Genomic DNA, 72089 nt, shown 5'->3' on the forward strand with positions numbered 1-72089 from the left:
AGTTCCCATCACGACAAAAACAGTTTGTAACTATGGGAGGTGATGTGTATTTGCTAAACTTAGCGTGGTGGTCACTTTGCAACATGTCCTTAATCACATCATTGCCATGTGTACCGCAAATGTGTACAATACTATATGTGAATGGTATCTCAGTAAAACTGGGGGTTAGAAAGGCAGATACAAATCGGTAAAGAAGGCATTATTCACTCTCTCCTACAAGAGCAGAAAGGGGGTGAGAGCAGCTGGAAGGACCTACGTTAAGCTCCCAAGCAGAGGGGCCAAGCTACAGCCTGTGGGCCAAAGCTGGGCACTGTCCTCTTCTGTATGGCCCACAAACTAAGAATGGTTATTACATTTGTAAATGGTTGAAAAAAATCAAAAGAAGAATAATATTTCATGACACATGAAAATTATATGAAAGTCGCATTTCAGTACCCATAAATAAAGTTTTATTGGAACACAGCCACGCACATTCATTTACATACTGTTCACAGCTGCTTTAGAGCTGCAGTGGCAGGATGGAGTCGTTTCAACAGAGGCAGGACGGCCTGCAAACCTAAAATACTTCTCATCTGGCCCTTTATGGAAAACGTTTGCCCTTGCCTGCTCTAGACTCTTGAAAGAATTCCTCAAGGTACCGTCGTGGACCCAGCCACGCTCACCGTCCACAGATGGGGACAGAGTCATCTTCAGGGGAGCAAGGAAGACACAGACTTTTTCAGGAACATTCTAACATCTTCTTGTACCATATACTGTTAAGAAGGTTAAATAATTTTCACACACACACTAACTTCTATAAAAGAAAGTAAAAACTATTTTTTGTCTTCCAAAATATAAATAATGCTTAGCAATTGTTTAGAAAAAAAAACTGGCACCCAATATTTGGTGCTCTGTAAGCAGTTATCTCTGTGATGGAGAGATTTCTCCCTCCATTCAGAGGATTTTGGGGGGGAGGGGACATCATATGAAAACAGCCCCCAAATCATTCTGGGCAAAAGACCCAGGAGCCTGCCTGAGAAAGACCTACAGCCAGTGGGGTCTCCTCTGAGACCAGAGGGACCCCTCCAGCTTCACGTTTGGCACAACCATGGGCTCCCACAAACGCAGCGTGAGGCAGGAAACAGACATCTTAAAAACAGAAGATGAGGCTTCCACCAAAGAGCTCAGTCTCAGGAAGGTCCAGGCAGTGTTTCTTTAAAGTCTTTATACTTCGAGCACTGTAATTGGGGCGTCAATATTGGAACGTCAAAATAGAAAACCCTGGAGTCAAATCAGGCAGAGAGTAGATCAGGTGTCATTTTCTTTTGCAATCTGAACAAAAGACATTTTCTAACCAAGCCAAATAAGGGGGAAAGGAGTTATAGAGATAACTAGAGAAACGCACACATAAATGTGCTTCCTGCGAAATTTCAAATGGCTTAGTGACAGCTCGGAGAACCTGTCTAGGGATAATTTTATGGAAAAGCAGTCAGAATGAAATCAGTTAGAAAAGCAGGAAGAATGTATGTTCTGTCATTTTTAGGGGGAAAATGGCTGCTTGATTTTCCTTGGTGTGCTCCCTCATAACCACTTTGAAGGCCTCTCAACTGAGAAGGGGAATCCACACCCTGAAGGTTCCCGCGTGTTCCTCCTACCAGTTACAAGTTCATCTTTCATCCGTCTAAGCGGGGCGCTCGGACCCCGTGTCGGTGCCACGCGGGGCGTGGAAAGGCTTGCAGCCCTGCCTCCCCCACAGCTCTCAGGACATCTCTGAGCCAGGGACGTCATCTCCCTCCTTGGGCCTCAGTGTTCCCATCTATGCCACGGGAATAAAGCCCAGCCTTACCTCCTCATGTCAGGCTGTCAAGAGTATCTACTGAGACCGAAGAAGTGAAGATTGCTCGAAAGATGGAGAGCATTCTTATAGCCATCTCTGAGCTGTAACAAAATAAAGGCCAGAGCAGGTTGGAAAGCACTTCTGAGTGTTTTAGACACAATAGCTTACAGTCTTTCTCCTCAATCTAAATGGGGAATGCATTTACCACGTCAAAACAGGCGGGCTGACTGCTAAACATATAAATGGAGTGTAACTTCTAACCACTCTCTATTCTCCAGGAAAGTGTGAAGGGCCTGGAATCTGTCAGATTCTGTTTTTCTGCTGCCTCCAACCATAAAATGCTCACAAAACCACAAGAAAACTATATTGACACAATCCCCAGGATAGATCAGAACAGGAGAGAGATTTTGATGGGTAGACAAGAGCAGAAAGCTGAACCTTCTTAATGGTGAGGATTTATATCAACCCAGAGTATCTTAAACATATCAGCTCCAGAAAACGCCAGATAAAAAGGCAGGCCAAGTCCTTGGATTTGTGGGGGCACAGGAGGGCTTGGTCTGGGCCAAGTTCAGCTGAAAAGAGCAGAACAGAAGTCTCACTGGCAAGTGATGTTGTGGGATTGCATGAGCTAATATCATATGAATAGAGATGTTTTAAATGTATTAAACATCGGTCCTTTTTTTTTTTTAAGAAATTACACTGACAGAGGCTTCCTTAAACATTATTTGAATAAAGCCTCATTTCTCACAGCCCAAAGAAGTTCATGAGGAGGAGATCGCTTTGGAAAGGCATCAAGAAGCTAGCCTTTCTTCTCAGCAGTGAATTACATCAGCTACTTCCTAGTTATTTAAATCTTGAAATAAAAGATGTAAACGCTACAGTGACATCTTAAGATCATTGGAAAGGCAGGTCTTGCATGCACAAAAATGCCCAGCTGGTCTGCAGATAAAACAGGTTGATAATTAGTTGCAAAATGTAACATTTCATCAAGAATATTTTGAATAATCCAATTTATCTTTGTCAGATATGCAGCACATATTTTTCCGGGGAGCAGCTTTGTTCTTTCAACATAATATTATAATTTCAGGCTGCTAATGAAGGCGCCCGCCGGCCGGCCGGGCCTTGATGTGCGGCGTGGCGGGGAGCGCGCCGCGGCCCGGGGACCCGAGCGCCCGAGCGCGCCGCGCCCCGCTGCCGCTACCTGCCCGCCGCCTTGCGGGCTGCGGGCCCCGGGCCGCGGGCGATCAAAGGGCCGGCGGGCGGCGGGGAGGGCGCCCCTGGCGGGCGGAGCGCGGGCCGGCGGGCAGGGGGGCTCCGCCGACTCCGGCTTCTAATTAACCGGTGGAAGCGCGCGCTCGCTGCCCCCGACGGTGCAGGCGATGGTGAAGGCGAAAGCGAAGGCGAAGGCAGGCGGGAGCGCGTGCGAGCTCGCGGCGCGGCTGCTGGGCCGCCGGGCCTCCCCCGGGAAGCGCCCGGGTCGCAGCCTGCGTGGCCCTCGCGGGCGTGGCAGGAAGGCAAGGAGGGCCGAGGACCCACCGATGGTTCGCAAGAGCTGCGAACTCATCTTCAAGGGCTCCGCGGACCCCTGGTGCCCGAAGACAATTAGGGCCCGCTTGCTGGTCGAGCCTTTCCGGGGGCAATTTATCACTTCACGTAAGCCCTGCTGGAAACGCCAGGACGCCCGTGTTTACACGGATGAGCGGGAGCTGCTTAGCATTCGTCTGGAGAGCCCGGCGCTGGCCCAGAAGGAAGCCTCCTCTTAAGAACGAGAGGCCGGAGCGCTCTGGAAGAGACTCGACTGAGATGCGCCCCAACTGCAATTCTCTCCAGTGGCCCTGGGGCTCGCGGCCACCGCACCCCCAGGTCCCCCGCAGTCCAGGAAGCAGCGCCAGGGGAGAGCATGTGGCTGGGGGGAGCGGAAGTGCTGGCCACGCTTCGAAATTAACTCGCCCTTCCCAGAAGGGGCACAGAGTTTGGCAAAGCAGAGAAACCGCCAATGCAAAGAATATCCTTCCATTTCGTCTGCAGGCAAACAGCCACCGGACGCGTGCTGTACGTGCAAAGCGTTTCTTTTAAAGTTTACCATTTCAGCCATGTGTTTGCAAACCTTACACTCCTCCCCCCAACCCCCGGTTATAACCATGCTGGCGTTGTTTGGTAATATTTGGTATTTGCAAAAACAAACTCAATTCTTACACCAAGATTAGAGTTCTGTATCCCTTAGGTCAGAATCATGATCAGTAAGAGATGGAGACCACTTTCCTCACTGTCAACGTGTGAAAGGACAGTGCGACCTGTGTCCTAAAATCCTGCAGGACTGACTTGCTGAGCCCCGAGGGTCTAGGAGGCAGACTTCATTATGAGGCTACCTGATAATAAAGAATAGTAAACTTGAGTGGGTTCAGCAAGTTCAGAATCCTTGGAAAAATGGATATGCTCGCAAGACCAAGAATTGCTCACTTGGAAGATGAGTTCTTCTCTTTATTTGGTTCTTTTCACCCACACAGTCGGGAGTATTTCAAATACTTCGCCGTCTCTGGGACCACGGTCAACGCAGTAGGCTGAGCCTGTTGGTTTGAACTTCTCCCAGTACGTACAGCTCTTCAAACACACCGTGAGCATCATTCAGCCTGGAGAGGACCGGACCAACCAAGCTGTCCCTCTGTGCTTGTATTTCTTACAGGCTGGCTGGGTTGCAAGCCTTCCTGGATAACTACTTACCTTATGCAGACTCAAAGGTCAGTCAGACTTCATCTCTTTTCCCAGGTATATTCTGACTGTTTAGATGTTCTCTGGGATTCTGACCATCCAATGATCCCCATGGATTTCACATTTTTCTTCTCTATTCTCCCTTCTCCAAAGCCAACCCAGCAACTCTAGAGGTTGGCCGGGAAGCTAGTGTCACTCAGGCTCCCCTGCCTGTCCCCAGTGGCCCTGCCCAGCCACCATTCCACTCCGTGTCCCAGTAGAGGCTCCCCTGAGTACTATGGCAGACGAAGGGACAAGTGCTTGTCTTGGTCACTGTCACCCTCTGTTGGTTTCTGGAGGTGAGCTGGTGCTCGCTCCTCTATGGGACCCCATTCCTGGCACAGAGGCATTGGGTGACCGCCCCGCCCCAGGCCACACGAGCAGCTGTCTGTGTGTCTCAGGAATCCCCTGCCCTGAGCTGCTTTCAAAAGCCCATCAGAACAGCTGGGGAAACCCACTCACTTTATTCCTTTGTTACTCAGGTCATCAGCACTTGTCTAGGTGCCGAGGGTTTCTTTAGCAAACCCATGAGAGGGTACTTGAAAGCCAGACTCAAACTCTCATCTTCCCCACACCTGCGCGTCTCACCATCCTGGTGCTGCCTCGGCACCTGGCACGTGGCTCACCACTATGGACCTCCCTCACTGGCCTGCGGGCTCCTTTCGCCAGCAAGTGGACCTTGCACCTCCGGCACCACTATCTGTGCACAGTAGGTAGTCTGTACCCATCGGGGGACAGGGGTGGTTGGACGGCCGGAAGCTGGCCACCTGCAGCGTAGACCCCAGGAAGTGCTGCGCACAGCCGGGCACCTGGCGGGTCCTGGTTTGGAAGCCCAGCGCGCGGACCTTTCTTTCTCTGAATGTACAAGTGCCTAAGAGACCCCTTGGCCCATTTTTGTCCCTTTTCTTTTTTTATGTTAATTGTGTCCTGAAATCAAAGATCTTGCCTGAAACCCTCTTCTCAGAGCCCTTATGGCCCCTGTTTCCTACCTCCTCCTTTTTTTCTCCAGTCCTGGGGATGAATAAGGTATGGTTCCAGAAAGAGGGCCGTGTCCCCAGCAAGGCACTGGGGCCTTCCCAACTTGGCCAAAGCCATCTTTTGAGCCTCCTCTGAAGATCAGCCTCCTGGCCTGGCCTTGGCCATGCTGGGTTCAGTGCAGCGCTGCACCCTTCCCTGCCTCTGCCCACGTGGCCTTTGCCCCAGATGTCATCTTTCCTCCTTTCTCTGCCTCTCAATGTCCTCTAGAGTCTGCAGGCATCGCTGGGAGGCCCCCAAGCGGCACAGAAGGAGTGTTTTCTCCAGCCAACCATCCTTGTCAGTGCACGGCTGTTAGAACCCACGTCGTCTTATTTCTCACCATGGATGTTTGTGGGATGTTCTCACTCCTCCACTAGACTGTCAGCTCCATGAAGACGGGGACTAGGTGCCCTGTTTACTTAGCATATCCTCAGCTTCAATTAAAAATTTTCTGGGTAAAGGAATAAACGCATCTAATGAATAACAGCCTTCAAACAGGCACCCTGGAAAGGTATCTGGTATATTAGGTTTGTGTCAAAGAATGAATCTCTAGACACTAACTAAGCAAGAAGAATGAAAAGCATTTCAATTAATCACAGAAACGGTCACTCACATGAGTTTTGGTATAAAGGTGAACGAAGGTGAAAACCGTTTCTCCTGGGATGCCAAGCAAGTTCTCCCGCAGCCCTCCTTGACAGGCCCGATGTGGAAACTCTAAATAATGCAAAACAGAGCAAGCACTAGCCAAGGGCTCAGTGTTTTCTCTTTCAGGCACAAATTTGCTCAAGATGACAGGATGGAAATGCTTCCCTGTCATCCCAGGTCCCACAAACCTTTACTGAGCGAGTGACAGTCCCTGCCGCGGGTCTCTGCCGGGCACGGCGAGTCGTGCCTGTGTCGTGCCCGGTCCAGGGATCCCCACCCACACGTGGCAGTGACAGGTCCACCAGGGGCACTTGCTCCGAGACAGCATCCCGGCCTTCTCCTAGCATCATGGTCACCTTGTGGGCGAGACCCGGAAGATCCCCGAGGGCACTGACATTTATTTATCGAGGTTTCATCGAGCCAACAGCAGCAGTAGGGCTCTTGGAGGGATGCACAGGCCTGCTTAGTTTTGAAAGCTCTGGGAAAGTTCCAGAAAGGTTCAACAGTAAGGGCTACTCAGCAAATCACCCTGGGAGACCTGGGCAAGTGGCTTCCCTTTCGACATGTCCCAGCCATGCTCCCTCCTCTGCCTCTGCGGAGCCTTCCTCCCCAGGCTCCTTCTGGTAAAATCCCTCTCCGTCTTCAAGGCCTAAGTCAGATACCACCACTGCTGGGAGGCTCCCAGAGCTCTCCAGTCGCCCTTCCCTCTGCACTCCCGAAGGAAGTTGCACCAGTGCCTCACCTGTGCACAGACGTGAGTCAGCGAGGCTTCTCCCGGAGGCCGACGAGTGTGTAGCTGTCCCACAGGCCAGGCGGTGCGTCATGAAGACAGAGGAGCCGCATCTCCGTCACAGCATCACCGGGGCCTGGCAGCATCTGAGCAGGACCAAGCACTAACAAGTGCTCGGTGAAAAAGAGGAGGGAAGGGTAAGGACTTAAGGGTCACTCATGGTAGAGTCTCCCTGTTCCTAAGTGATCTGTCGTTCTTGTATGTCTCTGTTTATCTCTAGGGTTTTTGTTTGTTTGTTTTGGGGGGGATTTGTTTATTTTTATTAAAGTATAATTGATTTACAATGTTGTGTTGGTTTCAGACATACAACATGGTGATTCAGATTTATATGTATATATATATACACTATATATATATATATTATTTTTCAGACTCTTTTTCATTTAGGTTATTACAAGCTATTAAATACGGTTCCCTGTGCCAGACAGTAAGTCTCTATTGTTTATCTATTTTCTATATAGAAGTGTGTATCTGTTAATCTGAAATTCCTAATTTATGCCCTCCCCTTTCCCCGTCTGATACCCATAGGTTTGCTTTCTATGTCTCTGAGTCCGTTTCTGTCTTGTAAATAAGTTCATTTGTGTCATTTTTTATATTCCACATGTAAGTGATAATCATGTGATATTTGTCTTTGTCTGACTTACTTCACTTAGTATGGTCGTCTCTAGGTCCATCCATGTTGCTGCAAATGGCTTTATTTCATTCTTCTTATGGCTGAGCAGTGTTCCATTGTGTACATACACCACATCTTCTTTATCCAGTCCTCTGTCAATGGGCACTTAGGTTGCTCCATGTCTTGGATTGTAAATAGTGCTTCTGTGAGCCTTGAGGTGCGTGTGTCTTTTCAAATTAGAGTTTTTCTCTTTTCCAGGAGGGAGACTGCTGGACCATATAGTAAGTCTATTTTTAGTTTTCTAAGGAACCTCCATACTGTTTTCCACAGTGGCTGCACCAAACTGCATCCCCACCAGCAGTGCAGGAGAGCTCCCTTTTCTCCACACCCTCGCCAGCATTTATTACTTGTAGACTTTTTAATGAGGCCCATTCTGACTGTTCTGAGGTGATTCCTCATTGTAGTGTCCCTGAGTTTTTTCATTTTAATTTTTTTATTTCTTAATTTTACCAGAAGCAACCAAAAAGTCATAAAATTCAAGGGTTTTTTGTTTTTTTTAATTGAGATATAATTGACATATACCACTATATAAGTTCCAGATACACAATAGGGTGGGTCAACATCTGTGTGCACTGGAAAACGGTCACCACGGTAAGTCTAGTTCACATCCCTCCCCACACACAGGTACACATGTTTTTTCAAGTTTTGAAATATGTTTATAAGGCTATTTTTTAAATTGAAGTATAGTTGATTTACAATATTGTGTCAGTTTCAGGTGTACAGGACAGTGATTCGGTTATACATGTGTACGTATACATCTGTATTCTTAAAAATTCTTTTCCATTATAGCTTATTACAAGATATTAAAAATAGTCCCCTGTTCTGTACAGTAGATCCTTGCTGTTCATCTATCTTAGACAAGGTAGTGTGCGTCTATTAATCTCATCCTCCCAATTTATCCCTCCCGCCTCGTATTCTCCTTTATAACTCCTTGTATCTTTTTCTTTCCATGTGCCTACACAGCTGGTAATTATGTATGCAAGCATCTGTTGGCCTGTTCTATTTTCTATCTCTCACCCGACTGTGAATTCCGAGGGGGTGGAGGCGATACCTGTCTCACCCACCCCTGTCTCCAGGACACACTGCTTTGCACACAGTAGGTGCTCAGGGAACATTCACTGAACAGTGATAGGTCTTCCCTGGAACTGGCGTCTCGTTCTGCCAGAGATGGAAAGGAGGCCCCAGGGAAGCCAAAACACTGTCAGGGCTGGGGCGATGCCTCTGTCACTCCAAGAAAACACCTTCCATGGAGCAAGGTCACCACCCTCACAATGCAAACGATTGCAGCAAACTGTCAAAATATAATTTTCAAAACACAAATCAGTATGGCCAGTGACAGTGATTCCATCATTTCTCACGTAGATCACTTTACTCTTCGAAGAATTTCACAAATGCCCGGGAAGGCGTCCGTGTAGGTTGCAAATCCCCAGCGGGGTGACTGTGTACAGAGATTATCAGCAGTGCAGGCCCTCTGGGCTGGAGGGAAATTATCTTGATTGCCCGGAAAAGTTAGGCCACCGCAAATCTCTGCTCATGTACACAACGGGAATATGCATAAACAATACAGAGACAGGCCCAAACTCCGAAATTAAAGAACTGTTTTTTTCCAACAATTTGTCTGCAGCTCTGACTATTGTCTGGGGATAAATCAATTTGCAGCGGCTGTAGACAGCCATTTCCGTGAGAGTCCTGCATAGCTTAACTGGAGAAGCGTGTTAAAAGTTAAAGAACCTTCATCACATTAAGAACATGAATTTTTCTAACCGTAAATTTATTTCACTGAATTCCTGAGCTATAAAGTCACCCTCCGCTCTTCCTTGTAAATCAGAGGGGGTGTACCCACTTCCTGATGTTTGCCAATTTGCGATTTTTCCTGTAATTAGGGAAAAATGCAATTCACTCGAGTTACAAGCCCAGAAGAGATGTCAGGCTTGAGTTGAGTTGTTTAATATCTGCCTGGACTCGATGCTTTGTGAAGAAAGCGGGTAAAAGGGCAAAAAGAAATTACTACCTAAACACAGGGTGATAAGACCTAACATCGGACATGGCCGTCAGGCCCCTCAGAGTGGCTTGGCTGCCTCCACAGAAATGCATGGGGCCATTGATTTGGGCACCTGGAGGCGGAAGGATGCAGGGCTGGGGAAGTGAAAGCTAACGGAAAATAAAAATGAAAAGTACTGGGGAGATCTGTCTGCTTCTGGGGACGTGGAAAGACCCCACACTGGGACGACCAGTCGGGGTGCACACCCAGACCACCAAACCTGCCTCCATCAGAAACGCCGTCTGTTAAACCATCGTGTCCTAGATTGAAGGAATTATGAAGCAGAGTTGACAGTAGGCCCCGGGGCAGCCGGTTCCTGCGTCTCCAACAGTGACTAGAAGAAGGATCCTTTACTCTCATGTTTATCTTCAGAACGAGAGTGGCTTTCTCACGTCGGGTTTTCTTTTCTATCTTTCAGTGTGCCTCCTGAATTCTCGTTTGTGGTGAAGACTGGCATCAGTCTTGGGAAATGCACCTTCACCAAAATCAGCTCCCTCCACAGGGCGTTGTTACAGATCACGTCAACACAGGCCGGTCGTTTCAGACCTGGGTTGTCCCCACGGACGCTACTTTGTAAGACCTGCTTTCATTGTTTCCGAAAAACATATGGGTGTCCATTATTAAGATAAATATTAACGGAAACGTCAAAAACAATAAGTGCTTGTGTAGCCAAAAGAGCCCTTTGACCAGGTCTGGTACATGGCAGGTACTCAATATGGATTTGAAGAATTAATTTTCAATGAATTGAATCACAGACTTTTTCTTTAAAGCGATGTCATTCTATTCCTGCATTTAATGGAAAACACCTCCATTTCCATTCATTCCTAAAACAAAAGCAAAAAAGCCCAATAATTCCTCTTAATTTTAATCAGGAGACAGCAAAAAAAAAAAAAAAAAAAAAAAAAAAGCAAATAACAACAACAACAACAACAACAACAACAACAACAAAAAGAGACGTTTTTGTGGAAAGCGTTTCCCGGGACAGGATGTGCTCTGCCTCCTTGGCTCCCCACTCCGGTTTCCATCCCCCAATAATTCTAGAGGTGAGCAAAATGAACCTTATGTCTAATCATCCTAATGACCCTGGTCTTCATATTTAAAATGTCATTCAGAGATAGTTTCGGGTTGGCAGCTGCTGACGGAAAAGAGCAATAAATAATGCCACTTCCATTTGCTCACAAGCTCTGCATGCAGAAGCCGCTCGAAACGCGTTTCCAGCCGAACACCTTGGGACCCACTATTGGAATGCCACCCCATTTGATGCCAGGCACCCCGCACATCAGCTTTTAGGGGGGGAGTGAGGAGCAGCTTGCCCAATTGGAGTTACAAGGGAATTTAGGAAGACAGAATGTAATTACCTGAACTGGAATCCGGCCAAGGTACTGGGGCTGCTTAAAAAAAAAAAAAAGACAGAAAGTCAAGGAAAAAAAATAACCTTAATTCTCGTAGCTGATAAAAGCCAAACGCGGGCTTCTTTCTGCTTATGATTTGGCAGCATAAGGTGTTTAATCATCACCGAACAATAAATAAAAATAAAACTTTGCAATTTCTGGCAGGCCCCTCTCTCTCACACACTCACACACACACACACACAACTGCTCGCTGCAGATTCCTTTGTCCGCGCGCGGTGGGTGACGCGGCCGCTGAACCTCCTGGTTCATTTCCTTTCACTTCCCAGCTCCGCGCTCAGTTTGCACCGGAGATGAACGGACGGCGGCTTCTGCCCACGGGCCAGCCGTGCCACACTCTCCCAAAAGCAGGACCCCTACCCAAGGCCACTGAGAGGAGGTCAGACATCCCTCTTTTTGCAGAGCTGGTTTTTCTCTTTTAAATCTGGGCTTAATTCTGATGAAACGAAGTGAATAGAATAATGACATCGCACCAGGGATATGAAACTCTATAGAGGTCTGTAGCTGGAGAGTTTTTCTCTCTTTTTTTTCCCAAGAAGGAAAGATGTGGAAAAAGATGGTGAGAGAGAAATTTGCCTCCAAAGGCCTGGAGGTCATCTACATGCTTAAAATATTAATCAGTTAAATACAGAACCCGCTCCAACGTGGTGCCATAGCATCCACAGTGTGCGAGGAGGGTTTCCTCGGGAAAACGTGTCCTCTTCACTTCACAAAAAGCAGAGGCATTATTGCTGCCATTCCGAAGACTCGCAGGGCTGTTCACTCCTCCCTCCCAGCCAGAACCGTCAACTGCTAATGATCTGTTCCCATCACGATTGCAGGAAGTTGTCAACACGAAAATTCCAGTTACACTTATAGTTCATGGTTTTCCCAGGAGGGTTAAACAAAGGAGTCCAATATGACACCTCAAACTTGCAGGGCGCTGGGGTGGAGGGGACACGTTTGTATGGTCCAGTAGACCAGTTATCCTTGTAAAACCTATTGAACAGAGAAGTCCAGTTGACTGATTCATTTTTAAACCGGAAGGGCCATTTCTTTTATACCCTGAAACCAGTGAACACCAATAAACTAAAGTGGAAATTCACCCTTGCATCTGACTGTCTAACACCGCCGTAATGGCAAAGCTCTCCATCATTACAGACGTAGTTTTTGACTGTTTTCCAGCAGGCAAAGGCATCTGCATGTATTTTTTAAAGAGAAAAGATATGGAATCCATAAATGTGAAGTGTGAAATGAGCGGGGGAGGAAGGAACAAAAGCAGACAAACTGGGGACTGTTGAAGGCATTGCTGTGAAAGCATGCCTGGCGCCCTTCCAAGGTGAGGAACGCTCAGAACAACTGGAGTAACCCCCGATTCTCACTGTTCAGGTTTGCAAAACTATGAGCATTTCTATGGTCCTTGATTGAATTAGTTCAAAATTTTAAGGTGAAATGTCCTTCATGGGTATGTTTCTATTTCTACAAGTCTGTGCTTCTGAAGACAGGAAAAGGCAGGCTTCACTCTCAGCTTGGAATCCGATTGCTAACCTGTTTAGGGGACATTGCATTTTGGCAAGATTCCGTGGACTCTCACGGCCGCTCAGTAAACACAGCTCAGATCCGTCGGGAAGGAAATCGTGTGGTTCCTCCTGCTGGTGATACAGGCAAGGCGAGGGTCAGAGGACGCCAAAAAGCAGCCTCCAAGTTTTCTCTGATGATTCTGACGAACTGCTGCTCCCTGAGCCTTGGATCTTTCAGAAAGCTTGAACTCACCCCTAAACGCCATGCCCATCTGGTTTCCGACCAGAATAGAAAGCACCAAAACCAGTGCCACCACTTCTCCTCCACTGTGTGTTCTTAGTGTCTGGGGCATGTCTTCTTTTCCAGACACGTGGGCCCCCACACATGGGCCACCCCAACCTTCCCACTTGCATGAAATGAGCAGTAAATGAATGTAGCAGACACCCAACCCACACCCACACCCACACCCCCACCCACACCCACAAAATCAGGGCGGGAAGGACGCTCAGGGTGGAGAGAGATTCTTATTAATAATTCATCCCCAGCAGCCCCTGGAGCAGTTTCACTATGATGCGCCGTGCAGGATGCTTCCACACGCTAATTAATATTTTCAAAGTGCTCCGTGGCCCCTTTTAAAAGCGCTTTTGCCATCCATTGAATGCTCTGCATTATAAGGAAAAGATCAGTCCTGTCCCCCAGTCCCACTGATGGGCTGTCTCGCCAACGCAGGGAATCAGGAGTCAACAGGATTTTTTTTCTCCCTTTAATATCACTCCCCAAGAATGGGGCTGGGGACTGGCTTCTCCTCTGAGACCAGCTGTTCCTCCCAGTAGTTACAGGCAGGCACAGGCAGGCAGGGGAGTCACGGATGCGAGCTGCTCTGCGCTCTACCGTCCCTGCCTCACACCACCTAGTCTGATGCCCAAATGGAGACCCCCAAAGGGAGGGTTGCCGTTCCTGCCAAGGTGAGCAGCCCCAGGTGTGGCGGCAGGAAAATCCCTCTGAAAGGACCTCGGCCGACAGCGCCTCCTCACAGGGGAGCTGCTGATGGATGAAGCCCAGCAAGAGATGTGGGTCTGCTGGGGCGCTCGGCGGGGCCAGCAGCTGCGCGGGGACTCCTCCCCCAGCACCAGCCCGGCGCGGGGAGGACACAGACCCTCCTCCCAGCACGGTTCTAGGGCACAGCCCTCTGACTGGCTTCACACAGTCCAGTCAGAAGCAGCCAGGCCCCAAAGGACCCTGCACCTCGGGCCTCCCTTCCTCTAACTGCAGGGCCAGCTGTGGTGGCCGGAACCCTGGAGACGTCCCCTTGGAGACGGTCACTCTCAGTGTGCCGGTCTCAGTCATTCCTCCTAAACATTACCTGGAGACTATTTCTCAATTCAAATCAATTGTGCTTATTGATCCTGACAATTAAAGGAATAGGGAAGGAGTGACTTTTGCCCTTCGCTCTCTTGCATTCAAGACAGTGATTTACAGAGTCAAACGGGTCCACTTGGAAATAACTGCTTTACATGGGGAGGAATCCTTTCCTCCTGGGAGGCCGGGAAGACCGTTCCTGAGGTGAGGCTGGGGACAGGGCTTCTCAGGGACGCCTGAACATGTGGGGCCCACCTGCAGGCTGTTGGCCACGCTGCCTCCTTTCCCAGCCGATAAACAGTGCTCACCCCAAAATGGTGTGAACCAGGATTTTTTCTCTTTTTTGTTGTGAAATTCACGTAACATAAAATTAAGCATTTTAAAGTACATTGTAAAGTACAATCATTAAATGGCATTGATTACCTTCACAGTGATGCACAACAATCACCACTATCTGATTCCGAAACAAATTCTTCACCCCCAAATGAAACCCGGTACCCATTAGCAGCCATACCCCATTCTCCCCAGCCCCTGGTCCCTGGCAACCACCAAGCTGCTTTCTGTCTCCATGGAGTCACCTCGTCTGGACCTTCCCTGTAAGTGTGATCACACAGCATGGGGTCCTTTCTTGTCTGGCGTGTTTTCAGGGTTCATCCATGTGGTACCCCGTGTCAGAGTTTCACTCTTTTTTGTGGCCAAATAATATTCCACTGCATGCATATCTCACGTGTTATTTATCCATTCATCGGCTGATGGATATTTGGGTTGTGTCTACCTTTGGGCTACTGTGAATAGTGCTGCTGTAAAAATCTCGGTCAAAATACTTGTTTTGGTCCCTGTTTTCAATTCTTTAGGGGATAAACCTAAGAGTGCAACTACACATGGCATTTTGATGTTTAACTTTTGGGGAGATTGATGGGGGTTTTGAGATAGCTCTGCTCAAGGAGGAAGCGCCAGGTGGACGGGTGGAGCTCGCCACGGGCAGCGAGGTGGGGCGCGGGCTTCTGTGCTTCTTGTATGCCATTTAAACTTCCACAGGTGATTCTCTCACTGAATGAATAACGGTTTGCCCCGTGCTTCTACCTCCAGGTAAATATCGCTGCCAACAACGTAACCCACGTGACTTTGTTCTAATAAATCTGGGAAGAAGAGAGAAATTCTTGTAACTCTTCTGGCTTAAAGTCTATGTTATTTTATACAAACTCCTCACCCTGTGTCAACAGAACTTACTCAGCCGTCAGATTTCTTCCTTCTAGACCACGCCCAGCATTCCTGCCCCCACTAGACTTAACCATTCACAGATCCCTAATCCTCTTTTCTCTGACCTGTGTGACCTTTGTACACGTTCCAAAATGTTTTTCCCTTCTCTGCCCCAAACTCGTAGCTTGAAAACTCCTACACATCCTTCAAAACCCAACTCAGATATTTCCTTGTCCCTAAAGCCCTCCCTGGCTCTCCAGGCAGAGTTAACTTCTTCCCACTCTGTGGTCCAGAACCTTCACTCGCATATCTATCATGACCCTGATGCCTAAGAGAATGCACACCAAAGAATCACAAGAACCAAGGTCTTCATTCAGTTCCTGCATCTGTAAAATGCATAATAAAATAAACCACAGACTAACCATCCCGGCTTGGAGAGGATTGTTGTGAGCATTTAACAAAAGAAGAAAATTTAAAATGCAAGTCACCTAGCACCAAGCTTGGAACATAGGCACAGTGGCTGAGGACTAAGTTCAGCAGGACGTTTGCTGCGTGGTGTTCCAATGCATTTGTTTGTCAGGGCTGTTGGCTGTGGTGTCTTCCCTACTTGATCACAAGCGTCCACCCCCAAAACAAGGACTAACCCTTTGCCTCTTCCCCTTGTATCACGAGCGCACAGCACATGAAAGATGGTCAAGTAACTGTATTTGTGGAACAAATGAATGAGTCAATTAATTTACAGAATTGTTTAATGTGAACCCATACATCCCAAAGACTACAGTTGTCACCAATTCTTTCTTTATGCTGCGGTGGCTTTGACAGCTCCAAGGCAACTGCTCAGTTCTCACAGGCATGACGGAGAAGCAATACCGTTAACGCCGGTTCCCTGAGCCACGCGCGGACAGCGGTGCCCCCGGAGTCCCCAGGCACACACCTCAGAACGCAGCAGGGGAGAGGGCAAGACAGCCTCGCACGCCAGGGCTGCCAGGGCTGCCCTCCGTCCTTCAAACTTCTCGCTACGAGCGCGAAGGGGGAGTTCCAGGGTCACACTGCGCACACCAGTAGAACTGGGGTGACTTTTCTGTTGGAAAAGTACAAATGAGTCAACTCAGGCAGGAGGAAGAAGGGTGAGCAGGAGTGACGGGCAGACGGAGGGAGCCCAGGACGAGGCAGAGGAAGACTATTTAGGGAAAACCGAGCTGCCACTCGCAGTGTCGGGTGAAATGTTCCCACCCCACCTTGCGAAACGAGGCCAGATGCACCACCCCATTCTCGTCATCTGCCTTCACCCACCCATCCCCCCCGGGGGGCCGCTACTCAAGGCTCTTCCCCATTAGCCAAATACAGCACCTTGTAACATCCGGCCAAGGTCCAGCTTCATCCATTCAACCCCCCGACCAGCCCAGACCACCATCCTTCTCTCTCTGGACTTCTTACCTGAGCTTCCCGTGGGTGACCTTGAATCCCCAGGAAACCCTTGGCATGTCCTGCCGTCCCAAGGTGAGTTGAACCTTTCCGAGGGCAGAGGCCATGTCTGATCCCCTTGGTACTCCCACGAGACACGGGTGTGCGCTATATAAGGTAAGACATACGCCTTCAGTCTTGTCTACACTGCAAGTGCCCGGGGCTTTCCTCTCAATGGACTGTTTAGGAGAAAGAATCAGAATAAAAATTAAAGAACAGCAGGGCTTGAAAAGGACCTTAAAGATGATGTCCTTCAACGCAGTGTTGCAGCAGCAACTGGACTCACAACCTCCTCGCAGGGCAGAGGCAGAGCTGGCCAAGTCCGGACCTGCAAACTGCCCCCCACCCGATGATCGGCATAGATAAGGCCCTGAGAAGGTCTGCACTAATGAAATCAGTTCAAATGCATTTGACTTGTGCCTCCCAAACATACTGGATTATAGAACACTCCTCCCACTTCCCCGCAACACACCTTCTAACATGCCGTGGAGATAATGTTCTGCAGACACAATTAAGGCAACGCTAGTTACAATGTTATCTGTAATAACATAGAACAAAGTAATAGAACCAGGAGGGAAAATTATGCAGTTTGACAAGAATGCATTTGGGCTGAATATCAATTCTTAGTTGGTCCAGTGAAGTTGATTATAAAACTAATAGGAAACTCCTGGGAGATAATTGCATGACATTCTTGAAGGTTAAAAAGTTCCCACTTGGAGCAAAAACTGGGCTATGGGATTCCAAGCCAGGATGCTGATCGTCCAACTGAAGCCTTTGTGAATTGAATTGTTAGGAATCAGGGTCTGATTCAAGGTAAAGCTGAGAACAGTGGAACTTGGACCTGGAGGGGGGAGGGGGGTCATTCAGACCCAAGTCCAAGGGATGGGAAAGTGAATGAGTATTGAGCCCCAGCCAGACTCAAGGGGCCTCGAGATGATCCATGTGGCTTCTTTGCATCTCAGATGAGGAAACTGAGCTCAGGGCAGAGATCTGCCCAAGGCGTTGCAGGGAGCAAGACCAGAGCTGGAGCCCAGATCTCGAAATGCTCAGTCTAGGTCTCTCTGTCACCATGACCCAGGCAGGGAGCATGGGCTGGTATCTCAGGAGGTGACCCGAGTCAGGGATGCAGGAGGTGCGGTTGCAGTAGGATAAGCACACGGGGCTGGGCAGCCAGGACGGACCAGGAAGCAGGTGCCACCTCCACGCCGAGCTCGGCCTGAGCCGGGTCTGCACCTTCTCCCCAGCCTTGTCCTAAGACACCAGGTTATGAAAAACAAGACAACATCTACACGTCTGTCCAAACCAGTAACATAGACCTTGTAAAAGTCAGTCAGGGAGTGATGACAGGAAGGGTCAATTGCCCCCTTCAGATCAGGGTGCAGCTGACATTCGGAGCAGAAAGCAGCGTGCTCTGACCCACCAGACGTCCATCCGCGGCCACACCTCTCTGGCCAACTCGCTGGCCTGTTCGCACCCTGGAGTCTTCGCTGTTACACCTGTCCCTTCAGCTCCTTCCATCTGACAGACTTCTCCCTCTGTGCACCCCAACAGGACCCACCAGCACGTCTCCTGTCGAGTTATAATTACTCCAGTGCTAGGAGGCTGTGTGTGTGTGTGTGTGTGTGTGTAGGTGGCCTTGACTCTAAGAATGCCAGGTGAATCAGCGCTATGCACAACAACAGACTTCAGCCCAGCGAGGCTCAGAGAGCTAAGCGATCACATAGGCAAAGTTATGCGACGCACACGTGGCAGAGCAGAATTCGAACCCAGATACAAGGGACCCTAAACCCACAGCTGGTTCCCTGTGCCATGTCCTGCACTGTCCTCCAGAGCCAGGGGCTGGTGCTTTCCAAACTTTAACTTCCGTGGCCACATGCTGTGGGTTCTGGCATTGGCTGCTCTGTTCTGGTTCACGTTTGCTGTGCGACCCACAGAGGAAACAGGTTGCAGACAGTTGAACTGGGGTCCGGAGAGCTTGTGTGGATGGCCATGCGCTAGCAGCCAACTGACTGGGATGAAGGCTGTGGCATCCTGACCTTTCACCCAACCCTAACCTCCAACCCTAATGCCACTTCCTGGGGCTCCTCCTGTGCATCTGAAGTCCCCTCACTTTGGTTCTTGAGTCACACAGTCGTCACAAGGGGCCGGTCTGACCCCACAATCTGCCCACTGCTCCCAGCTCTGACCCATCACTCGTCCCCCGTCTGGCCCCAGTGGAGCCCAGCTTTAAGGACTCACAGGCAGTCAGGTGGCTAATCGTGGCCCAGAGAGCCGCTGGGTACAGCAGCCCTATGCACACAGGCCTCCCGGAGAGACAAGAATCTCACCCACCTGCAGGGCATGCAGGGTTTCCAGGCACCCAGAGGCCTCCCTGCGAGCGCTCACTCCCCAGCCCAGCTCTGAACCAGCATCAGATGGGCAAGTGCAGGACCTCCCATCAGATCACAGAACAAAGCCCCTTAGTCCTGGATGGTCTGGTGGCGTTTAGAGGTCAGAGCCAGCTCTTTTTATTGCTTCTACCCCGTTCAGGAAACAAAGCCTGAGAACCCAGGCGCGGGCGCCTCGGTGAGGACCACACCAGCAATTCTTGGGTTTGCAGCAGCAGCTCAGTGGGTCTCTGGGAGCCCTGGCCGCCCAAGGGGACAGCGGGGGCCCCACACTGGGGGCGCCAGGAAACGTCCAGGAGGCCTCCAACTCTCCTCCCCTCTTCCTGCCTCCTCAGGAGCCTCTCCCAGGAGGAGGCAGCTGGGGAGGAGTGGAATGTCACATTTCTGTGCCGAGACTCAACTCCTTGGAAAGCTTAAGAGTGCCATCTTGTGGATGAGAGATGCAACTGTGTGGGGCTGCGGTCCTTTCTTCCCTGGTTTCCTCCTGGGCCAGCCAGCCGCCCTGGCCTCTGTAGGCCGCGTCACAGCCAGAAAGTGCTCTGGTCTGAAGCGAGGACACAGGGAGCCCCCTGAACCTACACCCCCACGCACCCCGTCTCAGTCCCTCATCACACAGCTTGCTTTCCCAGGCACCCAGGACCCGCCTTGAGTCCAGCCTCCATCAGACCCCACAGGGCTGGAAGGTCCACTCTGGGAACTTCAGGTGAAACTGAACTGATCAGAGTGCTAGCTTAAAAGGAAGAAAAAGAGTGAGAGGAAGAGAACAGGGGTGAAAAAGGAAGGAGGGATGGGTAGGAACGACCAAGGATGGGACCAAATAGTCTGCACTTGGTTTTCAGCTGGTTTCAGCCATAACTTCAAATCCCCAAAACTGTTCCATATACAGAGCATTTGAATTATGATGACAGATGACATGGTCACTTTAGAGAGGGACACAAATAAAGAGAAACACTGAAAAGCACCCAAGCCCTCCACCTGGCTTGCCCCGGTCCACACTTCCTTCAGGGAACTCTGTTCCTCCACCTGTAAAATGAGACACTTGGTGGCTCTCAGTGACCTCCTGACTCTGTGTTCAGCTGTGGCCAACATGCTCACAAAAATGCCTGCTTGCATTTCATCTCTTTTCCTAAGTTTTAGATTAAAACGTTTTCGAATAGCAGAACAAAGCCAAATAAAACCAAAAAAGGGCAGACAAGAAGAAACTAAAGGAGTAGCAGTGAGGGTCGAAAACGGTTTCCTATAACTAAACTGGGACCTTCATCTCCCTTTCTGAAATAAAGATATCAGGAAACCAGGCATGGAGGGAGAGAGGGTAAGGGGAACTGTCTCCATCTGGCTTTCTTGGTCATGTGGTGGATGCACAAAACCATCCACCGCCCAGCGAGCCCCGTCCTGGGTTGGGAGTGAAGAAGGACCATCATGACCAGTTGCAGGCAGTATATGGGAGCCATCACATCCCACCGAAGCTTATGATTAATAATAATATCCTCTTATATATGCATATACACGGTGAAGACCTTGGAGAGTGCAGAGATTAAAGCCTTTTGTTAATTTCTTTGCTCTGATGAAAAACAACCCAAGAGGTGAAGATGCGGGGTTTTGTCTAGGATCACGCTAAGAGAACTGAGCCTGGAAGCCTGGCTCTGACCTTTGCCCTCATCTCTTGGCTTTTCAAGTTACTCCACGTTAAAAGGACAATTCATGAGAAATGAGCCCCAATTTGCCGTGAAATGCAATATCCTAATTTCGTGCAGGTAGTTTCAAACAAGCTTAACCCCTGGCCCAGGCAGAGAGATTTACAAACAGCCCTGTCCTACTCCACAATTCAAACCCAATTTATATTGGGAGGGGGGAAAAAGAGTCTCACCGAGGTCTTGCAAAACAGTACACAAGAAGTCGCCCTTTTCAGCAGATTGGTTAAATGGGTGTTTTTAATGCAAATTAGTTCAAATTGCTATCAAGAGTAATTACTTGTAAAAGACAGGCAGCATTTCCATCATCCTTCCCTCACTTGGTTCTTCGAGTCTCTTTTAAATAACTTAGCCATAAAATTTCAATTGACCACTTGAAAAAAAATGCTATCAGCAGTGAAGAGAGAGAGGGAGGAGGGCGGTGTGGGTTCGGCAGGGTGAGGGTCCCCCCTACCCCGATGTCCACACCCCAAGCCCCCTGCACCCCTCGAGCATGCTGACTCCTGCTGATCTGCAGGGTGATGTCCCACCGGGGACTGTGGGGTGCGGGAGCCCTGAAGGGTGGGATGGGAAAGGGGCTGAGTCCCCCCAAGTGCCCCTCACCTGTCACCAAGGCGTGCACCCCAGTCCCAGGGGTGCGGGCCTGCCGTTTGAGCCAATGTATTAAAACAATATTAGGTAAATCCGGGCAAGCGTATGAGGTAGAAAATTGCTTCTTGCTTGCTCTAAATTTGCCAAGTTCTAGATCTTCAGGGAGGTATTTTTACTCTACATTTTTGTTAATAGTCGGGATCTGTTTCTTATTGCCCCAAAATGCTTGATCTACAATAGGAATCAGATTTTCTTTCTGGCCTTAATTCATCATAACAAACAGGAATAGAAACCTGATTTCCGGCTTCGCTCCGCCTGGCTCTCCGATTCATATTTGCCTCATCCCCATCATTAATAGCGTCTGGAGGAGCCCTTTTATTTACCTATTATGGCATCCTCTGCAACATAAAACCGTTGTGTTCTCTTTTCATTAACAGATTCAGTTGCAAATGCTGAGGAAAAAAATTACAAAGAGCCCCTTTTTAAAATGTGCACATTTATTGGGATTATTAAATCACAGCAGCTAATAGTGGTTGTCACCAACTTAATTTAAAAAGCTGATTATTACTCAAGCCCTATGTATTCCGGGCCTGATACTGTATATAATTAGCAGTTGTGATTATTTAGTTAATTTGCAGATTAGGAACAAGTGCCTGTTTTGAAAAATGTGACCTTCGGCTACAGGGAGGCGTGAGCCAGCCCCTGTTACTGGAGAACAAAAGTTTCCTGTCAAATAAATGCATTTGATGTCAGCCAACGGGAGTGAGGAGATGCTTTTCACATCGTCCGCCCGCATCCTTCCAGCCAAAAGTCCGGCGCGCGGAAGCCACGCCAGACGCGTTTCAATGAGCTCCTTCTCTGGTGGAGCCAAATCAAATCAAAGAGCGTGCTCGGAGCCTAAACAAGTTAAAAGACTGTCCTTGTGGGGACCAGCCACTAAAGCAACAGTAACTAGACAGAAACGTCCCCGGGACCCAGCGCTCAAGAAAGATGAGGCCGTCAAGGCCGGTCCGCAGCGGAGGACGGTTCGGAGTTGGGGAGAGACCCCATCTCAACTGCATTATTTCTAACGCTGCGTTTATCATCGGTCATAGGGTGGTAATAAAATCTGTAACTGTTTCTCTTACACTCCGGTGCGATTTACCTCATCTAACAGACGATGCAAATGCTAACGCGCACGTATACATCTTCATTACATCCGCCGCTGCCGGGGCCGTTCGCCTCCAGAGATGGTTTTATTCATTTTTCTGCAATTTGCCTACTGTACGGCACAGATGGTTTCTATTAAGTAAAATATCTGTTTTTTTCCAAATTTTTAGTTTTCATGATTAAATTACTTTAAAACGGTGGTACATTGTTTTATCTTCTTTCATGACTTAATTTAGCTCAAATACTCCCAGCATAAACTATAAGCCCTGTTTCATCCACTCAGAAAATCGGCCTACATACTGTGATTTTTCTGAGGGTTATTCCACCCTGGCTGTGATGTCTATTCTTTATCAATTACTTTCACCCGAGTCTTAACTATATGGATTATTTCCTAGAGATAAATTGGAATGTGAACATAAATAGAGACTCTGGACTCATATTAAAATTTCTCCCCTAAATTGCTTCACATTCGAGCTGTCCTTTGTTACTGTGCAAGTTTTTTCTGCCTGTGTCTCAGCTGCAGACAGGGGCTTGGAGTTTGAAATATTCAAAGCTGCTGCCCCCGCGTGGCGGGCCCTCGGAGTCGCTGTCTCTTCCCAGCCCGCCTCCCTGCACTCCGTCTGTTCATTTTGAAGTGGCTGCTTGCAGGCGCCGCCTTCAGCTGGAAGGGGAGCTCGGAGATGGAGTTCTGTGACCCACCTTCCACAGCTGGGGACCGTCCTCCGGATCTCAGCTCCACCGGGTGCCGAGAGCTCATTTCTGATGCTCGGAACCCATCACTCTGCCTGTCTCCCTTTATTAGAGTGATGCTAGGCAAAGGTGTCCCCAGGAATTTCTCCCTTTTTGCATTTTGCATTCATATTTGATTTTTGCATCCATGCTCTCCAACTCTTCCTACATGCCCGTGGCCCAGACCAGTGATTCTTCTTCCACCACCCCTCACCCAGCTCTTCTCAAATTTGCCCACCACCCCCGCTGGCTCAGCAGCCCCAGATCTGGACTACAAGCCCTCCTTCCTGGAGCAGATGCTTGGGGAGCAGATGCTCGGGAAGCAGAGGCTGTACCCTTCCTGGGAGGGAAACAGCACGTGTGCCAAAGAGGGCAGGCATGGTAGGCGAGGGCAGAGGAAGGGGGTGGGCAGGGAAGAGACCACACTGCCTCTTCTACTCATGTTCTGAGCCTCGAGGATCTGCCCACAGAGCCCCTGCAATCCACTCTACAGAAACCTTACCATGATCTGGGGGTGGCCCTCCTGAAACGATGGGGCCACTGCAGGTGTAACCACGGAGCTCCGGGAACACTGGGAGCTGCCTGCAACGGTGCCATCTTCCAGGCTGTCACTAACTCTGGGTCCAGAGGCGATGGGTACCACACAGAGTCTTAGCGAGCCCCGAGAGGAGCAGGCAGTGGCTCAGTCCTTCCAGAGGTGAGCGCGCTGGGAAGGCAGTGGGGAGACCTTCGTTCTCGTACCTGTCCCACCTGTGAGCTCAGGCTGGTCAGTTCATCTCTCCGGAGCTCTGTGTCTGGGATGTTATGGAGAGCAAATATAGTACCAGGCCTGGAAAGGCTTTAAAACGGTTCAAAGTGTTTGAGGACATAAGGCATGCATTTTGACAGCAGCATCCACTTTGGGCATGAAATGAGAGAAAACCTAGATTCACGAATCCTGCCCTAAACCCAGAGCCAGCGAGGCCTGCCCACCCAGGCCGCTCCCCTCAGGGGCACATTCCTAACCAAAGCGCATTTTGCCAGCGTAAAATACCTGATAGACTTTAAAAATAAACCCTCCCATGGGCAGGCGTTTCTCTGTAAATGTGAGGGGGCTGTGAGAGCCCCTGTCAGTGTCCACGTTTTGGTCTGCGTAGGTACGATCCCGCGTTCAGTCGGCACCGTGTTTGTCTAACGTGGCACCGATAGGCTTGAGGTGGTGAGACAGAGGGATGAGGGAATAAATTATCTTCTCATCAACAATCTGTTTCGTAGAAAATGGAACATAGGAGACATCGCTCACAAAAGGCAACCCCAGAGGCTTGTCCCTGCCTGCGAGGCTCACGGTCCAACAGGCTGCCGGGTGTGCCCCAAAATGGCCATTAGGACTCACCAGGCACGACTGCATCCATGGGGGAGATGGAGACGCCCACAGAGGTCTGGCTAATTCCACCACTAAGACATACTGGGCTCCACCTTGGAACCCTGGAGAGAGTTAAGATGTCCTGCACACCTGTCTTAATTCTCTACTACCCAGTGCTTCCTGAGACCCAGCCAGAGCTCCCCACCCCCAGCCTTTCCACCTCATGCATCCAAAGGTCTCTGGCCATATGCTAAGAAGCCCGGTTCCAAGGAGGGTCCCCCTGCCATCCACAACGCTGAGACGCAGCTTGGTCCAGAGGAAGAGAGACCTAGGGATGGTCAAGTTTGGAAGGATGGAGACCCGGACTAACCCACCTGAGAGGTGAGCACTTGGTGCCTCAGCCAAGCCAGTGGCCCGTCCTCCTCCTGTCCTGTGTCTCCAGAAACACCCACGTCAACCCAGGAAAATCATTCCATCTCACACCACAGGCACATCTGGATGCAGTCCCCCAGCTCTCAGGAAAATCCAAACACTCACAGGCAGCTGCAACAGCTCTGCTCTGGGAAAGGGGACCCAGCTCGGGGAGAAGGGTCAAAATGGGTGCTGGTCCACGCTCCCTGACGTGGAAAATGATTGGGAAACTTCCCAAGAGCTCCGAGAGTGTCCTCCTTCTTCGTGCAGGGTGGAGAGGTCTTGGTAACATCGGATCATCATATTACCCAGTTCAAAGGAAATACTTAACTGCTCCAAAATCAATTTCAGAACGTAAGAATGACAGTAGGTAATACAATGAAGTCATTCAAGGATCAGGGGGCAGTTAAACAATACACTGGGAGACGGCATTATGCAGTCACAATGCACTTTGAAGAGTGAATTCTTCCTTGCTTAAGGAAGGGCATTAGATTAATGAGCCAAAAACACGTACTGTGTACTCGCTGAGCACTGCTATAGGTCTGCTCCTGGGACAGAAGCACAGTCTGAGCCTCAGGACCGCACCGACCAGCTCTGTGGCACAGAGAAGCTGTTGAAGTTCAGACCAAGCTATTTACGTTCTGTTTGCTGTCAGGCAAAATGGGGAGAGTAGTAGGCGCCGTCTCATAAAGTTGTGGGGAGGATCCGAGAGTTCCCTGAGGGAACAGGCAATGACTGGTACCCAGAAGATGCTCCAGAAATGATACCCGTCCCTGCCTCCCGGGCATGCCCAGAACTCCCCCAGTTTCTGCCACAATCGTGCAAGCTAGGGCTGTGGGGGAGGGCAAGGGGATCAGGGGCAGAAGGCACTCACACCTAGAAAGAGATGGAGAACCCAGTGAAGAAGTTCGTGATTCCCAAGAAACGAGCTAGTCAGTTCTTGGGTCTACGGGCTCTTGAAGAGGGAGCCATTATATCCAAAATGGGTGGTCGAGAAGGTCCCTGGAGGTGGTTTTTTTTTTTTTTTTTTAATTTTTATTGATGTGTAGTTGATTTACAATGTTAGTTTCAAAGTGATTCAGTTATACTTATACATGCATACATATATTTTCTTTTCAGATTATTTTCCATTATATGTTATTACAAGAAATTAAATACAGTTCCCTGTGCTCTACAGTGGGTCCTTGTTGTTTGTCTATTTTATATATAGTAATGTGTGCCTGTTAATCTCCAGTCCCTAATTTATCCCTCCCCGCCCTTTCCCCTTTGGTCACCATAGTTTGTTTTCTATGTCTGTGAGTCTGTTTTGGGTTTAGAAATATAATTTGTGTATTTTTTTAGATTCCACATATAAGTGATATCGTATGCCATTCGTCTTTCTCTGTCTGACTTACTTCACTTAACTAGGATAATCTCTAGACATTATGGAGGACAGTATGGAGGTCCTTTAAAAAACTAAAACTAGACCTACCACATGGTCCAGCAGTCCTACCCCTGGGCAGGTATCGGAGGGAACTCTAATTCGAAAAGACACACGCACCCCAATGTCCACAGCAGCACTACTTACAAGAGCCAAGACACGGAAGCAGCCTGAGTGTCCGAGGTCAGATGACTGGCTGAAGAAGGAGGTGGGCTTTATAGAAGCCAAGTCTCCAAAGGCACGAAGATGAAGCTAACCCGCCCTGGAGTCAAGAACCCAGGGTGTGAAACTGCACTCATGTCTTAAGAGAATGTGAGTTGAGAAAAAAAATCCCCAGTGCCAGGGGAAGATAGCCCAGGATGCTCAGATATGGTGGCTGGTGCTGTATTATTTGGATCTGTCACAATGAGGCAGACCTGGATTCCTGTACTGAGTGTTACGAGGGAGGTTTCCATAAGATGACAATGAAATAATACTACGTGCGTGGTCGTAAGAAAGCACAGGCAGTTTGGTGAGAAAGGGATCTGATCTGACAAGCCAGCCAAGGTGCCACAAAAGCAAAATCATCGATTAAGGACCTCTTTTTCACTGTGTAATTTTGTTCTACGGGTTTACGAAGCCAAGTGTAGACACAGTGTAAATGGGAATGAGTAGCATCAAACGGCAAGGCCACCCTCCCCCAGCCACACAGAGTATCACCGCTGGTGTCTGCGGACCCAAAAATCAATTCCAAGAGTGAGTCTATGTCAAGATACCATCAAACAGAATTACGTTCTGATATCCTTTCCACACCTCGCACTCAGAAACTTACAAGATCAAGCAATTAATTTCCCAACTGGATTACTTAGACAATCGTATATGAAAGTCTATGGATATTAAAAACTATTAAGAGTATTTTAAAGGCAGCATATGCTAATCTTTTCAAAGGAAGGATGAAACTACAAATCCATTTGTCTCATAACCTTTCAGCCCGTAAACAGGAGGAATATGGAAATTTCCAAATTTGCATGCAAAGAAAAAATATTTTAACTTGTGAGGGTTTATACATACTCTCTTCCAAGGTGCTCTCTGGGGAATGTTTTTCACCAAGTTATATTTTGAAGCTACATTGACGATCCGCCCCGTGGCCCAGACTGTCTTTAAATTTTGTCCAAGTTTTAGTGGCTTCACAGAGATTGTGTTGAAGTTGGGGACTTTATTAAAGAGACATTATCTGATATGACTTCTATATTCAGTGACAGGAGTGACATTTTGGTGGCTTGAAGGCCACAAGATGCACATGATGGGTGACTGAAAGCTATGTGCTAAAAACAGAATGGCAAACAGAAACAGCTATCTCAAACACAAAATTATACGTGACTTAGTTTCAGTGCAGCATGGTCCTGGATTGGATCTTAGAACAGAAAAAGGACATTTGTGAAAGATAAAAAAAAAAAAAAAAGAAAGCCTAGGAAAATCGAAATACAGCCTGCAGTTTAGCTGCAGTAACGTCCCACCTGTTAATGTCTTAGTTTTGACAAATGTGCACAGTTATGTAAGATGTCACCGTGAGGGAAACTGGCTGAAGGGTGAACAGGAACTCTCTGTACTAGCTTTGTTTCTGAAAATCTAAATTATTCCAAAAGAGTTTACTTAAAAAAAAAATGTGACTCAGGAAACGAAATTCAGTTGCAGGGTTGCAAATTTTCATCAAGAAAAAAATAACCTAGTCATTTAGGGGAGAAGCTATACCATAAACTGTAGTAAATATCATTAGACAGACACTGAAGAATTAGGGAAGTGTAGCAATTGATATTCTAACCCAACTGCTCACCCACCAGAGGATTCCAGAGAGTAACATCTTAAAATGCTGAACGAGTACATCTCAAAACATGCCTGGTTATGAATGATCTTCATACAAAAACAAAGGCCAGTAAATGCACTATCCTTGGCTCCTTGACACTCCCCCAAGAAGGAAGTCCTTAATGGTTCATTGCTTGGGCCAACCCCGAGGGCTGTTCTAGCAGAGGGAAGGCAAAGGTTGGAGACCCTCGCAACATGCAGGGCATCTGTTCAGACCCTCGGTTGCCTTTGGCAGAAGCTCCTTGGCATTGTCTCCATTTAAACACGCTCTGAGGAGAATTCAACCTTCCAGCCAGAAGAATGCAGGGTGGGGAGTGTGGCGAGATGTACAACGTGATACAGCAGAAAGAGATCGTTCTCCACAGACTCAGGATTTCCCCAAAATCAAGTGAAATCCACCTCCAAGCATCCCTCCAGCTAGCTGGGCAGGATTCTGTGTCAGCCACTTCCCAGTTGTTCCCATCCTCCCGGCAGGTCACATCAGGATACGGGGGGAGAGTCTCCTTCCCTTTTGTAAATAAGTTCATTTTTATCATTTTTTTAGATTCCACATATAAGTGATATCCTATATTTGTTTTTCTCTGTCTGACTTAACTTCCCTTAGTATGATCATCTCTAGGTCCATCCATGTTGCTGCAAATGACATTATTTCATTCTTTTTTATGGCTGAGTAGTATTCCATTTTGTGTATGTACGTGTGTGTATAACTGAATCATTCTGCTGTCCACCAGAAACTAACACAACATTGTAAATCAACTAAACTTTGATTTTAAAAAAGCGTATGGGGGCTTCTAGGCTGTCCAGAGAATGGGCAAAGGCCTCGCATCCCCAGCCCACCACAGGCTTCATGAACAGACTCAGCACTCGAGCCCAGGGGCTCCCTAGGAGGCAGGCCTGGGCCAGGAAGCCTGGCAGCCTTGGGAGTCCCTGGGCCAGGGACCAGCCTTCCTTGGGACACCATGGAGACCTGCACCTCCAAGGAATCATCACCTTTGTCAGGAATTCCTGGCAACTACTCCCTCCCCTGACCCTCCCCCCCACCCAGGTATGAACTCTTCAGAATTTCAAATTTTCTAAAGCAAAAGCCAGGATGGGTAGAGTCTGCTGCCAACTTTTCCCTTGGGTGGCACAAAACAACATCTAGGGCATGAGAGTAAAAGTGCCTGAGTACCATTCCAGAGACTTTGGCCAAAAAACTAATAGTAGTAGTGATGCAAGTAATAAAAGCGTTAATTCTCTCACCTAATAAGATCTCCAGAGACAGAAACTCCCAAGGATCCTTTGGTGACTCAATAGTATATGAAAGCTCCTTCAGTACTTCCTCATTCATCTTCAGGGAGTTGGCCATGTCTTCCCTCATGGTAGTAAAATGGCTGCTGTTGTGCTGAATATCACACCTTACTCCACAGTGTCCATGCAGGAAAGAGTTTCTCCTTATTCTCTGCTCTCTTATTAATGAGCAGAAACATTCCCAAAAGTTCCTCTAAGACTTCCTGTAGCTCTTAGTGACCAGAACTGAATCACATGACAACCTAAACACCAATCCAGTGTCCTGTTAGCAAGGAAGGAACCAAAGGTTAAGTCCCCAACAAAGTCTGGCACAACCTGGCTTATTTAGTGAGCAGGAAGGTTTGAGAGGGAAAATAGAAGCCAAACACGAAAGAGTATCTGCATAAACTAGCCTGCCACTATGGGTAGAATGAATGATGCTCAGAGTCAAGAGAAGCAAGTGATGACTGTGCGAATGTAGGGGGAAAATGGTGCTGAGCAGGGCTGCTAAGAACCTGACAAAATCTTGAGCAAAGGGGAGGGACTCCAGGTCTACCCCTTACTCCACACATTCACTCTCCAGGGCGGGCAGGTGGACGCCGGGTCCTCTCCTGGGAACACTGGACAGAGTTCTGGTTCCCAGCAGCCCCTTGAGCCCACAGGACGCCAGCACGCCCCCGGGGGGCCTGCCTGCCCGGCTCCAGGTTGCCCCGCACTAGGAAGCACTTTGCATGGTAACCCCTGGAGCTTCACGGGCAGAGCCTCATCTTTTAGAGGCACGCAGCCCTGTTTCTCGGAGTTTAGTTCCTTACAAATGAGCCCGCTCCCTCCCAGGCCCCCACTTCCCTCCACAGTAAAGCGAGGGCTGGTCAGAGCAGGCCCGGGCTCCGCCGGCTCCGGCGCTCAGCCGCGCCCCCCTCACGGCCGTCCACGAGCCCACTTACTCAGCGTTACTTCCCAAATATTTTCCCCTAAGCTGCAACAACAACAAAAAAAAGTTAATCAAAAATCTGTTCTAGTCTCATTCTCTGTATTTGATCTTCATCAATGAAATCTTGGATGCGACAAGCTTGCTTTACTTATGGGCAATAAAACAAACTCCTGATTTTTAAAATTTGTGATGTACGTCTGCCAAAAGAGCATATTGTGGGCACCAAGGAAAAACCTACCACATTTGGGGACGACCTTCTGAGGCTAGGATTTAGGACTGGAGCGTGTACGCCTCTAGGGAGATTTCCTGTTTGCAGGTGAGAGCGGGGTACAGCGGTGCGTGTGGCAGGGCAGAAACTGAGCCCGCGAAAGAAACACAGAATGTCACCTAAAAAGGTAGGTAGGGACAAGGTGGCAAAGGGGCAAACAGGAAGTAAGGTGGGGCCAGAGGGATGTGGCCAGGAAACAGCGAGCCCCGTGCTCAGGGGAGCCTGGAGAAGCCAGGAAACCAGGCACCCGAGGACCAGACAAAAGCAGAGGCGAGCAGCCGGGAGGAGAAACCATCATGTCGACAGACAAGAGAGACAAAGGAGCTTCCGGGGAAGCCTCCAGGCAAGAGGAATGCCTCCTCATCCTGGGGAAACTGAGATCTGAATCCCGGGAAAGAATCACCAGCATGGCTTCAGGTGATGAGATTCTTTAAAAAGAAGAAAGAACGCTTTAAGCTATCTTCCCCAAAAGTGCTGCAAAACAGCTCGAGGAGAGGGGGGCTGTGAAGCATTGAAAAGCCGAATTATTTTTGCTGAGGTCCCTCTAGCTATGACACTATTTAATAGACCATTTAATAGACAATTACAAATCCGGTTGTCTTCATTATAGTAAACAGACAAATGCCCGCACAATGGGTAATTTTGTAGAGCAAACGGTTGAGGACAGGAAGGTGAAATCCTGGAAGCCCAGGACGTCCTCTCGTTCACAGCACATCAGAGAGAGAATCCTCAGGGCCCACCACCCACCCCGCACAGGAGACCTTAGAATTTGGACGTGGTAAATTGCTCCTAGCCCGATCACGGTTCAGATACACCCCCAAAGTCCTGCGTGAGCGCCACAAAATTCACCCCACCAGGTTCCGGCCTTCCTGCTCTGCCTTTCCTTGTCCCAGCGGTGGAGGTCTGGAAGGCAGCCGGGTGGTCACAGACCCTAACAGCAGGGTTTGTGTGTATCCCCCTAATCAGAGGTGAAGTGGAGCCCCCAACCCCGTCCAGTGCCATCCTTGGCCAATATAAATATCCTGAAGTAGTGAGAAGATTATACATATCTGAGATGCAGAAGTAATTTATAAAGCAAAAAAAAAAAAAAAAAAAACAGAAAAAAGAATGTCATATTTTTAAGTTCCCATGCACATCACAAGAGGCCACTTGATTGGTAAAAGCTCTGGATTAAGGCAAAACAAAATAAAGATAAAACGGTTCAGCAATCCAAAATAAGCATCAGGCAGCCCAGAAGGGAGCCAGATGGAGCAGCTCCTGTGACGACCGGTCACATGCGTGTACAGACACCCCGAATCCAGGGGTCGTTCCTGAAACGGAGTTCTAAGTAGCGGCTCTGCAGGGCAGCGCCACCCTGAGGCTGCCTGGGGAAGAGGTTTAGCAAAAGTTGCGTAAGATCAGTTCTGGCCTCGGCCCCTAGAAGCCAGAATTCCACGTTCTCGATTTGGAAACAGTTTTCCTCCAGGACAGGGGTGGTTCCTATGATGTTAAATGTTAGTGAAGGGACAGCAGGGACAGGACTCGAGCCATGGCCAGCGTGAAGCCAAAACAGTACTTACTGCAGAGCAGCCGGGGGGCTAGACCCACACCAACTGCTATGACCCGCCAGCTCAATAGCTAAAGAAAGAGTAATCGATCTGGTTTTGATCAGAAGTCTAGTCAATCATAGTTTCTTCCATTCATAACGGAGCTACAGTCCTATTAACTCACAGCCAGGAAGGAAGGAAGGAAGGAAGGAAGAGAAAGGAAGGAAGGAGGTAGCCTGAGTCCTGTTTGGTAATTATTTATATTATGAATGTAGCCACAGGGAGGAGCAGAATTGTCCAAAATCATAAGATTTTCATCTTTTAAAATATGTACTAATGATTGCACATCTAAATACGAATTTCCCCTTTTAAAAGCTACCTCCTCGCCAGCCTTTGTGCCAAAGGGGCCCCCTCTGTTCAAGCCCGCTTCAGACTCTTCCTCTGGAATCGGGTTAGAATCCATTTACAAGTCCCAAGACATTCAGGTCACACCTCGTTTTTTTTTTAATTCACAAACAATATTATTCAAGTCAGCCCCACCTTCAGATGGGATGGCTATTTGGCTGTTTGACAAGAACAACAGTGCCCCTCTAGCTCCAAGTTTGCGAGAAGAAAGGTAATGATACCCACGGCTTTGAAAGGGCAACGTGATTTATAGGCGCTCGCCGCCCCTGTCCACAATGCACTTAAACATACACAACGCCTTCTTTAAATTCACCCTCTCCGCCGCATGCAGGCATCACTCGTCTCCTCAAAGCCCTGGTTCAAACGCTGGCTCTGGAATTTTACAGGTCAAAAGCCTTACACCAGCAGTCAAAGCAGATCCCTGACTCCAGAGCCTTCTGATAAAAACGCTATGAGTCCAGTCCCCTTGGGTTTAAATGGGAGATTTTTAGCGGGAAACCTCCTGACGTCAAATAATGATCTCAAGGGTCTCAGTTTCTCTGTGGCTCCAGTATTCACCCGCTCCATTTGGGGGACAGGAGCGTGTTTCTCTGTCTGAAATCTTCCCCACATGCCAGAGCGGGGCCTGGCTTTTTGCTGCTCTGTCTTGAGGTCCGGGGCTCACACAGATTCAGTGCAACACAAAAGCGAGTTCTCTAACGCAGTGACAAGACAGCCTGGGAACGGCTACCAGCATCGGACTCCTACTTAGGAGAGAAATGCCTCCTTAGCAATGTCTCCTCTGACTTTTATTCCAAAAGGGAGATTTGCTTTGAAAATGAACAACCAGACCCACCTGCCACCCCCCACCAGCCACTGCCTGACACACACACACATTGTATGTCTTGCTATGTTCCCAACTGCGAAAGAATTTCCCCCCAACAAATGCAATGTAATATTTTTCTACAGAAAATTAAAGAAATGGAGATGTTCCTAGAATCAGTAAAATCTAATAATCTGCTGATTTTGACTGTGAAAGGGGAAAAAAAATCTGAATATTTACTTTTTCAAGGGACAAACATTCCTTTTGTCTTTTAGCAAACAGTGAACCTTTTTATTGTTCTAGGAAAAAAAATCCAGGAGAAGGTTTTCATGAGCAAGTATTTCTGAAAATTGAAACATCAACGGATCAAACTTTTGGTTACGTTTTTTCTGTCTGTTGGGTAGAATGCTCTGCGTGGATTACAAGTTCAAGAAACATTCATGAGGAAGAGAGGAGAGCAAACGGAAGGAAGGAGGGATGGAGGAGCCTGCTTTTTACAGCCTCAAACTTATATTTAATTCTTTCAAATTCGAGTTTAAGAGACATGTTGCCGCCAGAAGCTAGGCCATATTTTAACCTCAGTTTTCTTCCAACCTTTATTTCATTACAAATAAAGGTGCAAATATAGAGCCGCATGTAATAAAGGTCTTCATAATACCAAGAGAGAAAATTAAAACAATTATGAAAGTCATTTTTCACAGTGGTCAGTGATGTACAATCCCAATTTAACTGCTGTCCTATTAAAGGGTGGCATTTATAACTTACTCTTTATTTTCATTTTGTTGCCTATAAAAACTTTTACAGTTTATGTAAGTAAAAAAAAAAAAAATGCAAAAACAAAACCCAGAACCAAAAAAAAAAAACACAAAGTTCTGTCTTGAGATAACCTTTCCTTAGGGGTGATCACGAGGAGGGTGGCGTAAATCGGGCTGTGGACCCATCCTTGTGCACAGAAACCTGGGTTTGCCACTGTCATTCTCAGGAATCTGCTATGAGCCAGGGAGATGGCTCAGGCAGAGAGACTCTTAGTGGCTTTCCAAGCCTAGAAAGAGGACAAGGGTTCTCAAACTTCGTCGAGCCTAAGAAGTTTCCAGGGGCGGTTGTCAGAAAGCGGAGATGAGAAATGAAAGGAATCAGTCCTCAGATCTTATTGGCAAGAGGACCTCAGACTCGCAATGGGACAGTCACGGCACGGCGGGATTCGGGCCCCGATGGGGGTGCCTGTGTGCTCAGACAGGTGCGCGAGGCAGTAAAGGAGCCCTTTTCACCAAGGCGGGGACACAGGCGCCGAGGCTGGGGGTGCTGGTGGGAGCTGGTCAGAAGGGCCAGGCGCTGCAGGACTAGTCACTAGGGGGAGAGGCTTGCCACCAAGAGTGTGTGTGTCGTGTCGGGGACCTGGAGCTCGTGCGAAGCCTGGGCGGGCCCGACCTTTCCCCACAGACCTCACAGCGACTCCTGCTCCTGTCTCTGGACGTCCGCAAGCCAGTGCTGGTCCCAAAGGCACCGAGACCCCACCCTCCCCAGGCCTCCGCTTCTCCTCTGCTGGCCTCAGGGACCACCGGGAAAGCATCTCTGATGAATGCGCTAACAAGATGCCTCCAGAAACAGAAAGTAAGAACTTGCTCTAGAAATACTTGTCCTGGGAGCCAAGGTTTAGCCTGAGCCTGAATTTTTCAATGAAGCACTAACCACAATACGTCTGAACGAGGATTAGAGAGGGCAGTCCTGACCCCAGCATAGTGTATCAGGTCAGAGGCCCCTGCACGTGCTCGCCAAGACAACGGGCAAGCATGTTCCGTCCTACCTGCATTTGCTGGGCGCCCGCCCTGTGCTCGCTTCAGGCGAAAGGGACGCGACAAAGAAGAAAACCAGCCAGAAATAGACAAATGCCTCTGTCTTCACAAGCTTGAATTCTAATATTTGTCTGTCAAATCTGTAAAGGTTTAATGCGGACCAGTTGGTTGGCTGGTTGGACATTGTTGACAGCATCCATCCTTCACAGGTTTCTGTGAACCACGCATGCTCCTGCCTCGTGGAGGTGGGCATTGGAGGCGTGTACGCCATCTGTACCAAAAATACTAATGACGTGTATGGTCTCTGACCCAGGAATTCCATTTCTGTTCTCCAATTCAAAAATATATCCCCAAATACGGAAGGAGTTTTCCACAAAAGGATGTCCATTACAGTGTTATTTATATCAGAAAAACATTGACAGGGGCTTAATTTCCAGAATATATAAACAGCTCGTACAACTTAATAACAAACAACAAAAAAACAGCCCAATCCAAAAATAGGCAGAAGACCTAAACAAGCAATTCTCCAAGGAAGACATACAAATGATCAATAGGCACATGAAAAAATGCTCAATATCACTAATTATCAGAGAAATGCAAATCAAAACTACAATGAGGTATCACCTCACACCAGTCAGAATGGCCATCATTCAAAAGTCCACAAACAATAAATGCTGGAGAGGCTGTGGAGAAAAGGGAACCCTCCCACACTGTTGGTGGGAATGTAGTTTGGTGCAGCCACTGTGGAAAACAGCATGGACATTCCTCCAAAAACTAAAAATAGACTCACCCTATGATCCAGCAATCCCACTCCTGGGCATATATCTGGAGGGAACTCTAATTTGAAAAGATACATGTACCCCAATGTTCACAGCAGTACTATTTACAAGGGCGAAGACATGGAAGCAACCTAAATACCCACTGACAGATGACTGAATAAAGAAGCTGTGGTTTATTTACACAATTGAATACTACTCAGCCATAAAAAAAATAAAATAATGCCATTTGCAGCAACATGGATGGACCTGGAGATTGTCATTCTAAGTGAAGTAAGCCAGAATGAGAAAGAAAAATATCATAATCATATGATATCACTCATATGTGTATTCTCTAAAAAAAATACATGATTTTACTTATTTACAAAACAGAAACAAACTCACAGACATAGAAAACAAACTTATAGTTACCAGGGGGAAGGAGGTGGGAAGGGATAAATTGGGAGTTCGAGATTTGCAGACACTAACTACTCTATATATAAAATAGATAAATGATAAGTTTCTTCTGCAGAGCACAGGGAACTATATTCAATATCTTGTAGTAACCTATAATGAAAAAGAATATGAAAACAAACATATGTATGTGTATGACATAAATTTTATGCTGTACACCAAAAAGTAACACAACATTGTCAACTGACTATACTTCAATTAAAAAAAATTTTTTAAGTATTCTCAACAACAACAACAACAACAACAAAATGTTACCAAATCAGATGCAAAGTCCCCCTCTGGGGCCCTAATTGAATTGAAGCCCCCCTGGCTTGATCAGGGAGTTCCTTCCAGCTCAGGTCCAAGCCTCCAATAACAAAACTGAGTTTGGAATAAGCAAGACAAGCTTTTATTCAGTGGCCAGAGAATGGAGATTGGGGCTCATGCTCTCAAAGCTTCTCCCCCTAGACCAGGGGTCAGGGAAATTTTTTATATTAAAGGGTCAAAGGGGATGGGTCCAAGTGGAGTGTGATGACGTCATCTCATTTTTCGGAAGGCAGAGAGTTTCAGGAATCGGGTCCATTCCTCCTTTATGTCCTTGTGCAGTCATGACGCCCACTGGGAGAAGATCTCAGCCTGATAATATCATGAGCATATAAGGAGAAAGGCAGTGAACTTCAGCCCACTGTGCCAGCCACCTTGGAACTAGCCAGTTCAGTCTGGCTTCACTGCAGGCCTTTGCTGCATCCGGTTTATAAAGCACTAGCCTGATGCTTGTACTGTTAAGGACAGTTTCTGCACCTGGGCCTGAGCTGAATAGCTTGGATGACAGACAGACAGAATCTTCTTAAGTGTTCCCACTCTCCCGGGCCTCCAGAATATGACAGTGATGGTCACGGAGGCTTTAAACAACTTCGTCTAATTTCTTAACCCTCAGGGTCAAGGACCACCTCATACACAATTTCATCTCGCATCACCACCAAGCTGTCTCCCAAATCTGAGTCTCTGGCCCAGTCTCCAGCTTCCTGATGCCTCGGTCTTCACCCCGTGGGATTAATCACTCCCAGCCCAGTGTTCCCTACACTCTCCTATGGCCCTCGGTGATCACACACTATTGTCACTGATAGGTTGTGAGCCCTGGGAGGACGGGGAGTCTGCCTCACTCATCAAAAAAAGATTGCTGAAGAAATAAATGGATACATTTTAAAAATTCACTAGTGATTCTCTTCCTTGAATGTCAAATCTTGGTCTTTAATCGCTTGCCAGTCCTTGAATGTTTACATTCACAAATACTGAACAAATCAGTGAATGAGACTTAAAATTGAGTGAAATGAACTTTGCAGGATGGTCGAAGTGTCCTTCTCCATTCAACAAACTAAGCATCAAGCGAAACATCCTTCTGAGATTTTTCTACCTGGAGGAGCAGAGAGCAGACCTTAAAAGAAACTGACATCAGCACTACTGTCTCCGTGGGCTGCAGTCTTGAGAGATTTCCTTGTAATAAAACCTTGATCTAAACAGAGGTGGGTGAACACGGATAACATCTCCAGGTGCACACGGTCAGGTGAACCGGACATCTTTGTCGGTCGGGGCAGAGAGGAATCACCAGCACGATGTTCACTGTTACTCAGAAAACTTCACCAAATGAAGTCTCGTGGTCGTTTTTCACAAAGCAGAGCACACTCTCTGGACATCTTGATTTGGTCAGTGTCACAATTACTGGCCTGGTCCGCTTTACTATTAACCAAATCATTAATGTATCGGGGAGAGAAAGACTGATTTTTCTTAGCATCCATCTTTGTGTTGGAAATGGCTTGAGCAGATGAGCCCTCACATGACCCAAACTGTGAGCCATCTCAACATGCAACGAGTTGTGTCGTTGATCCCAGCTCAGTTATGGGGGTTATTCTGAATAAACTTCTGATGCAAGTGTTTAATTAAATTTTGCAAAAACATTTCTTCTTTTTCTTTTCAGAATCCTAGGTGTGCATAATGTATCACCTTTTTCCCATTAATTCCCTCAAAGCCATTGACTAGCTGGTATCCTTGAGAGAGAAACAGCATCTGCTATTAGATTATATTTAAACAAAAGACTTTTTTTTTAAACCAGCTCTTGCTTTTCAGTATTTGACTGAAAGGCACGTGTTTGCGCCCAGGTCCTGTGCTCAGATCACTGAGCTTGGAGCCTGGTGCACGGGTCACTGGAGATGACTGAGCCGTGGAATTAAATCCTGCAGCCGTCCTAACAGTGCCTCTTTAATGAGCCTGAGCTAATACGTCACTGACCACAGGTCCCCTTAATTCTCACAGGCCTCTGAGAATGGCAATATCTATCATTCCCTTTTAGAGACAGCCTCGGGGTGTTAAATAACCTCCCGCTAACTCCAGAGCCCACGCTCTGCTGCACTCGGCAAGGCCAGGGACACGCCACGCCCAGCCCTGCGGAGGCGGGAGCTTACCTTCACGGTGTCAGAAGAGGCTCTAAGGTGAGAATGAATCAGTCTCCCTGAAAGTGAACTTGAGTCACATACAACTGCCCTCCTTCAGGGAGTGAGCGAGCCTCTTCAGGACACCTGGGCCAGAAGCACCTTCCGCTTCTCCCCGCTGCCACCCCCACCCCGTAAGTGTCTCCAGCCTCTCCTCTCAGTAAGGGCGCCAACTTGCCAAACTTCTGGACCCCCACCGACTTGCACACGTCCCGTGTTTATTTGTCCCAGTGGTGGTCCGTGAAGCGCTGCTGTGTTCCTTAACATCTGGGCTCATCTCGTCTCTGCTAATGACTCAGTGGTCTGCAGAAAGGCATGCTGAGTACGGATGTGCCCGTCCCCAGGCTTAATGGGACGCAGAGCCTCCCCGCTCCCAGGGGGGCCGAGGGCCGGAGCGGGCAGGTGCCAGGTCAGGGGGTGATGGGGGCAACGGAGAAAGACCAAGGCTGGTCCCCTTGGCAGGTGGGAGTGAGGAGAGACCAAACCACAGAGACCTGCTTCAAAAGCCCCCTTCACCGTGGGCTGCTGCCGACCCACCCAGCAGTGGCAGAGGGGGAGGGGACAGAGATAGGGACCCCCACTCAGGGAAGCAAGTGAGACATGGTGTGGTCACAGCCCAGCTCGGAGTGGGCAGCAGGGACAGCCCAGAAGAAAGGGGCTTCTAGTGTCCCAGCCTCCTTCTCCCACCCAAGGGGCCTGTTTCCACCTCCGGAGCACAGACACCTGCTTTCCCCTCGGGCCCCCCCCCTCCCCCGCTGCACGCCCTCATTCCTGTAGTGAGTGGCTGGAAAGCCAGCTTTCTCGCAGATCGACCTCTTTACCTGGACACAAAGCCTTATTATCGTCAATAATATTATTTATTTTACTTAAAATATTTTTTAGATTATTAATATATAAATGTATTAGTACTATTTAGTACTACTTTTCTGTAACATAGATTAAAATGGCATTATCCTCCCAGAAAGTGGAGGAGCACTCAAAAAAAAACAAGGATTTGCTCTGCTGAAGTGGGATTCACTTCTAATGAGGTGCACTCAGCACAACATCCCTGGAAGGCAGCAGGCAGGGGGCCCAGCGTCTCCCTGGGACCGTGAGTCACTGCACACAGTCAGGCATCCTCAGCGTGAGGCTCTGGGACCACCTGCGTCACCCTCTCTTGGGAAGCTGCTCCCAGTGCAGGTTCCCAGCCCCATGGAAGGCTTCCTGGACCAGAAGCTGCGGGGTAGCAGGGAGGATGGGGTCAGGACTCTGCATTTGAGCGAGCTCCCGGGTGATTCTGTTTACACAGCAGTTTGTAACCCCTATGTCCTTACAGTCACTCAGCACTGACCCCATGCACAGGACCAGTGGGCTCGGGGACCACTCACAGCACAGGAAGCATGGATGGGTCGGTGGGGGCTGGATCTCATCACAGCTCCGGGCCCAGACCTGCAGGCTCGCTGTCACCCACCTTGGCAGCCTCGGCCCTCCAGCCTCTCTGTCCCGACACCTGGAATGCCACCCTGGTCCACCTCCAGCCCTCCCACCCTCAGCCCCCTCCCTGGTGTCCAGGTGAGACCGTGACCCACGTTGCAGGCCCAGGGCTGCTTGCACCACCTGTTCCCGGTTTGCCTGCTCCCCTCCTTGCCCCATAAGCACCTTGGAAATCTGGACCCGCCCTCACCTTCCCATCCCAAGCACCTGGATCTGTGCCTGGCCACGGGGGATATGAGAGGTGACAGAATCCCGGTCGAGACCGTGGGCGTGGGAGTCGGCCATGCCCACTGAGGACACCGCTCCATCACTTCGCCCTGAGGAGACGTGGGAGGGAAGCCAGACCTCCCTGAGCCCCAGTGTCCTCATCTGTAACCTGAGAATAAATGCTGTTCCACCTCATCAGTGGTGAGGGTTCAGCAGAGAAGGACTGCACGGTACAGGAGCCGGCGAAGGGTCCCTGGTGGGAGTCAGCTGCTGGTTAAACAAGAGGGAGGAAGAAACAAGGACGATGATGAGAAAATCTAAAACCTGCCTCTCTGGACACACATGTGTTTTGTTTTAGAATATGAGGCTTGCAGATTTATAGGTCGTCGGCCTGGGCCATGGAAACACCATCCTTCATGGGGCTGGGGTTCATCGCCTGACTTTCTGATCATAAATGAAAGAAATGAACAAAAGGCATAAAGGAGAACTACTAAACTTCCCAGTTTCACTTTTTCCCTCTAGTGCAGGACTTTAAAGTTACTTTCAGAAAGAACTGACTTTACCACAGGTTTTTGGTTTTTGTCGTATAAAAATTAAGTTCTCATAACATTTAAGGGGGCATAATCTGTAAAAAATACTGAATCACTATGCTGTACACCTTGAACTAATATAATACTGTAAATCAGCTATACTTCAATTAAAAATACACACATACATACATACATACTTTTCTTTAAAAAAATTAAATGTAAAAATTAAGGTCTCCAAGAAAAAACTCTGCAAAGACACTGTCTTGCCAAGTAAATTCAAAGGTGTTCAGTTGGAAGTGAATTCTGATGGGAATTGGGTTTACTCATTTACCAAGCACTGGTGAGCTGAGCCCTGTGGGTACCAGGGCTACAGAGTCAGCCAGGGAGGGATGTAGGGGATGGGGCAGCGGGGAAGACACAGCGGAAACCTCACCGTGAGGTCAGGACAGAAGTGGGATGGTCAGGGGCCCAGGGTTGCTCACAGGAAGGCCAGCCAGCTCAGTCTGCGAGGATCCTGGGAGCTCCTCAGGAGAGAAGAAGCTGTTCTGGGACCCCCAGGATGTGTTGACTGGGCAAGAATGGGAAGAGACCCAAGACAGCAGAGAACTGAGTCCAGGGCATGGTCTGCAGGGTGGGAGACAGAGGAGGCTGGAGGGGCGAGAAGAAGGAGAGAGCCGGCAGGGTCGCTCAGAGGCCACTCTATGTCATCTGCACGTTATCTGAGGACTCTGGGACACCACTGAGACGCTGTGGGGACTGGAATGGGGGGGAGGGAGCAGGGAGGCTGGTGGAAGTGGGGGCAGAAGGGAAGGAGACACAGGTGAACTGACTGCAAAAGAGGGAAGCGAAGAGCCAAGCTCACAGCAGCATTTACTAGGGGAGTCAAGAGAGGCAGGTGTGGGGATGTCCCCACTGTCATCATTGTCATCACCATGTTATGGGCTGAACGACTGTGTTCCCCACCCCTCAGACTCATGTTCGCCAGGTGGTGTTAGGAGTGAGGACTTTGCAGTGACCAAGTCATGAGGTGGAGCCCTTGTGAACGGGATCAGTGTCTTCATAAACGAGACCCCAGAGAGTCTGCTCAGCCCTTCCTCCATCTGAGGACACAGCAAGAACTCAGCCACCTACGAACCAAGAAGGGCCCCACCAAGACACTGGTGCCTTGATCTTGGGCTTTCCATCCTTCAGAACCATGAGAAGTAAATGTTTGTTGTTTAAGCCACTCTGTGGGAAATGTTACAACAGCCCAAGCTGATGAAGACACAGGGAGAGGAGATAAACACTGGACATGTTGAGAGCTGGTGTCCACAGCCTTGACCATCCATGGGCACTTGGCTCTGTTGTCTGGGGCTGGTGAGGGCAGTCATCAGACCAGAAGGGAATGATTTGGTTCAGGGAACATGTGTAGAGAGAGAGAGAAAGAGACAAGGGAAGGAGGGAGGTGGCCAAGGAGTCTGGGAAGAAGCAGTGGGGGAGGAGGGAGACAGAGAGAGAGCAGAGTGGGGTGCTGGGGTGCGGGAGGTCCCAAGGCAAATTGAGCAGTCCCCAGCACAATGCTCCATCACTTTTAGCCACAGAGAAGCCATTGGAAAGTGCAGGGGGTGTGGGGGGAAGGGGTGGGAGCAGGCTGCAGAAGTGTGGGAAGTGGGGGAGTGGACAGAGAATGGACAGCCCTGAGTGATGGCTGCCTGGAGAGGAAAAGAAATGAGGCAGGAAAAGTGTGTGGGTGTGTGCATGTGTGTGTGTGTGCACACATGTGAGTTGGAGCATGTATGCTCACTTGTATTAAAGAAGGAAAAAACCAGAAGAGTTGAAATGCTAGTGGGGAATGGCTGGTAAAGGGGGAGAGTATAAAGTTACTCGAGGAGGAGGGGCTGGGGCCAAAGATGATGGAGTTGGGTGATGGGTGGGGTAGAGGTGGCCCTGGTGGGCAACAGAAGCCACAGTCCCCAGGTGCAGGTGGCCAAAGGGAGAAGAATGAGCTTCTCCAAGCAGTGGAAGGGAAGAATTCTCCCAAAGACCTTTTCGAAGCAGTCCATTCATAAACCACATGAGACACTAAAAGTGAGAATCAGAAATGCCTGTGTTTCTAGCCGAATCGACAGTGGACTCCTTTTCCTTGCCCAGGACCTGTCTTTGAGATGAAGGCTTAAGCCCACCTGTTTCCCAGAAAGGCTCACACAACTGCTCACTAGGAGCACATCTTAACAGGGCAGAATAAAATCCAATAAACTATGGTCAAAATTCCCAAAGCCCTACCTTGTTCCCCTGGCCCACTCTACCCAGATCTGCAGAAGGTCTCGGGAGTCACCGGACATCCAGGGGGCAGCAGGGTGTACTTCTCCCCACAGGTGCACAGGCCCCCAAGCTGTGGATAGACTCTGGGACCAGGTTGTCTGCCGTTGACCCGCTAGCCAGAAAACAACCCTAAAAGGCCTGCTCCAGAAATGACAGGACACCCAGGGCCAGGCCTGTGGATGCCCATCCTTCTTGGCTCCATAAGGCGTGGGGCTGGCCCAGATGCTCCTAGGCCAGGAAGGGGTTGCCTCTGGGGGTGGATGGCCCCTCCCTGGGGCCCTGCAAAGATCAGCAGCTCCCAAACTCCCCTGCAGGACCCCTTTGGCCTGGCCAATGGGTACCCCCTTGTCCAGGCAGCAGCACCCCACGGCCCCGCCCCAGGACAGGCTGGTGCAGAGTGCAGAGTGCCGGGGCCTCTCTGCTGCACCAGCAGCACTTTTCTAAGCAGCCCTTTCTCAGGACTGAAATTCCCACATTTGTTTAACCCATCTGGTAGAAACATCTGGGGCTTGCTGTGTACCTGCAAGTAAAGTATCAGAGAAGGGGGCTGACATGAATAGTTTGAATCAATTTATCAACACCGGGTACCAGGCAGAGGCAGAAAGAAGGCACCAGGGCCCAGGAGAGGCTGGGAGGGGCCAGAAGCTGTGGGGGTTCCTGGTGGTCCTCCCCCGCCACAGTGGGGAGGAACCAGGGCGGCTGCCTAAAAGGGGCAGTCTGGGGCCATGCCACGAGCTCCCCAATTTCACCCCATCCTGCTTTCCCAAAAACAGAAGTGGGTGCTCAATCCTGATGCCCCACGACTCCCTCCCGGGGACATAAACCAGGCTCATCCACGTCTGCTAGGACACAGTCCATCAGGAAAAGCACTCTTGGGCCGGCCCCACCAGCCCCAACCTCCACCACCCACTCCGAGTGCCGTTCTCTGACATGAACAGCACAACCAAGCGATCACTTTCTGAAACATCCCTCAGCTTTGCTTTATGGTGGAAAATGGTGGACCTTTTTCTTTTTTCTAAGCTAAACTTTTGGCCTAAAAACAGGGAGATTAAAGAAATTAGGCCCAACAATTTGGAGGGTTTTCTGGCTTCAAGAGCAGAAAGGACACCTGTAAGCCTGACTGGAGCATCATGATCGCCTTAACGCCAGGACACTGACAGCATGGAAAATACACACAGCCAGGCCATGAAGCTACCGGCCCCGTATAACTTTTTTTTTTCTTTTAGAGTGCCAAAAATATGAAATCCTACAGTGTGGGCATACAGCCTTTTACCATCTTAACTTCAAATTATTCAAAGAAAAGCCACTGCCCTGCACATAAAAAGCAGACATTTCATGTGCCACTTTTGCAGAGCATGACCATCGGATAACCCGACTATCGCTACTGAGACATAAAGGTAGAGTTTCTTTGTTTTAACTTCCCCATTGTTTTTTGTTTTTTAAGCGGGGGAGGTAATTAAGTTTATTTATTTATTTTAATGGAGGTACTGGGGATTGAACCCAGGACCTTGTGCAAGCTAAGCATGCGCTCTACCACTGAGCTATTCCATCCCCTTAACGTCCCCATTCTAACGTGCACACTACACGTGTGTGTACATAGTACACAACACACATATATTTATATACGTAAATACACCAGACCCAGTAATAGGTGCACAAGACACACTGTGGATACAGATGTAGAGTTAGCTGTGACACACACACACACACACACACACACACACACACCATTTTAACAAAGTAACTGGCAAATTAATTGCCAGATGACTGGGGATGACCTATTCAGAAACATAATTGCTGTCTTATTTTAGCCTTTTCCACCTATTTTAATGCACACATTTGCAGAGCCACACGAATAAGCCAATCCGTCTTTTATCACCCATCGCCACAAATTCTTAATTCTTAATTCCCTCTTAAGCGCCCCTGGCGACTTGGCCCTGACAGCAATTTGCTTAAGATAGATATTTACGGCCAGGTCCCGCGGCCAGGCCCGCACGTCAGGAGGCAGGAAGCAGAGAGTCATACTCCGCTAGATTGTTAGTGAAGGAGGGCGGACTTGATGGATGACGCGTGTGTACGAGGTGCCCGCCCCGGCCCAGGCCCGGGCCGCTGACGAAAGGCCAACCCCGTGTCCAGGGGCCTGTCTCTGCAGTTCTACCGCTAACCGGCGGGGGGACACCGACCGCCTGGCCGCCACGGCGGGGTGGCTCGCACAGTGACAGTAACGCAGAGGCGACGCCCCCTAATGAGCACAGTGGTCACTGCTGATTCCAGCCGGCTGGCCGGCGAGGCGGCATCTCCTGGGAGTCACCCCCAGCCGTTTCAGTCGTAGCGTGTTTCTTAAAGCTCTGATTTACCAACTCCTTGTTGAGGGGAGCGGGCATTTGCTTAAGTGTACTTGGCTAAAAGGCCCCTTCTCTGTCTCCCGTATCTTCCAGAGCAGGCAGCAGATAGGGGTTCTGGGTTCCCTGGAAGGAAGGGCCAACCTCATTTGACACTCCTGCTCCCCTGGGTTCAATCAAGGGTGAGGGCCGCCCCAGGCCCCACCCAGCCCCCAGGAGCCGCCCCAGCCGGCAGTCCTCAAGACAGCAGATGGCTTCCTGCAGGGTTACAATGCGGAACTGAACCATCTCATGGAAACCCAAAGCCATAATAGTCCAAGGACGCCATCAGGATTTTAAACTAGATACTTGCAAATCAGCTTTCATGGAGGATGTATCTTTTGAGTATTTGTTAAATGGAAGTGTAGTTGATTTACAATGTTGTGTTAGCTTCAGGGGTACAGCAAAGTGATTCAATTATACATATATACATATATATTCTTTTTCAGATTCTTTTCCATTATAGGTTATTACAGGATATTGAATATAGTTCCCTGTGCTGTACAGTAGGTCCTTGTTGTTTATCTATTTTATATATAGTCGTGTGTATATGTTCATCCCAAATTCCTAATTTATCCTGAGTACTTTTTTTTAAAAGCAAAACACAGTGCATTTTATGAGCAGAGCACCACGAGGCAGAAATTCCCAGACAAAGACTCGCGTCTAAAATTGTTACCACCTTTTCCCTAATTTTGCTGCTGCTTCCTAAACCTGCACAGCACTCACTCACCCAGGATAAGATGGTAGGAAAGTGGGATAAATATCACAGGACTGGGGGATTTTTGACACGTTAGTAATTTTTAATAGGATGCCCTGTACAGATAGAAATGAATCCATAATGAATGAGACCAGGGAGAAATGAGAAGCGGGTTTTCGTGTTTACCTATAACCTCATCCAGGGGCGCCCCTCCCCTGGAAAGCTCGGCCTCTCTGGCTAAGTGAAGGGTGAGCAGCCCCTGACGCGGCGCCTGCCACCCCTCCAGATGCTCCTGCCCTCCGAGAGGCAGCATCACCTGCTCCCCGCCTGTCTCTTGCCTTCTATTCTTCATTACCCAGCAGATGACCTATCTGATAGGCGTCCCCTCCCGCAGCTTCCTGCTGCCAGCCTTCAGTGAGAATAAAGCCAGGAACTCTTTTTATCTTCATTCTGCCAGCCGCTCCCATCCTCTGTTTTTTTTCTAAAGATCGTTTGCCAGCATCGCTTGCTCAGTGGTACCCAGTGGAACAAGCAGTGTCTTCTGAACTGACAATTCTGACTTTTTGCTGCTTGTGATTTTTCTAAAGCATGACAACCACTTGCGTGAAGACACGGTAAACCTTTTCAGATAAGGAAGTTGGTAAAAAAAAAAAAAAAAAAAGAAAGAAAGAAAGGTCTTTCAAGGAACAGAAGTAGCTACTGCAGGAGCTGAGCAAAACAAGTCTCTTATGTGTTAATTTAACTTGGCCATAACTTTCAGGGTGACAAGAGAATTAGGACCACCACATCCACGGGTGTATGCGTGGTGTGTACGTGTTTGAAAAGAGCATTTCATTTGGACAGACATTAAGAAAGTCACCATATTAACAACTTAAAGGTGGAAGGTTTGACCTATTCCATGTTTATACACATGCCATACTGTAATTTTTATATACATTGGAAACTGATGGAATTAGGAAGGCAAATGAGTGTTTCTTTTCAATACAGTTCTCCATACTGTGACCCTTCTCCAAAACAGATCAAATCTGAATGTTGTTTTTTCCATAAAAGTAATAAAAAATGATTACCCATTGAGTCTGGAGTTACATATAAATTGATGCCTATGCACTGAGTAAGATCTTCAGCTGGGAAAGTCTATTAAGTGTAGGATTATTTTGGAGAAATAGCAGAATGCATAATTATTTCAGAGTTATGTCGGTACAGTATTATTTCAGAGTAATAGCAGAACAGGCTTGCTGTTAGCAGAGGAAGAGTCCATTGCAGATGAGAGGCAACCACAACTGACTATGTGTCTTTCCCAAAACTTAAAATCAGACCAGCTGGTGAGTACCGGGTGTCTGTTTTCCTCTGCATCCCAGAAAAAGTCCCTAGGAATTACTTGGACTTACTGAAGACATAATCTGGAAGACAGTGAAATCACTTAAGACTTTCGTTATTCCTAATTTCTTAAAAGCTCATCTATTTTCTGCATACTTTACTACAGATCTACATACAAATAGTTCTATCGCCAAAACCTAAAAATAATAAGACCCACCGTGTACCGAGCACCTACAGCTCATCGGGGGGGTTTTGCACCTGCCGTGCGTTATTTTACTGAGATCTCACAACAGCCTAACGAAGTAAGTACAATTATCCACGTCTGGCAGAGAAGGAACCCCTCAACGGCAGGAGCCGGGTCTGGAGGGGAGAGGGACCAGCCTGAGGTCAAGGTGAACTTCTGGGAAGCCTGGAAGAGCGTCACTGTGCCCGAAAGAGAGAGACAGGGACAAGGCAGAGGGACCAGGCGGGTTTAGAGGTCACAAAACACGTCCCTGATGTAAGGAACCCAGGTGAACCCAACTCGGCAAAGCAGGGGCCAAGCTACTGTCTGGAAATGCCTTCGAGTGATCGGTGGTACAGCTCCAGAATTTCTTAAGTCATCGGGGGTTTCTCTGCGGTCAGTCTGAGTCCTAGAGCTAAGTGTGCGTTCACGTCTGTGGGTGGTAATAACTTTCCTCAATTCGGTTTCAGCCTGTCTGCCCGTCAGCTGGCGAAGCTTAAAGCCAAATCCCAGCCACGGCGGCACGGCCATCTAAGCCTGGTGTCCAGAGCAGACCTGACTGCCCACTGAGACAGCGTCTCCATCCTCAGTCCAAGGAAATACGAAATAGCCCTGTGCCGCTCTCCGGGGATGTGAAGCGTGCTGGACCCCGGGGGACCCAGTCAGTGCTGTGGTTACAGGAATTGTAACCAATTCCTAGAGACACAATCCAACCAGTCAGAACCAGTCACAGCCATTCACATTTACGATCACAACACAGACACCAGCTTTAAATTCACAACAAGGAAGCGCTCATCTCAGGGGCAGGGGTGTACGGGAGCTCTCTTGCCACGCGAGTTTACTGAAACCTAAAATATAAAGTCTGTTTTTACAAAACTCACTCAGGACCCACCACTCTCCTCACGTCTTACCTGACCATTACATGGACCTTTCACATCTCTTCCTCGGACTCCATTCCTCCCCCATGCAGGAGTGTGCACGTGCGTGGGCACGTGCGTGCCCATGGCTGTGCTGCACCTGTGTGCGTGCACACTAGTGCCTCCACGTGCCTCTTCTCCATGTGTCCCTGTCCTCCTGCTCTCTCCAGGGTCCCGTCGCTGCAGAGGACTCCGCTGCCAAACCCTGACTCAGAACCCCCAGCTCACTCCCCCCGCCTGAATGGTGCGCATGCTCTGACAGCTGCTGTCTCACCTGCAGCCAGACCACACGGGAGGCGCTCAGAGTGGCCAGAACAGTCCAGGGCACTGAACTCTTCTTGTAAATCAGAAATTGACTTCCTCGTCTCAGGATGGTCAGTGGCCCTTCTGTCCGTCTTCTGGGAGCCACCTGTCTGCTCCTTAGGGCTGGGTAAGGACACGAAAGAGAAATAGGCAATGCCTTGAAATCCTTCACAACTGTGGGGTCCAAAATGTGGCCAACTGATGAGGCCTATAGGGAAAACAACACCCTGGATGTGAATAAATGAATGTATGAATGAATGAACGAATGAATGAATTAGGCAAAGATCTCCTAAACTAGAAAACAAGAGAATTTTTGTAAATGGTTTTCCCTGAAGCACTTTCTAGAGCCCTGCCTCTGACGCCTGGCACCTTGAGGCCGTGGCCCCCTGCTGTGGCCAGAACAGACTTGGGGGTGGGGGTGAGGGGGTGGGGGGCCGGCCCCTGCTGGCCCGTCCTCAGAGATGTGCCTGGCAGAGTGGGTTCCAAGGAGCGTTTGCTTATTTTCCTTCTTCAAGGGCTGTTATTTTTCAGCTGAGTTTTCAGTACTAAAACCATGAGTTTAGGTGGGATGGGAAGGAAGCAGAGGAGGGGAGGGGAACTTTGGGCAGATACCCCGAGCTCTGTATTCACTTCCTGGGTGAATGCAGCTCCCTCCTTACTGTGTCACGGCGGCGGGTAAGTCTCCTAACCTCCTGGTGCCTCCTTCCCTCATCTGTAAAATCGGGCGATGATGTCACCTCCGGGAGGGGCGTGTGGCGACCAGTGGGCTCTGGCTGGCAAGGTCCTCAGAGAGACACCCAGCCCAGAAGCGCTCAGCAACTGTCAGCCATAGAGGCAGCATTTAATTTCATGTTGCCTAATTTTAGGGTTAACAGACACCTATAATTTTTTGAATCCTACCTGAGAGTTTCCCAAGCACAGAAAATGTGGCTCCAATCATACACTAGGAGGAACTTGATCCTGGAAACACAAGTGATCAAATGACAAGTCGGTGTTTCCAGCAAATGGATTGATCAGGACTGTGCCGAGTCGACAATTTCTTGGGACAGAGGAGGCCAGGTCACTCCCGAGAGCCCTGCTGGGGACGAGAGGGTGGCGCCATCCCCACGCAGCACTGCTGGGCAAGCCCGTTACATCACTGCTTCCCTGGGCAGCGTTTCTTCTTTGAACATACTTTTTTTTTTTGTCTAGTTCAACCCTCAGATCAATGTAAAGGCTTCTGCAAATGCCTTCACCCCGATGTTCATTTTCCAAGCCTGTAAACCAACCTCCATCATGTGCAAGACGGCTCAGGTCACATCTCAACCATAAACCTCTCCCCGCCTTGGCGCTGCTGCTTGAAATAAGCGATGGCTTCACCAATAATAACACAACTTTACAGCAAATAAGTGAGCTCATTGGGCTGTCAGGAGCGACAAGCCAGCCTCCCATCACTTTCCCAAGACCCTTCTAACCAACTCGAGGAATGAAAGTAATTAGAGCTCCGGACACCTGACCCCTGCTGATCTTGGCCGGTGGGGGGTGGGGTGGGAGTGGTGGGGTGGGGGTGGCGAGCCTGACTTCTTAGGAGGCAGGAGAACAAAGGATGAAATCAGAGGCTCCCTAGGGCACGGGGTCTGAAATCAGAAACCCTCTGTAGCCTCAGCAATGAGCATGATGAGGCGTCAAAAGAAGTCTCCAAATGCCCTGTTGGCCTCCCCACCTCCAGTCTGGTCCTCCCTGGCAGCCCTGGGAGCTGTGCCCCTTGTTCCCAGCCTCCCGGGACTCAGGGACCCCCGACTGGTAGGCTGGTTACACGTACGCCTTAAGCGCTGTATTGTTAGTGTCTGTGGCTCCCCTACCAGGGAGAAGCAGGCACAAGGCTGATCTCCATCACCCAGTAAAACCCAGTGGTCCCCAGGACCCGATAATTACTGTGCAGTGTATGTTATTTTTTTTTAAGTTTCCATTTTGTCTCTTCTAACATCTAACCCAGTTTCAGAGTTCTTGGTAAATCTTCACTAAGCTTTTATATTTTCAGTATCCAGGAATGTTTTCTCATTTTCAAAGTCTACCTTATACCACACTCATGACTTCCGCCAAAAGTATTTGTCTCTGATAAGAAAAAACTTGAACGCATCCAGGGACAGTGCCCACCCAGCGAGCAGACCGGTGTTTCCCAGCGCCAGCTCCGTGGACGCAGCTCCGGCAGGGGGTTACCTCCCCTCTCGTCCCCTCCAGCCCATCAGTTGCCTTTCCCATAGATTCTTTCTCCAAAATTTTCCCTGAACCATGCACTTTCCCCATCCCCATGACTCCCCCCGGCCCCGCACACCCGCCGTGTCTCTCCTTGATCGCTGCCTTCTCTACCAGGTCCCCTCACTGGTCCCCAGAAATCTCCTACCCAAGCCCACCTGAGCACCTGAGCTGACCTCAACTGCACACCTGGACCACCTGCCCCGGCCTGGAGACCTCCACCACCTTCCTGCCGTAAGCCTATAGGATACTGTCCAAACTCCCCTGCATGGCGTTGAAAGGCCTCCTCATTCTGGCTGGGATCCCCCTTCTGGCCTCATCTCTACCACTCCCCATGTCCGTGCACGCTAACTAAACTAGAACCACACAGAGAAACTGCGGGATACTGTCTCCCCTCACTGCCTGAAAGCTCTTCCTTTCCCTGCCTCTGGTGGGCCGTTCCATCAGTGGGTCCCTGTGAACTTTGCCTCCGGTGTCCCTGACATTTGGAGTCTCCTCCCACATGGACTCTGGGCTTGGTCATGCGAGTTGTTTTAGCCGACGGAATGTTAGCAAGAGCAATAGAAGCAGAGGCCTAGAAAGCACCTGCCGGATGGGGTCTTCCTGCAACCTTTCTTGGCGCCCCGAGCTGCCATGCAAAGAAATCCAGCTCCTCTGCTGGAGAGACTGCAGAAGAGACCACACGAAGAGCCACATGGAAAGAAGATGCTCCAACTTACAGGAAGAGCAAGGGAGGTCCAGTCACACCTGTGTCCTGGGGGGGCCTCCGGATGACTCCATCCCCAGCTGGGACCTGACTGCACATGTGTGAAAGACCCAGAGTGAGACCAGCTGAAGAGCCAGCCGGCGGAACTCAGCCAGGCACGAGAACGTGAGGGACAATGGAAGAGCTGCTGTGAGCCGCTGAGTCCTGGAGTGGTGTGTTGGGCCATTATCCCTCGATTCATTCCACAATTCAGGGAGCACTGGAGACCCTCATCTGTAGAGTCTGCACCTCCTACTGTGATCAGGGATTAGGTAAAAGAGGGCACAGGCCTCTCCTTCAAGGAGACTGCCGCTGAGCTAGACACTGTCACTCACACATCCTTCCAAATAGCATCACTTTGAGTGCCTCTTACGTGTGACTGCCGAGGGCTCTTGCCTGCACTCACCCTGGCTTCCACTTGACTAGTTGTTTTCCATTCGCACTTAACCTCCAGGGCTGGAATCAGCTGCTCCTCTCAGAATGAATGCATCTCAAGTGCTCCCCGAAGGCCCCGAGCTGGAAACTCTCAGGGAAGGCGGCGGGAGCTCGGGGAGCAGGAACTCACTCAGGAGAAGTGGCTCCATCTGCTCCAGGTGGCAGGGACAAGTCTCCCCAAAGTCTTCTGGGTCAGAAAGGGAGGCTATTCCTACCTGAGGTTCAGAGACCCACCAGCGGTGTCGGGTCACTGAGACGAGGAGCCCACCACAGAGGCTGAGGGCTGCCAGGTTTGCTGGCAGCAGGCGGAGCTGGGTGCCGGCCTAGGCTTTCCAGAAATGCCTTCAGTGCCTGAGGACACAGCTAACCAGTTCCCTTATGTCTGCAAAATGACAAGCCTTTCCCAAGTGCTTCTTTATTTCTTAGGAGGTTCTGATTTCCCTAAGCCAGCGAATGTAGCAACCCTGATGGAGACTAACCCCCCCACCCCACCCCATGAGGACAGCCTCCAAAACCACCTTGACCTTCTAGGCATCCATGTGCTTAACTACAAAATTAAAGGCTCATAGAGGCTTCTCCTCTGGGACTTTCATGATCCTCACCACCAGGTGCCTCAGTGCGGAAGATTCGCACCAGGGGCCGCCTGGCATCAGGAGTGGAATTACAACAACCAGGGCTCATTTCCAGGCGCAGTGAGCACTGGCCTGGGGCTCAGAACACACGGGTTCTAGTCCTGGCCCTGCTCCAACAGCCATATGAAGCCAGACAAGTCTGGTGGTCTCAGCAGGTCTCATCTGCAAAACAGGGTCCTCATTTCTCAAAGCAGTTCCATAGACTTGGAGGATGGGAGGGGGGCCTCCCGAAGGAAGGAAGCTTCTGGGCCCCAACCTCATTCCTCTTTGGCTACATTGAGTGAATAGCTCTAAGGCTTAAAATTAAAATGACAAAAATAAAAAATGAAAAACTGGTCTTGTCTCACAGTCTTTCCTCTGAGTCTTCCTAGAGAAAGACTGAAAACACATAATCTAGTTTCAGTACTAATCACTTAAGTATCTTTTTAACTCATTAAAGAGCTGAGTGTCTACTCTTTGCAAGCACAATGCCAAGTGCTGCCAGACGGGTGGATATGGAGGCAGCAAAGCCTCTGCCCAAAGGAGTTGGTAGAAGAAGCAAGACACAGAGAAACAGACAGGGCAGCCAAGGAAGCGTGCAGGAACAGAGCCACGAAGAGTAATGGAGTCAGAGAGGACACAGCTCACTTCCTGATGGATCACGAAGATGGCTTGGAGAAGGCAGCGTACCAGCGAGGAGGTTTCTTGCTAAACGTAACAGAAAACCAAGTCAATGAGCCCTCGGCGGTAAAGATACCCACTGGCTCGCACAGCTAGAGGCTGAGAGGTCGGGAGCGCCCCGGGTGGCTTGATCCGGGGCCTCCAGCGTTCCTCCTTCAGTTCTGGCTCTGCCCTTCTTATCTTCTAGTGGTAAAGTAACTCACACCCATGTACAAAAACCAAGGAAAGCACATCTACTCAGGATGCAAATTCTTAACAAACTGAAGAAGGAAACTTCTTCAACCCGATAAAGTGCATTTATGAGAAACCTACAGTAAACATCACATTTAATGATAAAATATGGAATGCATTCCCCTTAAATTAGGGGAAAAGACAAAGCTATGTCCCTCACCACTTCTGTTTAACAGTTGTCCTGGAGTTCTAGCCAGTGCAATCAGGCAAGAAAAAGAAATAGGAGGCATCCGGATTGGAAAAGAAGCAGTAAAGCTGTGTTCATTCACAGACACCGTGACTTGTAGGTAGAAAACAGTTCAGAATCCACGGGGAAAACTACAAAAACAACAAGCAAACACAAAAATTAACCAATTAACTTCTTGGTGCCAACAATGAAAAATCCAAAACTAAAATTAACAAAATGACTCTACTCACAAAAGCATCAAAGGAATAAAATACAGAGCAATAAATTCAATGAAATAGTGCAAAGCTTGTACACTGAAAACTACAAAAATTTGCTACAAGAAATGAAAGAAGACCTAAATAAATAGAAATTCCATTGCTCATTGATTGTTAGACTCAATATTATTAAGATGGCAAAACTTTCCAAATTTATCCATAGATTTAATGTAAATCACACAATGCTGAGAAACCAGATCAGGAATAAGACAAGGGTATCTTCTTATCACTCCTTTTCAACATTGTACTAAAAGTCTTAGCTTATAAAATGAAACAAGAAAGGGAAGTAAAAATACATGAATTGTGGAGGAAGAAATTAAACTTTCTTTGTTCACAGATGTCCTGATTGTCTGTGTAGAAAATCTCAAAGAATTGACCAAAAAAACAAAACAAAAAAAACCACCCTTTGGAATTAAGACTGGATTATAATAAAGTTGTATGAGATAAGGCTAATATATGAAAATCAATTGCTTTCCCATATACCTGTGATGGACAATTGGAATTTGAAATGTAAAATACAACACCATTTACATAAGCATCAAAATTACATATTTAGATATAAATCTAACAAAAATTTGAACAAGGTTTCTATGTGGAAAACCACAAAACCCTAATAAGAGAAATCAAAGAAGATCTAAATAAATGGAGAGCTATTCCGTGTTCACGTATAGGAAGAATCAACATTGTTAAGATGTCCGTTCTTCCCAATTTGATCTACAGAATCAGTGCAATCCTTATCAAAACTCTGGCAAATTATTTTGTGGATATTGATGAACTGATTCTAAAGCTTATCTAAGAAGACAAAAGACTCAGAATAGCCAACTTAAGACTGAAAAAGAACAAAGTCAGAGGACTGAGGTTACCCAATTCAAGACTTAGAATGAAGATACAGTAGGTAAAGCAGTGTGGTATTGATAAAAGAGCAGACAGATAGTTCAATGTAACAGCACACGGAGCCCAGAAATACATCCATGCAGGTATAATCAAGTGATCGTCCACAAAAGAGCAAAAGAAATTCAATGGAAAAGGATAATCTTTTCAAAAACTGGAGCTGGAACAACAAACCCACATACAATTAAAAAAATTAATCTAGACACAGACCTTTCACCGTTCACCAAAAATTAACTCAAAAGGGATCACATAACTAAACATCAAACACGAAACTACAAGGCTTCTGGAAGATGACAGAGGAAAGAAGCCCCAGGTGCCCTTGGGTCTGTAACGACTTTTTAAAGACAACATCAAAAGCACCAGCTACGAAAGAAAAAAATTTTAATTGAACATCATGAAAATTAGCATTTCCACTCTGCAAAAGATGCTGTTAAAAGAATGAAAAGACAAGCCATAGACAAAAATATTTGTGAAACACATTATATGAAATTTTTGTGCCCTGTACAAAGAACTCTTAAAACTCAACAATTCCAAAAGAAACAGTCCAATTTTTAAAAGACTGAAGATCTGACCAGACTCCTCACCAAGAAGATATACAGATGGCAAATAAGAATATTTTTGAATGCTCCGTATCATACATTGCTTAGGGAATTGCAAATTAAAACAAAATGGAGATATCACTAAACGCCAGTGAGAACGGCTAAAACCCAAACTCTGACAACGCCAAATGCTGACGAAGATAGCGAAGCAACAGGAACTCTCATTCACGGCTGGTGAGGATGCAACACGGTGCAACCACTTTGAAAGACCATTTGACCATTTATTACAAAAAAAAAAAAAAAAAAAAAAAAAAAACAAATCTAAGCACAGGCTTATCATAGAATCCTGCAGTTGTGCTCCTTGGTAGTCACCCCAAAAGAGTTGAAAACTTAGGTCCAGGCAAAAACCTATCAATGTTTGTAGTGGCTTCATTCATATTTACCAAAAATTGGAAGCAACCAAGTTGACCTTCAATAGGTGAGCAGGATAAACTGTGGTACTGTCCTGACATTAATCTTATTCAGTGACATGAAGAAATGAGTTACAAGCCACGAAAAGATACGAGAGGGTCTCTTCTGAGTATATGCTTTTAAATATAATACTGCGTGAAAGACGGTAGTCTGAAAAGGCTACGTACTGTTTGATTCCAACTATTTGACATTCTGGAAAAGGCACGTCCACAGAGACAGTAAAAAATCAGTGACAGCCAGGGGCTGGGGGAAGGAGAGATGAGTGTACGGGGGGCACAGGGGATTTGGGTGGTGGAATTACTCTGTGTGACACCACAATAGTGGACACGTGATGTTACGCATCTGTCAAAACCTATAGAGCCATCCAGCACAAAAAGTGAACCCTGATGGAAACTGTAGACTTCAGCTCATCAGGATGTGTCAGTTTTGGTTCATCAGGTGTAGTGAATGTATCGCGCTAACGCAAGATGGTAAAAATGGGGGGAACTGTGCGCCAGGGATAAGGGAGGGACAAAGTGACTCCATCTTTCTGCACGATTTTTCTGTCAACTAAAACTTCTATTAAAAAAATAGTCAACTAACATTGTAAATCAACTACAGCTTTAATAAAAAGCAAAAATCTTAAAAATACTCTATTCGTTTTAAAAACTGTATGAAACATTTTCAAAGAAATTTTATGAGACATAAATAAACTAAGAGAAATTCCACGTACGTAGGTTGGGAGACAATCTGGTTAAGTTTTGATTGTTGCAGCTTTTAGTAAGTTGTGAGCCCTCAATTTTCTTCTTCTTTTTCAGGACAATTTTGGCCTTCTCAACCCTTCACATAAACAGGAATTTTAGGAACAGCTTGTCAATTTCTTTTGTGAAAGGGTGGGGGCACAGCCAGGATTCGGGTACATTTTGTGTTAAATCCATAGGTCAGCGTTGAGGGTATTTGCACTTACATCAAATAGCCGCACACTCATTACTAAAGCACTAGCTGGCCCTTCTTCTTGTCATTCCTTGAAATTAGGGTTCTTGGATTAGTAAACATCTGAGCACGGGGTTAAGGTCTATTGTATGTCGACTTAAGAAATGTTCTTTCCATTGTTTCCCTGCTGGACCCCTCCAGGCCCTGACCCGTCCCCGTCCCACCGGAGCGTCCCCACCGGCCTCTGGTTGGCTGGCTGCTCGGCTCGCGCTCACAGACTCAGCACAGTGGATGTTCCTTCCCGGATGGTTCCTCCATCTTTCTCCGAATCACCACTGTCACCAGGGCACTTCACTGTCGTCTTTAATAGCTCACAAGTGGCTCCTTCTGGAACCGGTGGCAGCGAAGCCCATCAGCCCACGCGTGAGCCAGGGAAGCTGAGGCAGCAGCCTTGGCACGAGGGGCTGGAAGCGGGCAGTGCGCTTGCCTCCGAGCCATGCTAAGTGCGCACTGGCCTGGGATCCGAGAGCCGCGCCCGGGCTGCCTCTGATCTGGCCCGTGTGCTGCCAAGTCTCAATTAGGCAGCCTGTAACACAGTTGGCTCTGGCACGAGTGCTGAGAAAACTAAATCAAAGGATTGTCTCAAATAGGAGAGAGTCCCCGGCCATGGTATTTGGAGAGGCCATGAGTAACCACTGCCCTTCGCCTGGGGCCCTTAGCACAAAAGCCCACTGTATCACCATGCCCTCGAATGAAGTCACCAAAGTGTGTTCGGGTTCTGGATTCAACGCATTTAGACACCGTCTAGCAAACACAACCCGCCCAAACCAAAGGGAGGTGCAGGGCTTTCAAAGGGCATCATGGAACAAGGACACAGATGCTTGTCACCGCGCCTCGGTCGTTCCGGGGAGGGCACGGAGTCCTGGCGGCAGAGGCAGTGGGCAGGGCTCTCTCCGAAGCACACGCCCACGCCAGCTCTTGCTCTCGGTGCTGTCCGTTCAGAGGATCTGCAGGGCGACGGGTACTAGGAGTGGGACTCATTTGTCACTCAGCGGCCGGCAGGGGCGGGGGCGGCGCGCGCTGCTCTCTGGCCTGCAGCTCAGGCGGCCGCTCTCGGCGCCCGCTTAACCTCTGGGCGCCGTTCTAAAGCCTTTCCTTCAAGTGGTTCATCGCAAGGAGAGCTGCACAAATTCCATTGCTTTTGTTGTTAAAAAAAACCCAAACAAACAGAAAGACTGTTTAAACCCACTTAGCTTATTGTAAATGGTGATAGTCTGGCTACATTTCCTCTGCTTCTGTGGCTGTGGGACACCTGTTCCACTTGCAGTTCTAAGAAATACGGGGAAAAGGAGGGGCCGGCCAGGGGAGCAGGAGCCTGAGGCTGGAGTCCAAGGTGACGGGGCTTGTAGTCGGCAGTGGGGACACTTAAGAGTGCTCGTATCTTTAGGGCAAACCCTGAGGGTTCACATGGCAGAAAAATCCACAAAGAAGCGAGGGCTCTGGTGTGAGGCGTGGAGATGCCCAGCGATGTCTTAGGGCGCATCCTGACCACATGTGCAGTGGGCAGGCTGACTGGGTCTGTTCGTAAAGAGAGTGGGAAAACGTGAGCATTGACTAAAGGTGAGCGCAGAGCTGATTCGTCACACCCCCGCCTCTGCAGCTAACACTTCAACGTGGGCCCCTTCCGAGCGGTGATGCTGTTGGAAGACGGAGAGGAGGGGGCTCACAGCACCGTCAGGAGGGAAAGAGGCGAGAAAACGCGGAGGGAACAGCTTTCCAAGGCACAGAGCTCACACCACATCTCAGAGAATATCGGTTCACTCCACGGTGCGGCAATCCCGGACTAGCACAAAGTACCGGCCATCAGTCCGCAAGATCTCCTATTCCTGTCTAATCGGAAAGCCTTTCTTTATGGCTTTAATGATTCAGTTCAGGCCTGTGGTTAGGTGAACACTCTCACGCACCACCAGGGAAATTATAAATTGGTGCTGTCATTCAGAAAATAACAACAAATGTTTGGACTAGGATGTTACATAACCAGTAACATCATTTTCCAAAACAAATTTGATTGACAAAGGGAAATGTTCCCAATATCACATTAAATTAATCAAACATCACCTACTTTCTTCTATGTGTAAACCTCTATGTCAAGGGCTGGCCCGCTGCAGCCTGCAGCCTGCAGCCAATTCCATCCTACCGCTTTGGTCAAGCTTCTTGGGACCCAGCCAGGTTCCTGCACCCAGCATCTCCCACGGCTGCTTTTATACAGTCAGCGCAGACCCTGCAAAACCTGAAGTATACGTTACCCGGCCCAGCCACCACCCAGGAAGAGAAAGTCTACCGACACCTGATCTACATAAACACAAAGGAAACAGTCTGGAGACTCTTCCAGGTTGCTGACCATGCCTGAGTATGCAATACTCTGATAATACACAGGCTTTTAAATGGTGTGGGGCAGGGCGGCGTGTGTACAGGGACTTGTACGGAACTGAGGAAATTCAGATATTTGAAGTCCGGGAAGGTGAGGGGCAGTGAGGTCAAGTGCTGCGTAGAGATCCTGCAGAAGGGCTGAGAAAAGGTCTGTGCTGGGTGGGCGTGGTCACTGGGGACCTCCATGAGTGTCCAAATGGCGAGGATGCAGTGGCCAGGACACAGTGGCCAGGATGCAGTGGTCAGGATGAGAAGATGAGGAGGAAATGGGAACCATAAATATGGGCCACTGGATATACAAAATTTGTCTATGAAAAATAAAAAATGTAATCATAAGAAGTAGATGAGTCACACTGATGTTTGTCTCAGGAGAGAAGAAGCCAGGAGTGGTTGAAAGGAATTAAGTGCTCCGGGGTGGGTCATGCTACGGGCCCCCACCAAACCTGCAGAAATGGCCATAAGAGATTAAATCCCCTTTAAAGTTAAAAATCAACCTGAGTGTCCATCGACAGACGATTAGATGAAGAAGATGTGGTATATATATGCAGTGGAGTACTCCTAAGCCATAAAAAAGAGTGAAATAATTCCATTTGCAGCAACATGGATAGACATGGAGATAATCATACTAAGGGAAGTAAATCCGACAAAGAAAGAAAGATACCGTAAGGTATCACTTATATGTGGAATCTTAGGGGGGGAAAGGACACAAATGAACTTTATTTATAAAACAGAGACTTACAGACATAGAAAACAAATTTATGGTTACCAAAGGGGGAGGAGGGGAAGAGATAAACTGGGAGTTTGCAGTCAGCAGACACACACCACTACATATAAAATAGATGAACGACAGGGTCCTGCTGTACAGCACAGGGGACTGCATTCAATACTACTGTCGACTGAAATAAAATGCACAATCTATACATTGAGAATTATGTTTTGCTCAGCAGACTGGAGACTCAAACCTGGGAGGCAGCCTCTCAGATCGCTCTGAGACTGTTCTGCCGAGTAAGGGAGGAGCCGGGAGTTCTTGCAACAAAGACCAGGCAGACGCAACGTCAAAAGACGACTGTTTATTAAAGAAAACCAGCCATCTCAAGTTAAGGAATGTAGTGCGTCTCTATGTTTGGGAAGGTGCAAAGGTCTGGGCTAACTGAGACCCTTTCTTTGATGTGCATCTGAGCGACTAAGGGCCAGCGTCCTGCTCCTTCCCATCCTGAGTCCCCTTGCAGGCAACTTTGGGGTAGGGGGGTCTGCCTGCTTATCTCCACCCTGAGTTCCCTCGGCTCACTGTCAGGGTGGAGGCAGCAGCTGATGACTTGATGGTCACAGCATCCTTTGCCTCCTGATAAGGCTACAATATTTTTCATTCATACAAATTCTTATAATAACCTATAATGAAAAAGAATCTGAAAAAGGATATGTATGTATATAACCGAATCACTGTGCTGTGCACCAGAAACTAATACAACATTGTAAGTCAGCTATACTTCAACGAAAAAATAATAGTAAATAAAGTTAAAAATTAGGCTTCCAAGTAAATCCACTTGTGTTCTCCCATATCGCAGATTTCTGGCAGTATCTCCCATTTCTTTCATTCCCTTAAAAATGTCATTTTTTAAGCCTGCATTCCTTGGTAAATAAACCAAAATCATTCACTTTGCTTGCCAAAATTGAGCCCTCCTCGGATGTTAAGGATGAAGCAATGCCGAATAGCTGGCCTGTTCAGAAGCGGAGATGGTGCGAATTTTTTCAGGATAGGAAAATATGCACTTTAATTTCACAAGCTAGTAATTAGCATGGTAGGACAAAGTCATAATCCAAAACAATAATCTTTATTACCAAAATAGAGATTAAACACAATTAAAATGAAGAACATCACTAGACATAATTGCTGATCAGTTCGCTGGGAAGCTGTATTACTGCAACCTTCCGGGTCCCCAATTTGCCCTTCCTATATTTTGTTCACTTTTTATAATGTAAGATGGAGACCGGTTACACGGATGCATTTGCAAAGCCCTTTCGGAACTGTGGTCACGGCGTCCAGCACCTCGTCCTCCGTGTGAGCGTCCCCACCCGCCCGGTGCCTGGGAGCGTGTCCCCTAGCTGGGGGGGGGGGGGTCAGTGCTGATTCTCGCTGGCGTTTTCCAGCTGCACCTGTTCAGTCGTGCTCACTAGGGAACCCCCCGCAGGGTCGCATCTCTCGCCCCGCCTGGCCTTGCCCTTTCCTGCTTCAGGAATCCCGGGGTGAGAGAACCATGCCCGAGGAGCACGTGCCCAGCCCCACTCTCACAAACCCGGACTCGGTGGCGGGACAGAGCCTCTGCATGGAAGATCCGGCCCGCGTCCCCGGAGGCAAACTGTCGGGGCCGCCCATCCGATGCCCAGTTCACCGAGCAACCAAAGTTACACGTCGAGCTTGTTTGAGCTTTACAGTTCTCTGAATTTTAAAATAATTGTAGCCACTCATGATGAAGGTGTTCTGAAGATCAAACTTCATGGTTTTCCGGACTTTTTAAAAGCGTGGCTAGAGGTCCTTTCTGCCAGCCATGGCCTATCTCTGGGTGTTGGAGGGACAGAGCTCCGGGGGTCAGAGGCAGCCTCCTCGCATCTCCCACCCACGGGGACGGCTGCCCTGGAATCTGGTCAGTGCGGAGGGCCCCCTTGGAGCAGAAGGGCCCTGCTACAGAAGGAGCCTCAGTGGGGCAGGCGGGGGTGTTGGGGAGGGAGGCACGGCTGTGATGGCCTCAGGGAGCCCTGCCTGACAGTCTGTGAAAGTCAGGCTGCAGGCAGGACAAAGTAAGCAGGGAGAGCTGACCGGTCCTCTGACCCTCTGCCGCGTTCCCCGCCCAGCCCTGGTGGAGATGCTCTCAGATGCGGGTGCTCTGCCTCCCTCAGGCTGGCGGCTTCATGTCCATCGCCTGGTCTTCCATCCTGGCATTGGGGGTGGTGGCTCTTCCCGCTCCTGCCGTCTGCAGGGGAGGGCGGCCCTGGGGGCCAAGCCAGGGGCCCTGGCCTCAGAGAGACTGACCAGGGGACCGATGTCACAGCTGCTGCTGTCCTGCACCAGCGGGAGGCGGCCCTCTGCTCTGGCTTTGCCGGCTCGATTATCGTATCTGTGAACAGACTTCAGACAAGGTTCCCGCATAGGGAAGCTGCATCCCAGGCTCCCACAGTGTCCGCCACCCCCCCCACACACCCGCCGCTGCGTGCTCAGAACCCCGGGCCTCCCCACTCCTGGGGCTGCATCGGCCACAGGTCCTGCCCCCTGGCCTGTTGCCTCGCATCCTGCATCCTCAGAGAACCCCTTGGAACACCCTCCACCCTGACCCGGACCTAGGCAGGAAGGAAAGGTCAAGGAAGACTTGTGAAGGGGGTGGCAGGGAGGAAAAGCCAGGCAGGCTGAGCAAAACTCACACTGAGCAAAGCCCGAGCACTGGCAGTTCTTTTGGGTTGGAGGAGGAAAACAATACAAAAACTGGTACTCTGATCTGAGTTTAACCAGAACGCTCTCCCGGGGTCCCAGGGTCTTCCTTGCTCTGAGGCTGGAGGAAGTCTGTACCAACTGGTCCTGGGACCCCCATCAGGACCACAGGGACTCGAACCAATGCTGTGGGCTCATCAGGACAGACGGCTTTGCAGAGGCAGCTAATTTAAGCACTGAACTTGGCTTTTGCTGCTGACAGAACATCGGTATTTAAAGTCGGTCTGGACTTTGGATGCTCAGCACTGGTCGCTTACCAATTCCCATGAGGAGAAAGAGAAAGAACAGCTCTTCTAGAGACAAATACCTGAGGGCGCGGAGGGCTGGGGAGGGCTGGCAGGACCAAGGAGGATGGACGGCAGGACGACCGTGTCTTTTGACTTTGACCCTCCGCCGAGTCTCCTGGGGGTCTCGATAGCTGAGATCAGTCTCTTCTGCTGGACTTTGGGAAAGAAGCAAAACTAAGAAGAGTGGGACCCACAGAAGGAAGGGCATGACCTTGACCTTGGAAAGTCCTAACGTGACCTCGATAACCCACAAGACAATGACCTCCCTTCCCAGACTCCCTCCGACCAGAGCCTCCCTCCGTGTCCTCTTCGGAGCAAAGGCCCGTCTTGCAGAGCCAGGTGAAGGTGCACACAAGGAGAGGGGACGAGGGGAGGAGGGCTGAAAACTTTGCTCACAGACATTCTCACAACGGCGCTTAGTACGGCTCCTTTGTTTGTTCCGACAATGGATCTTATCTCGGGTGAGGGCTGTGTTCAGGTCTATTATGACCCGGGATAAAAGGCTCCCAGGCTTTCTTCCCCCTTGTTCAGCGGCACCGGGGTGGCAGAGCAAATTTAATCGAAGAACCAGCTCCGGGGAGAGTCTTCCGAGACCCTCCCCTTTCTCCTAACGCTGTTATCTCCCCTTCCTTGTGTTGGGGAGGCAGGAAAATCACAAAAAAGTCATTCTGAGCATATTCTTCCTGATAATTATTGTCAGACTTGGAGATAAGTCCGCGACGTGCTGTAACGCGCGTCAGCCGGGCCCCCGCGCCGCAGGCCCCGCACACAATGGCCGCCCGGCGTCGCTGGGGCCTCCGCATTCTGCCGCAGACAAGGGAGCGCTTTGATTTTTTTGTGTTTTGATAAGGCCCGACCTGGGGGCCTTTATCTCCACTGTTATATTTAAAGATGACACTCGAGCCCTGCCGGCTTGCCTATTGTTTTGCCCCTGATTATCCCGAACATTGTTGTTTGGTAAAACTCACCAGCTTAATGAAAGGCCTGCTCCCAATTTAAGGAAAATTATTTAAATGCAGAGTATCCTATACACTGTGGTTTCAAAGAGAGCTCGGTGGTTAATCAAAAGTTAATTGTATAATTCTCATGCAGATTAGAGCCTCTTGCAAATGAATCCCAGGTTGTGATTATTAAAAAAAAAAAAGGAGCACGCAGAGCAACGCGCAGGGGCCGCCAGCCTGGTAAACAATCAGCGCCAGTTTAATTTGTGGTAAACAAGTGATGATACACTAGGGGTCTCCAAAGGAGAAAAAAAGGTGAAAATAAATTAAAGCACAACATACAGATATGATCTTTTTGTTTGAGGCCATCTTGCAAAAACATAAGCTAAATGAATAAAAAAGCAGTCTATTAATATTTACCGGAAACCAAGAACTCGACAAAGACCGGCAAGTCGGTAATTAGACCGCGATCTTAGGAAGGGCCTGGGGCACCAGATGGTCACTCTCCTCTGCCACCAGGAGGGCCACCGCTCCTCGCTCCTTGCTCCTCGCGGGGAGGGAGACAATGCTGGCTCCCCGGCCGGTGCGGAGGCACACACCTGACTACCTGGCTTTGTCTCCCAGGAATGTCAACCGCCTGCCCTGCCTGGGGGGGATGGTTTGCTGTGGCTGAGCTGTGTCCCATCAGACATGAGCAGGGGAACCCAGCCCAGGTTCCCAGGAAAGGTAGGGGGCTGTACAAGCGGAATAAAACCCTGCAAGAATGTGGTTTCTGGTCCAGAAAAAGAAGAGAAGGGATGCGGTCACCTTCCCTTCACCCCCGACAGCCAGCTTCTCCCGTCTCGGACTTGGTGCAGCCCCAGGCCTGGCCTCACGGGGACGGCCGCTGGTCTGGGCTTGCTCTTCCAGAGGGGAACGTGGTCCAGGAAGAAGCTAGGGGCTCTCCCTCTTCAATGTCTTCAGCAGAATGAGCAAGTTTCAAAGACGGGCACCTCTGGGGAAAGCGAGACCTGGTCATCTCTGTTCGGTTATCACCTGGCAGGAAGAGTCCCAGAGCCCGCCTGGGGTCCTGTTGGTGGGGGGAGCCACCACGCCCCACAGCATCCTTTCCCTCCGCCCCCCACCCCATGCTCTGATGCAGCAGGATGTGAGGACAGAGTCCCGGAGCAGGCTGGAGGCACCATTTGCCGAGGTAAGTTGCAGAAATCAGCTATGCCCTCACCACATGTTGCGTTCATTCAGAAGTTTCCCCGGGCCCAAGTTTTGGGCTGAATTTTAAGAGACTAAGAGAAGGCGTCCTGCTCTCCCACCGTTCAACTCTGTCCCTTCTTGGAGGAAATCACTCTGAAAACCAGGAGAAGAGAGAAGGCCCCAGCAGGTGCCAAGGTCTCTGCAGGCAGGTCCGTCTCCAGCCTCACAGGAAACACGTGTCCACCTGTCCACCTGCCCGCCGGGGCCAGTCACAGCCCCATCACTGCCAGGGCAGGAATCTGCGATTCCTTTCATTTCTGCACCTGGCAGAACGTAGGCCCAGACTGGACCCATTCCTGGGAAATCTCCCGTCTCAGCGGCAAAACACAGAACCTTTCTCAGCGACGGCTCCTCCTGCTGTGTGCTTTCAGCGCTTGTGTTTCCTGGGTTTGCTGCTGCCATGAAGATCCCGCACTAGCTGGCTTAAAGCAACACTTACTGTCTCGGGGTCCTGGAGGCCAGAGGCCAAAATAAAGGTGTCCATGGGGCCAGGCTCCCTCTAGAGGCTCCAGGGGAGGCCCCTTCCTGGCGTCCTCCAGCTTCTGGGGGCTCCAGGCTTATGGCTGCATCTCCCCGTCTCTGCCATCTCCCTGCGTCTCTGTGGCTGCTTCCCTGTAAGGACGCCAGTCATCGGATTAAGGACCCTCCCCCCGCTCCAGCATGACCTCCACGTAGCATCTGCAATGACCCTATTTCCAAACAAGGTCACATTCTGAGGTTCCTGGGGGTGAATACGGCCACATACCTTTGGGGGGATAAGAGACACAGTCCGAGCCACAGCAGAACTCCCGCTTGAAGGCACCCTCCTCTGCTCCTTACCTGGTTTCTACCCCGCACCCTCTTTAAATGTGCTCCATCTTTGCAGGCAAATGACCGCCCCCAAAAAGCGCCCTGCACATCTCCAGACAGAACCCCCCTGGAATGGAAGAAGCTGGCAGTGAGTGTCGGGGGAGAAGGACTAGATGAGGGGATATGAAACAGTTCCGCCAAGATGCTGGTCGTCAAAGGGCAGCCTCATCGCTCCGTTTGAAATTACGTCCAGACCAAACCTGGCCTCCCACACCTGCGAAGTGAAGCCCACCCTCCAAGGAGCCTCCTGCCTTCCCGGCAGCCTCTAGCGCGCCATCTAGTGTCCAGTCCTGGAACCGCACCTCATTATTTACTGAGGGCTCTGAATTAGCTCCCGTTCCACCCCGCCCTGCCCAGGTGAAAAGCGCGGCCACCTCTTATAATGGAAAAATATAACCTGCAAGCTAACTTTTCAAAGTAGCCACCCCGTTCCTCTCAGGTAGCACTACACAGCTGTTAATTCACGCAGAGCCAATCACTGCATCTTAATAACAGAGAAGAGTCAGGACTCACTAAGGGGAGGGTGGAGGCAAAGCTCACCGGGCAGAGCCCCAGGTTTATTCCTCAGGACCTTCGCGTAGACTCAATCGCACCTCTGCAGCCACCTCATACATCCTAATAAACCTCACATTTGAGAGAAACCTTTGAAACTACATTGTCCAGTAATACACATTCTCCAATCAAAGCACATGAGCGTCTTTAAATATTTACTACACATAAATAAAACATGTTACCTGTCGGAGCCTTTTTCTCACCTACACACGCCACACATGTATTGACACCGAATGTCGATACTGATGTGTAAATAATAATATTAATCCCAGAAACACGCAGCTTCCAGCGAGATCTTAATCACACTGGCTTTGGTCCCAGGGAAAGAAGCGTTTCTCAGGGCCGCCTGAGGATGGGAGACTTGTCTCCTCTTCATCTGTCTTGCTCCGGCCAGGAGTCACCTGCCTCCCTGACCAGGAGGGAGAACGCCCCACAGAGGGTCAAGGAGCAAGGCACCAGAGGGGCCCACTGCCCCGCGGGCCTGGGACCCAGGGAGGCAGGGGAGGATGGACGTGGACAGATTCCTGAGTCCTGCAACCAGGCCCGGAGCCCGGGCCAACCCCACTCCTCCTCCCCGAGGCTGTGGTGGCCGCACCAAGCCAGCCGGGGCTCATTCCGGGTGAGCTGAGCTGGGAGAAGGAGGGCGAGGAGAACTCGGTGTTCCCTTGAGGTCATTTGTCCTGGGGCTCCAACCCGAGGCGGCAGGGAGCAGACTCCTCCGACTCCAGGCTCACAAGATGCCTGGGCTCTGGGCTCTCGCTCCAACAGGAGGGGAGGACCAGGCTGCACTCGGCCCAGCCCAGTGGGTGGGGCTTCTCGGGAGGAGGGGGCTTCAGGGGCCCCGCCCACAAGCTGGGGTCCCAGGAGTGTGGGGTCAGTGAAGGGCTCCCCATCGGACCTAAAGGGTGAGCCAAGGAGAAGACAGCCGGGTAACACAGGCGGGGGACGAGGGAGTTAACCCACCACAGCAGTGAATAATTGGGCAGTTTCTCTACTTTCTTGAAACAGAACCAGGGAACCAGGCACAGGAGGGTCACAGGACAAAAATATTTAATTTTAGGAAACCCCAAAATATAAGGTCGCTATAAATGTGATAGATATTACTCCATTGGTAAAAGTGTGGAAATTACATATTAAAACTCCTTGAGAAGGGCAATAGCTCAGTGGTAGAGCACTAAGTCCCGGGTTCAGTCCCCAGTGCCTCCATTTTTTCAAAAATGTTTTTTTAAGTAAAATATAAAATGCCTTGGGGAAGGGCAGGCCAGAGCACCCTCAACCCCTCAGTGGGGGCGGGGGCGATAGAAGGCGCTGATCGCGGGCAGGGAGGCCTCAGAAGAGGGGGTGGTCGGGGTCACCCGCCGTCACACTAGGGAGCTCCCGGAACACCCCGGTGGGAAAGAGGAGACCCATGGCCAGGAGGAAACCAGAGAAGCACGCCCTCTATTCTTGGCCACTTTGACAAAAGAGAAGTGCTCCCCGCTTACGAGTGAGAAAACTGAGGCGCAGAAGGTCCCCACCCTCGGAAGTGGCAGAACAGAGGCTAGAGCCCCCCCCGCGGCCCTGCCTTGGCTCCATCCACACAGGTGCCCGACCATCCTCTGCCGGGGCGGGTCCCCTAGCAGCCCAGCCCCAGCCAATGCTGGGCGTCCTCACTGTGTGCTTGCGAAGTGGAACTCGGAAAAAGTGACTTATTCTAGAAGAGGGAGAGCAAAAGATGCAGGTCTTGTGGCTCCACACCCAGGGCCCGGCGCCGCGTGCCCACAGCCCACGCAGACCCCAGGCCAGGTGGAAACCATCGCCAGTTACCGCCCCAGCCTGGCTGCACGGAAGGCCGCTTCGCGCCCTCTGGTGGCCAGTCCTGGAGCCGCACGGCCGCCTCGCCTGGACCAGAGCCGTCCATCAGTCAGGAGGCACTGGGGCAGGCGGCGTGTACCTTAATGCCTCCATGGCAGCAGGAGAAGTTGTTAAACCCCCAGTACGACTAAGCATCTCACTGTTCCACACTAATTCGGGGAGGAAAACGACGTCATCTCCGCGTGTTCACACTCAGTTTCATGGTACGCGTATTTTCAGGGTTTCAAAACGCAGTCGTTCTTTTCTGCAGCTGAAGTCCCTGGAGGTTCCTGTGGGCGCCCGGGGACCAGAGCCGCCTCTTCCAGGCAGCTTTGGATGCGATAAACTGTCACTCACTGCTCATTCCCCCAAATATTTACATTTGAGGGAAGGTTCCAGAACCTGGCTGCCCAGCTTCAGTCCTGTCTGGTCATGTAGTCACCTTGCTTGGAGCCTCAGCCATCGGCCCCCTCTGATCAGCCCCTCCATCTGCAGAAGGGTGCCACCCCACAGGACCGCCGGGAGCTCCCAGTGGGAGAGTAGAGGAAGGGAACTTTTGAAAATAAATGTCTATCTTAGAATTGTTTCAGAATAGAACTGTTTAGAATAGTTTCCATGCTATGGAAAAGCCACACAGCTGGACTAGGATACCCACCACCCCACCTCCCCGACTGTTAACGTCTAACAGCTCTAGTTCACTGGCCCAAATAACGAACCAGCATTGATACGAAGATATTAACCAAGATCCATACTGTCTTCGGGTTCCCTTGGTTTTCCCCTAATGTCCCCTGTCTGTACCAGGTTCCCATCCCAGACACCACGTTATGCTCAGCTGTCCCTTCTCCTTGGAGCCTCTAGACTGTGACAGTGTCTCCGACTGTCCTTATTTTGGTGACAGTTTTGAGAAGTACTGGGCGTGGATTTTGCAACATGTCTCTCAATTTGGGTTTGATGTTTTTCCAATGATTAGCTTGGGGTTACGGGTTTTAGGGAAAACCACAGAGGCGAAATAGCATTCCCAACACGTGACCTCAGGGGTTCGCACTGTTGACGTGGTTTACGGCTGTCGAGGCTGACCTTGGCCACCCGGCTGAGGCTGTGTTTGCCCAGTTTCTCCACAGAAAGCCTCCTCCCCGCTCCCCTCTCCATCCTGCTCTGGTGGAAGGAAGTCACTATGCTGAGCCCACACTTAAGAAGTGGGGTATTCTGTTCCACTGCCTTGAGGGCAGAGCATCCACATAAGTTATTTGGAATTCTGATGGGAGATTTGTCTCATCTCCTCCATCTGTGCCTGTGTCACTTGATCATTCATTTATATCAGTATAGACTCATGGATATTTGTTTTGTGTTTTGAGTCATAATCCAGTACATTATTTTTTCCCCAAATTCTCCCAGCTTCGGTCACGGGGAGCTCCTTCAGTTGGTTCCTGTGTCGCTTTAACACACCCTGATCTCGATGCTTCTTGAGCACATCCTTACTTTCTGACATTTCCAGATGCTCCAGGCTCGTCTCGTCTGTTTCTGCCCCAGTCCTAGAATCCTCCACCGCTCCGAGGAGCCGTGGGAAAATGGCATTGGGAACCAAGATCTGGCTAACGTCCAGCATCAGAACCATAATTAGCAACACTGCATTATGTGCTTGAAAGTTGTTAAGAGAATAGATCTCAAGTGTTATCACCACCCACACAAAACACGGTAGTTACGTGGGGGCTAGAGGCGTTGACATTGTTGTGGTAATCACTGTGCAATATATGTGTGTATCAAGTCATCACATGCACACTTTAACCTTAACCATGTTGTATGTCAATAATATCTCCATAAAGCTGGAAAAAATAATAAATACACTTTTTATATAAAATATATTTTTTTAAAAAAGAAACCAAGACCTGGGCACAAGGTGCACTGATTGTTGTTGGGGTGTCATTGCTTCGGAGGTACTTTTCAGAATCCAGTAAATGCTCAATAATAATCGGTTATTAATATCATTATTACGTGGCAGACATCATGCAGGGGATAAATTGTCACAGGGTGGACTCACAGCAGGGGGTCAAAGACACACTTGTGAACAATTATGCTGCACTGTGTGGAGAGCTTTGATGGGCACCCGAGGCAGTAGGGGCTACAACGAAGTTGCATTAAAGAGAAAACCACAGAAGAGCCCTGGGCGACGTGAGTGATCACCTGCAGTGTGGTTAAGTGTTGCAAGCCAGTTTGCGTGAATTGTATGAGCCCACGTTTGTTGCCTGCGTGTGTGTGAGTGTGTGCGCACACATTACAGTGGGTAAGCAGGTAACCTTATGGAGAGTACGTTCTGTGACATTAACCTGTAGAGCTGGAATAACGTGCACCGTGGTGGTCACTGCTGCTGCCTCTGACTGGTGTATTACAGGTCATTTGCACTTAGTCTTATCCATGCTCATGTAAGTGTTCTAAAATAAACCCATTACTGTGTTTAACAACTGTTAAAGAATGCTTGAGAGAAAAAGCAAATTTCTTCTCAAAGCACAGGGAACTAGATTCAGTCTCTTGCAATAACCTTTAATGAAAAGACTATGAAAACGAATATTCGTGTGTATCTGCACGACGGGGACATTGTGCTGTGCATCAGAAATGGACACATTGTAACTGACTGTACTTCAGCTAAAAAAGTGCTTGGGAGTTAAGAGGAGAAAGGTGCTGACTTCCCTCTCGGGCATGCGGGGGTCCCACAGGCACCATCTGAAAAGACAGAGGGACTTGTGGGTCTGCAGTGGGTGGGGTTGAGGCTGGCACATGTGAGCTGTGCTCCTTGGGAGCCCGCCCAGCTCCTGCTGCTGCTCCCCGGACCACGACCACCTCTGCAGGGGAGCGATGGGGCTGGTGGTCTTTGGGGGTGACAGACACCACCCTGGGAAGAGAGGTACTCTGAGGGACTACTGCTGTTTTGCTTTCTGCTCTGCAAGCACAGGTTAGGTGTGCAGTATATTTCTCTCAGTGAATTTGTTTGAGAATCACTAAAATGCTTGTACTTCC

This window comes from Camelus ferus, chromosome 11 (genome assembly GCF_009834535.1).
Source record: "Camelus ferus isolate YT-003-E chromosome 11, BCGSAC_Cfer_1.0, whole genome shotgun sequence".
NCBI classification, from domain to species: domain Eukaryota; kingdom Metazoa; phylum Chordata; class Mammalia; order Artiodactyla; family Camelidae; genus Camelus; species Camelus ferus.